This window comes from Castanea sativa, chromosome 1 (genome assembly GCF_040712315.1).
Source record: "Castanea sativa cultivar Marrone di Chiusa Pesio chromosome 1, ASM4071231v1".
Taxonomy (NCBI): domain Eukaryota; kingdom Viridiplantae; phylum Streptophyta; class Magnoliopsida; order Fagales; family Fagaceae; genus Castanea; species Castanea sativa.
In genome coordinates this window covers 8,837,693-8,909,781 of record NC_134013.1, presented here as the reverse complement: position 1 = coordinate 8,909,781, position 72,089 = coordinate 8,837,693, and the positions used below count along the sequence as shown (strand labels likewise).

At 37.0% G+C, this 72,089-nt stretch overlaps 5 protein-coding genes and 1 pseudogene across 6 annotated transcripts in view; 2 read left to right on the top strand and 4 right to left on the bottom strand.

The window, feature by feature from the left end:
- The window catches only part of LOC142643180 (uncharacterized), a 6,413-nt gene extending 3,956 nt beyond the window's left edge, over positions 1-2,457 (bottom strand). The window contains 4 exon segments of the mRNA XM_075817728.1: positions 781-864; positions 1,387-1,461; positions 1,546-1,617; positions 2,322-2,457. Of these exon segments, the coding sequence (XP_075673843.1) occupies positions 781-864; positions 1,387-1,461; positions 1,546-1,617; positions 2,322-2,354 (264 nt within the window). The 5' untranslated portion in view covers positions 2,355-2,457.
- Positions 2,458-2,879: 422 nt separating this feature from the next.
- LOC142644344 (uncharacterized) lies at positions 2,880-5,243 on the bottom strand. Its single transcript, XM_075818996.1, has 3 exons — positions 4,830-5,243; positions 3,131-3,557; positions 2,880-3,022 (listed from the first exon to the last, which is right to left on the bottom strand). Exons 1-3 carry the CDS (start codon positions 5,241-5,243, stop codon positions 2,880-2,882), a joined length of 984 nt encoding a protein of 327 aa, XP_075675111.1.
- A 6,215-nt stretch (positions 5,244-11,458) lies between these two features.
- LOC142622397 (protein RADIALIS-like 2) lies at positions 11,459-12,989 on the bottom strand. The gene is made up of 2 exons (XM_075795852.1): positions 12,635-12,989; positions 11,459-11,748 (listed from the first exon to the last, which is right to left on the bottom strand). The coding sequence occupies exons 1-2, from the start codon at positions 12,898-12,900 to the stop codon at positions 11,724-11,726; spliced, it is 291 nt and encodes a 96-aa protein (XP_075651967.1). The 5' UTR covers positions 12,901-12,989; the 3' UTR covers positions 11,459-11,723.
- Positions 12,990-41,174: 28,185 nt separating this feature from the next.
- Positions 41,175-47,440, top strand: LOC142610171 (putative LRR receptor-like serine/threonine-protein kinase At2g16250). The gene is made up of 4 exons (XM_075781918.1): positions 41,175-43,673; positions 45,030-45,155; positions 45,823-45,845; positions 46,314-47,440. The coding sequence occupies exons 1-4, from the start codon at positions 41,860-41,862 to the stop codon at positions 46,904-46,906; spliced, it is 2,556 nt and encodes an 851-aa protein (XP_075638033.1). The 5' UTR covers positions 41,175-41,859; the 3' UTR covers positions 46,907-47,440.
- Positions 47,441-48,522: 1,082 nt separating this feature from the next.
- LOC142621879 (putative rRNA-processing protein EBP2 homolog) lies at positions 48,523-50,799 on the top strand. 2 transcript variants are annotated; one of them, XM_075795250.1, is made up of 2 exons: positions 48,523-48,618; positions 49,577-50,799. In XM_075795250.1, exon 2 carries the CDS (start codon positions 49,586-49,588, stop codon positions 50,453-50,455), a length of 870 nt encoding a protein of 289 aa, XP_075651365.1. In that variant the 5' UTR covers positions 48,523-48,618; positions 49,577-49,585; the 3' UTR covers positions 50,456-50,799. The 2 variants fall into 2 exon arrangements, with proteins under 2 accessions (XP_075651365.1, XP_075651366.1); XM_075795251.1 differs by having other exon boundaries at positions 48,543-48,631.
- Positions 50,800-55,961: 5,162 nt separating this feature from the next.
- Positions 55,962-56,717, bottom strand: LOC142644267 (uncharacterized; annotated as a pseudogene).
- Positions 56,718-72,089: the final 15,372 nt, after the last annotated feature.

Genomic DNA, 72,089 nt, shown 5'->3' with positions numbered 1-72,089 from the left:
AGAGACACAGTTCCACTACAACTAGAAACCAGTAGACTGTATTGAGACAATAACCATGGCAATAATGACTATATGGAACTATGCGTTTACCAATCAAAAAATGATATGAAAATATGCATCTTACAAGCAGAGAAAGCAGAAACAAACATGAAGTGCATTAACAAGATATAATTGCAACAGTTGAATATTGCAGTACCATAATCAGTATATTGGTTTTCTTCCTAACAAACAATGCGTGCAGTCAATGTCCCAAATTATGATAAATCTAGCCTTTACAACAAAGAGTAACCAATAGCCATAATATTTATTTTAAATCAATAATCACAACAAGCATATACATTTGAAAATTGTTTGAAAGATTAACAAAATACACATGCCCTGATATCCATGCCCAGAAAAATAACATGATAATGAAATCCAAATCCAGGTTTACATTTGTGATATCCAGACATTCACCTACAATTGATACACAACTTTTTTTTTTTTTTTTTAATAAAAGCAAGAGAAAACCTAACCAGAATGGCCTCATCTCCCTCCCTTGACTAACAGCTTGAAGTCATGAACTACATGACATCTGTCACTGTGCTTAACAAAGCAATGGAAGTAAAGCACTCATGTCTGAATATCAAGATCCTGTGAAATGAATAATAATACTTTCTCTCTCAAATGGCCAAGTATCCTCAGTCCATAAATGGCTTTTGGTTATACCAGACCTTATACATCCTGTTGTAGAAACAGGCAGTTGAGTCAATAGTAAAATAAAAAGAAAGCAATACATACTGTATCAGCTGCAGTCAAAATTGTTTGTTTGTCATCCTTCTCTTGATTACTGATAGTTTGTAGGTTTGATAAGATGGCATCAGCCTGCGACGCAATTCAGACTCAATCAATGGAAGAAAATTAAAACAAACCCACTCTTCATTTGTGTTACGAACAAAAAATAAGACAATAAACACATACAGACAGAGCGCATGAGAGTGAATGGCTACTAAAAGTAAATGTAAAACAAGATAGATCTATATCCTTCTACATAATCACAAGAATGGTCTATAAATTAAACATTTAGATCATTACAGTGCTTCAACAGTTTGAAAGTATTAATTAAGCATTGTAGGTAAGTTTTAATGCCTATATTGCTTCTGTAAGATAAATAGCAAAAGAACGAGCATTTTTTATAGCCATAGTGTACACATCAACCCAAGGTTGCCAATGAGCTATAACTCAATTGGCAATTCCTTCTACCATAATAATGGGATGGAGGGTGAGGACGGTCATGCGTTCAAGACCCCCTGGATGCATAAGTAACTTACCAATAAAAAACCATAAACCCAAGTTAGAATTTATAACATTTACTTTGTACTTTGAAATGCAGGATAGAAACCCCACCTTAGCCTCAGCAAGAGCCATAACCAAGTCCTCTGGCTTTTCCTTTCGGATGCATTTTTCATCATTATCTGCAGACTAAAGTGATTAAAGTAGTTAACTTTCCAGTAATCAATAGGAAATGAAATTTGGTTGATAGCTGAGAGAAAAGAAAAAAAAAACCATAATTGTGAATTCATATCCCATCTCAGCTAATATTTTTCGACACGGAATTGATGATGATCCCAAAATTATCTGCACAAAATGCACACACTAACACTCAACAATGGCGGGTGAATTATTCTTCTCAAAGGTAGTAACTTCATGTTCACATCAAATTTTACATGTTCATCATATTTTCACAACACTTTTACAACAAATCTAAGTTGCTAAAGAGTAATTCGTAGGTACTCCCGGAGCACGAAAAATGGTGCTATCTCCTCTCACATTTATGGTGAGATTTGCTCATTAAATTCATAGTAAGATCCACCATAAATGTGAAAAGAAGAAATACCATTTCACTATCCTCTGGACTACCTAAAAATTTTTCATTGCTAAATTATTGTGGGATCTAATTTAAAGCTACAACTGAAATTACATTTTTGCCATAGCAATAACAATGTCACTTGGAATTTGTGGTGAAAATGTTGTTTACATCACATTTCTGAATTTTTCATGACTTCAGGCACAAACGTTATTATATAGTCCTAAAATCTAAGATCAAACATCTCTTACTACGAACAATTTTTTTTTTTTTTTTTTAAAGTAGAATCAAATGTACAATAGTCCCAAAAGTCTAAATTTCATGGGGTTTCAGTTGATAAAAAAATTCTATGAATACCCAGATTTTCATTCTCAAAGTATTAAAAGTTTACTGCTGTCGGTAAACTTATACTAAGATACAACTACTCAGCGAAGAAATAGGCTCCAAGGTTGGAACTTTGGAAGATTTTTCTTACTTTGAACTGAGAAGTACAAGTACTCGCTTCCATATTTTTCTGTGTCTTTTGAGCTCGCACTGAGTACAAGGGTGCCGCAAACAAGTTACAACAGAAGAGGATCAGGACCACGCGTGTTTGCTACGCTGTCTATGAACTATAAACAAGGAATGAAAATTAGTTTTTAGTTTGTTGTCATTGGTTAACTTTTTATTTTAGAAAAATTTTGATATTTATAAGAAATGAAAAAAAAAAAAAAAGTCAAAACATTAATTTATTTTTTTATTTTTCTAAAAATTTTTTTTAAAAAATAAATGATTAATTAATGTCTTAAGAACATTCGTTAATATCTGTGAATGAGTAGGATAAAGCTATGAAAGCTATTTTTTTGGTTTTTTCAAATATTTTGACACCTTTAAAAAGTTTTTTTTTTTTAGTGTATATATGTGTATATATGTATATATATGTGCGCCCTTTGTATACATTTGTTATACAAAAGGGCACAAGCTTCACCTTTTTTTTTTTTTTTTTGGGCCAAACCTCAAGCCTGGGAATCTATTGATTCAACAAAATCAAAACTTAGTGGACATCAAAGTCAACTAAAGCAGCAATGTCCAAAGGCAATGCATCCATCCAAACATGACAGCCAACAATGGATAAAGCCTTTTTTGCAAGAGTATCCACTACTAAATTACTAGTGCGGTTAATATAACTAAATTTAACTAATGAAAAATTAGACAATAAACACTGAATATCGTCTAAGATATTTCAAAAGGAGGATAGTAAGGAAAGCCCCTGGGAGACCACAATAATGATTGTGGTTGAATCACCTTCAACAATCACTCGCTGAAGCTCAAGTTCAGCAGCAAATTGGACCGATCTGAGGCAGGCGAGAGTTTCCATGTCAGCAACTGATGAGGTTAGCGGAGTATGCGTTGACAAAGCACCAAGGGAGATGCCTCGCCAGTCACGCACAATAACACCAAGTCTAGCAGAGTTCGAGTGATTAAAGAGGGCAGCATCAAAGTTTGCTTTCACAAAACCTGGTTTTGGGGGGTGCCATTGATGCCGAGCAGAGGGTTGAGGGCAAGGGTTCTCTGAAATCTGACTAGCAATGAACTCCTGGAGCAGAGCACCTACAACAACACTAATATTTGAGAGGGGCTGAGCTGGGCGACCAAAATGGAGTGCATTTTGTCTATTCCATAAGCACCATGTAATAGTTGCGAACATCTCCGTTCTTAGCTCATCAGGGACCTACATAAATTTGTTAAGTAAATCACAAAAATTCGGGGGAGGGGGAGATATCATGGTCTGAAACAATTGGAAAGGCTGCCACACAGGAGCTACGTGACAACAAAAATAGAGCGCATGAAGGGAGTCTTCTAGAGCATCCTTGCACAAATCACAAAGGTCCAACTCTGTTATATGCCTTCGCTTCAGATTGCACTTGATGGGCAGAGTATTATTACAAACTCTCCAGATAAAGTTGTAAAGAGGGAAAATTCTCGACCTATCACAAGCTGACACATCATACTACCAAGTCCACAAAATACAGCCAATTACAAGGCGCCATGTATTGCTGCTAGGTTTTGCCATCACTATTCGGATTCCAATAGAAATTTGCTAAGTGTCATTGAAATAAAGGCATGAAACTGCATCAGCATGTGTAAGCGATGACACCAGCAACCCTGCACGTGTAAGCGATGACACAAGCAGCCTTGCACGTGTAAGCGATGACATAAGCGGACCAATCAAGCTGTGACAAGTGTCACCTCCGCCACGTGTCGCTCACCTACCCCTAAACTCCTATAAATAGAAGCCTTCCTAAGACATTTAGGAGAACACACAGACACGGACAGAGAAAAAAGGAAGAAGATATCTTGAGTTCAGAAATCCAGAAGCCCTGCCGGAATCAAACTCCAAAGCCTTCAAGAATTTCAAGAACTTCAATCTCGAATACAGACAACATTCGAAGCAAAATCATCCAAACTACTCGTCCAGATCTCAAAGTTCACTGGAATCAAGCTCAAAAGCCTCCAGAAACCTCAACAAACCATAAATCAACGAAGCTCTACGGAATCAAGCCTCTAAAGCACCGAAGAACTTCCACCACAAACCTTCAAACACGAAGAACACACGAAGAACACGAAGAACACACGAAGAACACGAAGAACACGAAGAACAAAGAATTTCTAACAAGCTCATAGCCAGAGATTCATTGTAATTCCGTTTCAAAGATCTTCGATCCATTTCTTAACCAAATTGAAGAATATCTTATGTTCAAATCAAAATCACATTACCACAATTCCAATCAATAAATCTTTCAAGGAGATCGAATCAGAGGATCACTCTTTTGTAATTACAGAGAATTGTACCACACATTTATCAATACAAATTCGTATTTGTGAAATTATTTTACTTGTTTGATTTATTTCGAATTAAGAAATTTAGTCGTCCACAAAAGTGTTTTATCTTGTTGGGTACTTGTATCTTCCAAATCCCTTTCTAGAAGCTTCGCTAATTGACCTGATTGGAAGACCTTACACGATCAATTGAGGCCGAGGCAGCCAACAACTTGTAAGCACTACTAGCGTTGAACTCCCTAGATGGAGTACAAGACCAAGACACACGGTCAGGAGGTTTCTTGTGGCTAAGTGGAATAGCCAGTACTAAAGAAGCTTTATAAGGTAGAAACAACTGATTTACCTCCTCAGATTTCCACATACTTAAATCTGGATTGATAAGGAAGCTTACCTTAGCTTCTACCACAAATGAAGGGAGGGGGGAAAGGGTTAATCTACTTGGTTTCACTGGCAACCACTTGTCTTCCTTGATCCGGACTGATTGGCCATCCCCAATCCGCCAAACCATACCCTTCCTAATAACATCCCTGGCACTAAGGATGCTCTTCCATGCATAGGAGCCGGAGTAAGATTCCATGGCCTCAAGAATAGAGCAGTTAGGGAAGAATCAAGCCTTAAAGACTCTGTAGCAAAGGGACTTCGGATTCTGCATCATATGGTAGACTTGTTTAGCAAGGAGGGCTTCATTAAACTTCTCAATTTCTTTAAAGCCCATTCCACCCACTTCTTTAGCTTCATAAAACCTCTCCCAACTAACCCAATGCACCTTCTTTGAGGCATCATTGAAACCCCACCAAAATTTCCGAATGAGGACTTCTAACTCTTTGATCAATCTTTTAAGGAGCTTGAAACAACTCATAGTGTAAGTACGGATGGCTTGAATGACAGTTTTAATGAGGACTTCCCTTCCTGCTATGGATACTAACTTTTCCTTTCACCCATGTAATTTCTTCCACACCCTCTCCTTAAGGTAAATAAAGCTCCTTTTTTTCTCCCGACCCACTAATGCTGGCAATCCTAAATATTTTTTGTATTGCCTGATCGCCGGAACTCCTAATAGTTGTTGGAGACAAGTTTGGGTTTGATGATGAGTATTAGAACTGAAAAAAAAATATTAGTCTTTTCTATATTGATTTTTTGACCTGTTCCCCTTTCATAAATAGCCAAAATATCCAAAACTTTCTGACATTCAACCTCAGTAGCACGGCAAAAGAGGACACTATTATTTGCAAAAATTAAGTGTGAGACCCGAGGACCATATTTGCTGATAGCCACTCCCTTAATGCTCCCCTCTACCTCTGCTTTTTGTAATAAACCTTGTAAACCCATGGCACACAAGAGAAACAAGTATGGTGATAGAGGATTACCTTGGCGAAGGCCCCTCGAAGGTTTGATGCTTCCAACTAGTTACCCATTGAGCAGGATAGAATAAGACACAGATTTCAAGCATGACATAATAATTCTTCTCATCCTTTCTTCAAGCCCCAAATATTGCATAATTGCCTCCAAGAATCCCCACTCCACCCGGTCATAAGGTTTACTCAAATCCAATTTAAGAGCCATAAATCCCATCTTTCCTTATGTCTTCCTCTTCAAATAATGGAGGGTCTCAAAAGCCATAATAATATTATCAGATATCAACCGACCCAATAGGAAAGCACTCTGAGAATCTGGCACAGAATTAGCTAAAAACTTTTTCAAACGGTTAGCCACCACTTTCGCAATAAGTTTGTAAATAACATTACATAAGCTAATGAGCCTGAAATTAGAAACTTTCTTAGGATTTTTAATTTTAGGAATGAGAGTGATGAGAGTAGTATTTATGGACTCTAGGACAATACCTGAGTTTAAAGCTCAAAGAACCATTGTAGTCACATCTTCACCCATAATGTGCAAAAAAGACTTATAGAAATAGAAGACATACTATCAAGGCCAAGAGCCGTGAGAGGGGTCATTTGATTGAGAGCTTCTTTGACCTCACACACTTGGAAATCACCATCTAAATGATCAATCGCATCCTCCCCTACCACCCTTTGAATGCTTCTAAGAATATAATTAAAGCCACTCGGGTTTGAACTGGTGAAAATTTGTTCAAAGTGCCCCTCCACCACTTTGCCCATACCAGCCTCATCTTCAACCCAAGCACCATTCTCATCTTCTAACCCTGCAATCAAATTCCGCTGGTTCCTTTTGTTAGTTCTGCAGTGAAAGTATTTTGTGTTCATGTCCCTTTCCTTAAGCCAACTATTTCTTGATCTTTGCTTCCATATACACTCCTCTTTTGCTTGTAATTGATAAATGTCATCTCGTAGGACTTGGATCCAGGCAGGATTGTTTCTGTAGCCCCCATTTTCCTATTCTGACTTCAGGTTTACTAGTTTTTGCTTCAAAGAATTTCTAACATGGCCAAAAGTCTTCTTATTCCACACTCTAAAATTAGACTGACAAGCCAATATTTTACTATTAAAGCCCCATGCTGTGGCTTGGGCCATCCCTTTTCACAGGACCTGTCCCTCAACCATATGGCTTCAAATTGGAAAAGGCGCCCTTTTTTATAAAACCGGTTTATTTCTAAGTTTCGACTAAGAAGAATGGGCTTGTGATTAAAGTGGAAGGCATCCAAATGGTGGATTCTGGAGGAAGAAAATCTCAAAATCTAGTTAATTGTAGCTACCCCTCTATCCAACTGGATCCACACATTCTGATTTCCTAGTCGCCTATTACACCAAGTGAATGGGAAGTTGTTATACCCTATAGGTCCTTCAACCTACACAAATCAAGAGCATCTCGAAAACCCTACATTTGTCTCTTCGGCTTATCAAGCCATCCCTGTTTCTCATCAGCATATAAAATTTCATTAAAATCACCAATACAAACCCAAGGAAGAGTGAACCGATTACTCAACGTTCTGAGCATGGACCAGGAGTTTTCCCGGCTAGCGGTCTCAGGGTCTGCATAGAAACCTGTGAACCGCCAGGCGTTATCAACTCCATGGTCTATAATGGCATTAATATGGTTCTTAAAAAAGAGATTGGACATCCACATTAGAATCAGCAACCCAATACAAAGCTAAATCACCCCCTGTATTATGACATGGAACCACAAACAGATTAGCATGCTGAATCTTTCTACCAATTCTATCTAAAATTGATTTCTCAACCTTAGTTTCCATTAAGAAAATTAGCTGGGGATTTTTGTCACGTACCAACGCAACTAGTTCATCTTCTGTCTGTGGGTTCCCAAGTCCATGACAGTTCCAGCTTAGGCAACTCATTGGGCATAGTGGTGCTGGGAACCAACCACCACCTTCAATGTTTCTTTGTCTAAAGAGCTACAATCTGTCAAACATAATTTTTTTCCCTCCCTCACATCTAGTATTTCAATGCTAGGTCTTCTGTTAACAACCATAGGGGTATAGTTTGGAGTTGGGTTACTTGGTTCGCGAGCCAACTTCTTCCATGTTAGGATGGATACATGAGGATTAGAGTTGGTATAGTTGTTGGTGCAATCTTGTGAAGGTTTTGGGCTGAGTTTGGACTGACAAGGATTGGGGATTCATGTGGGGGGCTCTCGGACCTACGTCTGCATGAGGGGGTGCATTTTTCTTGTATTGAGAAGCCCACTACCTCTTCATCCAATCTAACGGCATGGCCTGGTTTGGTGTGTTTCAGAACCTGTCCACCAGCAAGTGCATTGCTCTACCCTTCAACTTGTTCACAGACCACTTGAGTACATCCTTGCTTGAGCACATCAAAATTGTCCATATAATTTTTAGCCTCCATCGCAAAATGGGCATCATTATTTTCACCACCCCGTCTTGGAACTAATGGCCTGTTTGGGAGTTTAGAGAGGGAGGAGAGTAGAGGGGAGTAGAAGGGAAGGGAGTAGTGGGGAGGAGAGTAGAGGAGAATGATTACCCTCCACCTTGTTTGGATGTTTTTATAATTAGTAAGGGGGAAGAGAGTAATTAGCCCTTCCCCTTGTTTTTAACATTGTAATTTTATAAATATAATAAGGGTAAATTAGGTAATTTACTTTATAAATAATTTTATGTACTCTACCCTCCCTCCAAATCTCTCCAATTTGGGGGAATTAAAAATGAGGGGGTTGGAGGTAGTTGAAACCCCTCCAAACCCCTCCAAATCCCTCCCCCTCTTTCCTTAAAAAACTCTCAAACAAGGTAATTGAATTACTCCCCTTCCTTCTACTCTACTCCCCCTCCTTTTTTAAACATCCAAACATGCCATAAGTCTTCCTTACTACGAGTTGGTTGGCTTTTCTTCCACCATGGCGGTTGATTGCGTGTGCTGCCAGAGATAACAACCACTATTTTTCTGCCTTGACAAACCGGTTCCGCCCTCAACCACTTAGCGTATCATTGATCCTCCTTTCACAACTTCCCTTTCCCCCTTAACCATACTTCACAGTCTCGCTCCCCATGGGTAACCCAGCCACACCAATAACAAAAATTGGGGAGGCGTTTGTATTTGAGGCCCACCATCCCTATCTGTTTCACATTTGATCTCAGCTTCGAACACCGCGGAAGGGGCTTAGAAATATCCATGGTTACCCGTGCTCTCAAAAACCCGCCACCCACGCCGTCATCCTCCAGATTAGCCACCTGAACAACCTTCCCAATAGAATTACCTATAGCTTCACCAGTTTCATAGGTCAGGTTCTTCAATGAAATGTTGTGAATCTGGACCCAAAAGGTTACGTGATTGTACTCCAATTATGGTATCAATTTGACATCGTGAACTCATTGGAAAGCTATTAAACTCTTGTCATAAGACCAAGGCTCATATTCAAGTACGCATTCAAGGTCTATGATGTAATCAAACTCAAACACCAACACGTTATTTCCCGAGTCATGAATCTTCAGTTCACAGCAAATTTCCATAATGACTTGAAGGTGCGAGCCACTGCATCGACATTTCGAAAAATTTGCCTGCTAGACGATGGACCTCGACTTCCTCTTGATGTGGGACATTGGCACCCCCTTCTTCATCCTCTGTAAGGGTAAAACGTGCCCACAAATAGTCCAGACTAGCCATGAGGATAGATAGCAGCGAAGTAAGGTTATAGTAGAGTCCCACACAGTCAAAACACACCGTCCTATTAGTTCGGAGACGTGAAGGGAAATAAAACCCTAAACTAGGTTAGGGACAATATTCTACACGCAGCTTAGTGCCAACCCTAGTCAGCGTGAGAAACAATTCGAACATCCGTTTAGTTTAAAAAAATATTGGACACAAGCTTCACCTTTATTTAATAGTTAGGTTAAGCTCTTATCTCACATCCTAAAATCATTGATATGCTATGGGAAATTTAAAGATTATTATCTCAAGTCGTTTGATAGTCATTACCTTTAAATTTAAGGGTTATATTTAATTAAACTTATCAGTGATATGCTATAGGGATTTTAAAGACTACTATCTCAAGTTGTTTGATAATCATTATGTTTAAATGTAAGCGCTATTGTTAAACTTAAGATTTTTGTAACTTAAATAATATATTGGTATTTGAACTATTCCTCAACACCATCTTTAATTCCCAATCAAAAACAAACCACAAAAAAAATATATATATATTTTTTAACAATATTCTAACATTTGCTTTTACACTTTAAAATATTTGTTGAAGGCTTCTATTTGAGGAAGATTGCAGCCTATGTGTGGTAGATTCACTCTATTCTTGAAGTATTTATATTCTAGTCATTAGCTCGTAGGATGCATAAAATAAAGTTTATTAAAAGCTATTTATAAATCATTCATATTAAATATTTATCAAGACAAAAATCTAAATAGTTTTTTTTTTAGAAACATGTAATGTAATTAAATTAAATTTTGTTAAAAATAATAAATGCAGTTTAATCAACGTGTTTTAGTGTTGGATTACTGTATTCTAATAAAATAGTGAGTTACAATATATCTTTAAAAAAATATAGAAAAAAAAAAAGTAAAATAATAATTAGAAGAAGAAGAGAAGAAGGGTGTCAAAAGGTGTGAGGTTTCAAAAGCATAGGTATAACCGTATAAGAAATAAACTTGTTATATCGTATGTCATTATAATAAGTGTCTTATGGGTGTATCATAAACTTTGCCCCTCTTAAGTCAAATATTGATTCTGTCAATGTATATATATGATGTGAAATCCAAATTAATTCCATATAAGTGAAAAGTTGATATAATATTATTGGTTCCAAATCCATAACCCTAAAACCACCTAATATATCTATAAAATTCACCTAAGCTATTAATTAATCTACATACATAACACTGGCAATCCCCTTTTAAATTTTGACTTGTATTTGTGATTATTTGAGATGGGTTTTAGTCTTCTTTCTGAGTGTATGCATGCAAGGATGCAATATGGGTTATTACCTATTAGGTGTCGTATTGCGTACTTCAATGTTGCATGCATGGAACTTTATTCATGAGTTGCTAGCTATTCCTTCAATATTGAGCAAAGAATAGTGTACTATTGTATGCGGCTAAACTTGTTTCTTCGCTTTAGGAAGATTGTATATAAAGGTAAATAGATGCCTCTTATTGAACACGTTCTCAAATTAAAACTCTCTTTATAATTAATATTGTACACAAAGTAGTTGATAGATTCTTATTGTTGGTTCGTTTTATTGGATTACTAGGAACTTGTTGCATGTGTTTGAATGCTCTTTTAACTAGTGAAACCAAACATTTTTAGCGGATTGCATTATAGATATCCAACTGATATATATAATAATGAATCATCAATAGCAATCCTTTGATTTAATGTTTATTTAAATGTTCATTACTCAAGGAAATCTACGCTTTTATTATTCATTTAAACCAACTAGTAACTTGCATTCAAAGATTGATATTTGAATTATTTGAACGAAGTAGAAACAAGTCACTTGATGCTTGACTTTTCCTTGATACATGTAAACGAAGGAAATATACGACCTTGTACAGAAAGTAAGTAAATTAAAAGTAGATATCTATTGCATCACATCTTATTCTTTGGCATTGTAGTACTGCATTTGGATAATGGACTCAGCTAGACTTCTATCCATGCTTCATTTTAGCCTCAGATTCCTCAGCCTGCATTGACAAATATGATTAGCTATGGATAAAACTTTCCATGCAATAAGAGTAATGTTAGAAACACATAAAATTGCACAACTTGCTTACGTGGTGAGTTGTGAGTGGTAGAGATGTGTTCCCATATGGACCTACCATCATAGCTCTACCACTCACAACTCACCAAGTAAGTAAGTTGTGGCACAAATTGTATTATTTTATATGTCTCTAGAATTACTTGAAAAAGAAAGCTGTGATATTCAATAATTTCAATTGATTTTATGCTAACCCTACAACTCATGTATCAAGATAATATGGCATTAAATATATTAGAGATTAAGAGATTATAAAAAGAGATAAGATAGTCCATGCCTAAGAGTTATATATATATATATATATATATATATATAGAGAGAGAGAGAGAGAGAGAGAGAGAGAGAGAGAGAGAGAGCCATTATGGTAAACTTTAAGCATAATTTGTTTAATACGTAGGTATTACAACTATAAACAAATAAAAAATGCTTTCATTTTATTTTTTAACCAACGAGAATAAATAGACATAAATATCAACATTACTTGAAGTAAAAGTAACTTGTAACAAGTAGTATCAAAGTTTGGTGGTAGGAATTGAAAGTGGATCAGCACTCACAGTTATATTTATATATATTTGGCTTCTATATGATCATGCTGTTTATTTTATTTTATTTTGATAAAAGGATGCTTAAGTTTCTCATTCCAAGCAAGCTGATTAAGACTGCATTAATTCACGTGTGAATAAGAATAACTAGATGATTGAGGCTCATAATTTATAAGTGGTATAGTAACGAAATTATTAAATTAATATTAATGGAGACAAACTAAATAGCTTAATAACATTAATTAATATAAAATTTTATATATATAATACCTTTGTTCTTCATCCATGTAATTGTAACCTTTGCTGTTCTCTTCAGTGTCTCTGTAATTGGGCAAGGGAACATGGCCAGTCTCAATCTGCCTGAGATCTTCCACAAGTTCCTCATAGTGCTTAATCACTTCCTCCACAGTTTTCCCACCCACTGCTCTGGCCAAATTGTGCCAGCGATCTGGGGTGTCCTTGGGATACATAACCAAAGCATTCTCAAACCTTTTGTTTTGTTTGGCTGTCCAGTTAGAGCTGCCACCTGAAGCCATTTCTTACTTCTATATAAGAAACTTTTACTACACAGAAAAACCAGGAAAGAACTATGGAAAGGTATGAACTATATTAAGCTTGTATGAGTAAAGAGAATGTCATTGGTACACCCTTTTATAGAGGAGGGTTGGAGGATAGGTAGGACGGTGGGTTTGTGTTTTTTTTATTGCTGAGCTGTTGCTTTCCTTGCAAAACAATGGGATTCGTAAAAACATATAGACGTGGTTTCCCTCTTACTTTTCCAGATAATTTGATGGGCTTGGTTAGGCTTAAAGCTCAAGAAATTGGTATAAGTCCATGCCTCACTTTCTTTATCCAAGAAAAGTTATTCCTCAGTCTATTCACACACAGTCATTGTTCTTGTCTTCTTTCTTGTTACAGGCTTTCTGTTAATTACCGGGTTTTATGGGCCATTCAGGACTTTCATGAAAGGAAACAAGTTTAACCCAGACTATATTGGTTTTGGAGTGAAACCGATACCTGCGCCTTTATGGTTTGATTTTCATATGGACTTTGTTGTAACATTTCTCAGCAAATCATATCACTTGAAGATTAAAGGAATTAATAAAAAAAATTAAAAAAATCAATTGCTTTTAATTATGTGATCTTTTCAGAGAGTAGATCTTTAATTAAAAGTGTACAAAGTGGCATGTCGTGTTAAACTAAACCATAAAGTAGATATATTTTAAATTGAGAGATTACTTAGAAAAATATGTTCAGTCCATAAGACTAGGTTGGCAAACTGTATATGTAACCAAATCCTAGGAACCTTAACATGTTTAGAGTATGTTTGAAGTCTATTTCAAAATCAAGCCAAGTAAGAGGTTCAAGCAGCAAGAAGATCCAAGTTTCTAGAATCTCAACTCCAATTCAATTCCTACTCGACCAACTGAGCTTTATTTAACTCAACCTAGTCCATTTATAGCAGAGCTATTGGAGAAAATTTTCCAGTGGTTGTTCAAGTCGTGAGTGGGAGTAGGGTTCATGTTTAACAAAGTCCAGAATAAAAGAGTCAATAGATTTGGACCTGTATGTAGTTACGCTAATAAATACTACATGAGAAAGTAGTAAATTTAAGGTTAAGTCTATTGTATAAATTTCGATTCTATTGATAGTTTAAGCTCTTCCAATAGTTTTTACTTTATGACAGTTGTTCTATTAATTTTCCTGAGTTAGCATATTGTATCGTTTGTACGTTCTTGTGTTCTGTACCTTGTCTGGTATGGTGTATGTTCATACCATTTAACACTCAAGCATAATTGGACTAATAATGAATAATCTAATTGGCTATAAAATTAGTAATTTGGCACTACCGGGGTCAATCTCTAACAAAATAAAACTACCTTAAAAAGTTGTACATATATCAAAAAAGTTAAGGCATACAAGTTCTAAAACCACCTTAAACTTATGAAACGTTACTAGTACTGTAGTATAATTGAAGATTTTAGTTACTGACAAAAAAAAAACAAGTAAATAAATAAAAAGTTCAGGTCTCTCTCAATAGCTATAGTCACCAACCTTTGTTTTTGACTTTTTTCCCATTAAATCTGCTTGACCAAAAATAAAAAAGATAACTCAGACAAAAAAAAAAACCTTGGGATTGCGTTGTTTGGGGGGGGGGGTGGGGGCCTTATATTAGTCCTAACCAAACTTTTATAATATGACTTATAAGGAAAGAGAATGAAAACCAGAGAACTTTTTAAAAAAGAGTATAAATATATATATATATATATATATATATATATATATATATATATATTTTTTTTTTTTTTTTGTAAAGGAGGAAATATCTTCTATTACACCTATTATTTTGCATATATAGATATATATGGGTTCAAGTTACACCTAGTGTAACTCTAAAAAAGTTACACATTTTTTAAACCGTTAATTTTTATAAAATTTAATAGTTAGAAAATCACTATTGTGAGGTTCTGAGGACCCAAGAACCCGAAGACCCGAAGAAGGGAAGGTCGACATGCAGTAGGTAAGATGGAGCAAAGGAGTAAGGGAAGTTACCTGAAAGTACCCGAAGATGATGTGGCATGGGCATTGCTGACATAAGGGTTACAAATATCCGAAGGTGGTAGGCTAATTTAGAGGGATGCATTAAATGCCCGGCAACAACCATTCTGGCCGCATTAATTGGAAGATACCAGTTCAATCCGTTGCATTAATGTGGATATGACCTGAACAGTGTTGAACGCAAAGTTAGAACTCTGCTCCATTACCGACAGACAGGTGTCAGAGGGAAAAACATAGTAGATTGTGAGGTGTAGGGCCATGATGAAAGGAGCAAATAGTATAAATAAGAGTCGAGACACTATAGAGAGAGGATTTTTTGTTGTTGAACCCTCTCTACCAAATGTATTGTATGAGGACCTTAAGTGAATAAAGAAGCAGCAACGTTTTTAAGCTAGTTTTATGAGTTTTTGGTCCTTACAATTGGTGCCGTCTGTGGGAACAACAACAACGTAACACATTCCATTTAGAAGTGTATGGCGGAGGTGTATCTAGAAGGGGAGGAATCAGTAAGTTCACGAAGCAGGGACGTAGCTGTGAGTCTCCAGCGTGACAAGGGGAAGGGACATACTTCGGGGGTGGTGAAAGCATATGATGGCGGTCAGGGGGCTGAGCAACGATCGTTAACTGAAGGGCATATGTCTCGCGACGATGTATTGCGACAGATGCAATCTGAGATAGCGTACTTACGCAAGTGCGTGAATAGTAAGAAGCGAAGACGTAAGGGTAATGCTAGCTCTTCTAGTGATAGTTCGGAAGCAAACCCAGGAGGAATTCATCCCCCAATGTTTGAGCCTACTCGAAGTGTGACCCATGCCAGTGTGTCTTCGGGCGTTAGGGCAAAACAGCAGAAGGAGAGGAGGATGCCCGATACTGATGGGATATATCGCGATGACGGGAGTGATGCAATGGGTAAAGCCCTGAGACAAATTGCCAAATCCCCTTTTGTGGCAAAGATAAACAGGGCAAAGCTACCTCGTAGGTTTTCTCAACCCATCTTTACTATGTATAACGAGAGGACTGACCCTGTAGAGCACGTTAGTCATTTTAGTCAGAAGATGGCCGTTTATTCGAATAATGAGGCATTGATGTGTAGAGTTTTTCCCTCCAGTTTGGGGCCCGTGGCTATGAGGTGGTTTGATGCCTTGGCAGAAGGTTCCCTGAGGTCTTTTGAGGAATTGACTAGGGCATTTGGAGCAAGGTTCATAACTTGTACTAGGATTCCAAAACCTTTGGATGCTCTATTGTCTATGTCTATGAGGGAAGGTGAAACACTCAAAACCTATTCTGACCGATACTGGGAAACGTATAATGAGATTGATGGGGATGTGGAAAGTGTAGCCGTGAGAACTTTCAAGGTGGGTCTTCCCACGGAGCATGGGTTAAGGAAGTCTTTGACAATGAAGGCCGCGATAGACATGCGTCAGCTTATGGACCGGATAGATAAATATAAACGGGTAGAAGAGGATCAGATGCAAAGCAAAGGCAAGATGAAAGGGTATCTGGAGAGGAAGGATCTTCGGGTAGGGGGGTTTCAAGGTATTCGGTCCAGACGAGACTTTACAAGCCATCCGAGGACCGCCGAGTCTCCTCTAGTTAACTCATTATTTAAGGAACCCGTGCATCACATACTGGAGAAAATTCGGCATGAGCCATATTTTAGGCCATCAAACAAAATGAGTGGAGATGCATCCACGAGAAACCAAAACCTTCACTGCCATTACCATCAGGATAAGGGACACACCACGGAGAAGTGCAGGACACTGCGCGACCATTTGAATCAATTGATTAGGGCCGGGAAGATCAATCACTTACTGGCAAAGCCGAATGGGAATCAGGAACAACTCGATACTCGGAAATATTGGGGTCAGGCCCCTCAACCATCTCTAGGCACTATTAACGTCATCTTGACCCAGCCGAGAGGAGACTATGGGAAACCTTCTCGGGTCATGACCATTCAAAACAAGTGTGGGAATGAGGACGTGGAAGAAAATCATCAAACAAACAAAAGAATGAGATCCTCGGCGACGCCTATTTTGGGCTTTTCTGATAAGAATAAAGAGGGAACGTTTCAACCCCACGATGATGCCTTGGTCGTCACCGTTCGTATCGGGGGATATGATGTGAAACGAGTCTTGGTGGATGATGGAAGTGGTGCCGAGATTATGTATCCGGACCTATTCAATGGATTAAAGTTGAAAGAGGAGGACTTGGAAAAATACGACCATCCGTTGGTCAGTTTTGATGGAAACCAGGTGATCCCGCGAGGAATGATTAGGCTGCCCGTGCAGGTGGAGGGTTCCGAAGTACAGGTAAACTTCATAGTTGTTATGGCATATTCTCCGTACACGGCCATGTTGGCTAGACCATGGCTGCATGCAATGGAGGCAGTTTCATCTACTTTACATGTGATGGTGAAGTACCCTATACAAGGAAGCGTGGGAGTATTACATGGTAGTCAAATGGTAGCCAGGCAGTGTCCAACGTCTGCCACTATTCATATAGGCCGAGGTTCGTTGGAAGGTGAAGTTCTTGGGACATCATAGCAATTACAGGAGGTTGCTCGGGAAGTCGGCCTAGGTGAGGGTGAAGGCTCTGCCGAGCAGCTAACCAAGGTAATTATTGGGGAAGATGAAGAGAAATATTTTCAAGTCAGGTCCAAGCTGCCGGTACAGGAAAGAGAAGAGTTGATTCAATTCTTGCAGGACAATATGGATGTTTTTGCATGGACGACTTATGACGTACCAAGAATTGATCCAGAAGTTATCTGCCACCATTTGAATATTAACCCCCATGCGACGCCTAGACAGCAGCCTCCTCGGCGAGCATCTCAAGAACACGCCGAGGCAGTTAAAGAGGAGGTTGGTAAGCTAAAGCAAGCTGGTGCGATCAAGGAGATCTTCTATCCTGAGTGGCTGGCCAATACTGTCGTGGTAAAAAAGAAGAATGGGAAATGGAGAGTCTGTGTTGACTTTACAGATCTGAATAAGGCATGTCCCAAGGATCCTTTCCCTATACCCCGAATTGATCAATTGGTGGATGCAACTGTGGGGCACCCCCGAATGAGCTTCTTGGATGCATTCCAAGGGTATCACCAAATCCCTTTGTCATTGAATGATCAGGAGAGGACGGCTTTTCGTGCCCCTAATGGTAACTACCATTACCGAGTGATGCCCTTTGGTCTAAAGAATGCAGGGTCTACTTATCAACGAATGGTGACCAGAATGTTTGATGCGCAGTTGGGGCGTAATATGGAAGCTTATATCGATGACATGGTCATTAAGAGTAAGAGGACAGAAGACCATTTGATAGATTTGCAGGAAACCTTCTCGGTGTTAAGAAAGTATAAGTTACGCTTGAATGCATCAAAGTGTTCCTTCGGCATGGGCTCGGGAAAGTTTTTAGGGTACATGATTACTCATCGGGGAATTGAAGTTAATCCTGATCAAATTAAAGCTGTCTTAGACTTGCATCCCCCTCAGAATCCGAAAGAAGTGCAGAAGTTAGCTGGTATGATTGCAGCCTTGAACAGGTTTATATCTCGGTCCGCAGATAGGTGCCGCCCATTTTATCGCCTTTTGCACAAGTGGAAAGATTTCCGGTGGACTAATGAATGCAACTTGGCCTTTGAGGACTTAAAACAATACCTATCTAGACCACCGATATTATCAACGCCCGAGAAGGAAGAAGTGTTATATGCTTACCTAGCCGTCACAAATCACTCTGTAAGTCTCGTCTTAATACGAAATGATGATGGGGTTCAGAAACCGATATATTATGTCAGCAAGTCCTTACAGGAAGTAGAACAGCGATACCTTCTTTTGGAAAAAGCACTTCTAGCTGTGGTGCATGCGACAAGGAAATTGCCCCATTACTTCCAAGCTCACACCGTTGTAATACTCACACAATTTCCTTTGCAAGCTATCATGAGGAAGTCGGATTACACGGGTCGTGTAGCAAAGTGGGGAACCAAACTGGGAGCTTATGACATCAAGTATATGCCTCGGACAGCTATCAAAGGGCAAATCCTTGCCGACTTCGTGGCCGAGTTCACGGAAGGTCAGATTAACCACGAAGGTACCATGATGACAGTAATGTCCATTGGGCTGGAAAATGTCACTCCATGGGAAGTCTACACGGATGGGGCGTCAAATCGAAAGGGAGCCGGGGTTGGAGTTGTGTTAATATCTCCTGAGAAACTAGTTATTGAAAAGTCATTGAGGTTGGGATTCCCAGCCACTAATAATGAGGCCGAGTACGAGGCTCTCCTGGTGGGCTCCCAAATGGTTAAACACTTGGGAGGAAAAGTAGTAAGGTTGTATTGTGATTCCCGATTAGTAGTAGGGCAAGTTAATGGGGAATTTGAAGCAAAAGATGAGCGAATGAAAAGCTATCTCAAGCGAGTTCAAGGGGTGTTGGGTTTGTTTGAAAGTTTCAAGGTACAACAAGTCCCAAGGGGACATAACTCTCATGCTGACTCATTAGCAATGTTGGCCACTTCACTGGGTTCGGAGTTACCACGTATGGTCATGGTGGAGGATTTACTGACTTCTAGCTTGATCAACGTTTCGGCAGTACGGGTTCACAGCGTTCATGTTGGTCCAAGTTGGATGGACCCAATTGTAACTTTCTTGCAGCACGGAATACTACCTGAAGATAGAACAGTTGCCGAGAAGGTACGAAGAAGCGCTCCCCGTTATTGGCTATCAAAGGAGAAAAAACTCTATAGACGTTCCTACACAGGGCCGTACCTGCTCTGCGTACATCCTGAAGCCGTGGAACCTCTGCTGGAGGAGTTGCATGAAGGTGTGTGTGGGAGTCATACTGGAGGAAGATCACTAGCTCATAGAGCCATGACCCAAGGGTATTGGTGGCCAAGCATGCAGAGAACCTCTCAAGATTATGCCAAGAAATGTGATCAATGTCAAATGTTTGCGCCGAGCATACATCAACCAGGAGGTAACTTAAACCCGTTATCCAGCCCATGGCCCTTTGCTAAGTGGGGTTTAGATATCGTCGGACCTTTTCCTCGGGCACCAGGTAATAGGAGATGGCTCATTGTTGGCACAGATTATTTTACGAAGTGGGTGGAGGCCGAGCCATTAGCCAATATTAGGGATGTGGATGCGAGGAAATTCATCTGGAAAAATATCATAACTCACTTCGGAGTCCCTCATACTTTGATTTCTGATAATGGGCTCCAATTTGATAGCAAGGCTTTCCGACGGTACTGCGCAGAAATGGGAATAAGAAATGGATATTCAACACCGTCCTATCCTCAAGGAAATGGTCAGGCCGAAGCAACAAATAAAGTCATCTTGGCAGGTTTGAAGAAACGATTGGACGATGCCAAAGGAGGCTGGGTAGAAGAATTGCCTCATGTGCTATGGGCTTATCGCACTACACCCCGAAGATCGACAGGCGAGACTCCCTTTTCAATGGCGTATGGAATGGAAGCTGTAATACCATTAGAGTCGGGCTTTCCCACTCTGAAGTCCGACCAGTATAATGAAGTGAGCAATCATGAGAAGATATATGATTGTTTGAATACTATTGAGGAAAGGAGAGAAGTGGCTAGTGTGAAAATGGGCAGTTATCAGCAAAAGCTCAAGCGGGCGTACGACAAGGGAGTTAGATCCAGACCCTTGGTACCAGGTGATTTGGTGCTAAGAAAAGTAGTGGGGGTAGCAAGAAATCCGGCTTGGGGAAAGTTGGGTCCTAATTGGGAGGGGCCATATAGAATTACCTCAGTAGCAGGTATAGGGGCTTACCGTTTGGAAGATCTGGATGGAGGGGTGGTTCCTCGCCCTTGGAATGTAAATAACTTACGACGTTATTATTATTAAGAAAAGAGTTACCTTTTGTGCTAAAGATGTGTGTGCATGGTTCCCATTTGTAGCAATTCTGCATCAACAAAAATACAAGTGTTAAACTGACCTTAGTGCTTGTTCGGCTCCTCGGGCCACAAGTCTAAGAGAAATTAATCACTTGCAAAAAGCATAAGTGTTAAACTGACCTTAGTGCTTGTTCGGATCCTCGGGCCACAAGTCTAAGAGAAATTAATCACTTGCAAAAAGCATAAGTGTTAAACTGACCTTAGTGCTTGTTCGGCTCCTCGGGCCACAAGTCTAAGAGAAATTAATCACTTGCAAAAAGCATAAGTGTTAAACTGACCTTAGTGCTTGTTCGACTCCTCGGGCCACAAGTCTAAGAGAAATTAATCACTTGCAAAAAGCATAAGTGTTAAACTGACCTTAGTGCTTGTTCGGCTCCTCGGGCCACAAGTCTAAGAGAAATTAATCACTTGCAAAAAACATAAGTGTTAAACTGACCTTAGTGCTTGTTCGGCTCCTCGGGCCACAAGTCTAAGAGAAATTAATCACTTGCAAAAACCTAAGTGTTAAACTGACCTTAGTGCTTGTTCGGCTCCTCGGGACACAAGTCTAAGAGAAATTAATCACTTGCAAAAAACCTAAGTGTTAAACTGACCTTAGTGCTTGTTCGGCTCCTCGGGCCATAAGTCTAAGAGAAATTAATCACTTGTAAAAACACAAGTGTTAAGCTGTCCTTAGCTCTTGTTCGGCTTCTCGGACCACCAGTCTAAAAAATTAAGCGCTTGCGAAAACAAAAGTGCTAAACTGACTCTCGTTCTTTTTTGGTTCCTCGGACCATAACACAGGAATTATAAATCCAACAAGATCACGGCTAAAGAATCTCAAACATCTAAAGCAGTAGCATAAATAAATCATTAAGTCTCGTTGCTCGTTATCATATTGGATTTCATGCCTTCTCGCTCAAACGTCAAAAGGTTGAGTAATGAAGTTATGGAACTTGGGTTAAGCTTTTCGCGTTTCTTAAAATCACAAGTATAACGAACAAATTAAAGTAATATTATGATTTTTTTTAGTAAGCTTCTGAATGCGTATAAAGTGACAGGTGGATGGTAGCGCATTGAAATAAGACTTGTGTATGAAACAAAAGAGAAGGACTAAATATTAATTTCTTAACAAATACCCGTTACAAAATTGGGGCAATCATGTAGCCCCTTACATCCGTTAAAAAAAAAAAGTAAGGAAACAACAAAAAGAAGATGATAGAATGACTAGGCAACAGGCTGCTTGTCCTTCCTTTTCTCTGGTTCTTTATCTTTTTTCTTCTTTTTTGGCTCTTCAACCACATCACCCTCAACTACCCCTTCCACGGACTGAGCTGGGGGAGAAGGGCCTTTTGAGGCTGCTGCATCAGAAGGATCAGGAACAGGAATAGGCTCAGCTGGTTCACTTGGTGGCATGGGGGGATCAGGGGCAAGCCGTAATGCTGTAGGATAGTAAACACTATCTGGAGCTCGAAGTTCAGCATCGGCAGCTACCCCAGCAGTGTCCAAGGCATGACCCCATACCTCCAAGCAAAACACCCTAGCAACACCTTTGAGTTGGGCGGCCAAGCTATTCGAAGCCTTTTTCATTCCTGCATCGTATGCTGCTTGTTCCGCTACGGCCTGTTCTTGCTCCTTGGCGGCCAGTTTCTCTTGCGTTTGCTTAAGCTCAACGACAGTAAGAGCGAGTCTACTTTGAGCTTGTTTTTGAGCCTCAAGAGCAAGGTTTGCTTGTGACTCGTAGCTTTTCAGGGCCGACTCAGCATTCTTGTGAGCCTTTTCTACCTCGGACAGGTGAGTGAGGGTCTCTTTCAAGTTCAACTCAGCTTCTTTTTGTGCCCTCACTGCCGCCTCAGCATTCTGATCAGCTTTTCGGGCAAGATCCAGTGAGTGATCTACCCATTCCTCAGCCATAAATGAAGCTTGGACCGCCTATGATGTATTCGAGTAAAAAAAAAAAGAGTTAGTCATAATAAAGAGTTAAACTCATGTATAAACTGTGCAAAGGCTTAAAAAATACCTTGGCTAAATCCTGCTTCAAAGACAAGAAAACCTCCCTCTTACGGAAGGATCGTAATTCTGCCATATCCTCTGGAAGGCATAGAGCCTTCTCTAGACACTCGGCCACCAGGCTCGAGCTTCCCTTCTTCGGATCCCTCAAGTTCGCGTCATCCATAACAGGGCTGCCCGAACTGAGAGTGAAGTTGGGTCGCCAGGCTGACGCCTTCTTTGTAGGCTCACTACTGGGGTCCTTAGACGAACCAGTAGGAGCAACTTTCTTGGAAAGGGCTTTCGCAGCCCTGGTATCTTTAACGGAAGGGTCGAGATTCTCCCCTTCTTCGATTTCTATCACATGCTTGCTACTTTGGCCCCTTTTCCGTTTCTTATCCGTCGCCTCCGAGGAAAGTGCACGGGTAGTGGCTGGAGTGATCGGACGAGGTGGGACTGGAACTGCCGGTAAAGAGTCGCCTGCGTGCGCCTGCAGCAAGGCCAACAAGTCGGGCTCCTTCTCTTGAAAACCCATTTCGCTGGTTGACGGATTGGAGCTGGAAGGAGCGTCTGGACGGTAGAACACCTCAAAATCCTTCTCGGTCACCTCGGGAGGATTTGGCTCGGGCGTATCAACTCTTTCCTCGGCTACAAGGTTAGTAGCCTGGTCCAAGGGGGGATAAAGTAACTGGGCCGCAAGAGGGGCTGGAAGCTGTGCGTCTTGAGTTCCTGCAGGAGGAGGTGCGAGCAGTAGGAATCCAGGGGCCGCAACGTCAATCCGAGCTAAGCGTAGATCTCTTGCTCTGATTACGTTCTTCGGGCTTTGGAAACGTTTAGTGGATGGTGTGTACCCGAGGATAATGTGGGCTGCTCGGAGTTGTCCGTCCCGGTGTACAAATATCTCTGACCGAAGAATCCGGTTTAGATCAGCTCGATTTACAGCAGATAAATTCGGAGCAGTATGGAAATCGTCTGCAATAAGGAATGAAATGGTTAGAATGAATAAGTTAAGCAAAGTAGAACATATGAAAATTTTGGTCATTCCTAAGTGCCAGGTCAGTCTTCGGGAGTACTACCTGGCGTCCCTTCTCGGGTTGGGCAGTGTAAGCCATCATGCCAGTTGCCCGAGACGACAAGGTAATCTTCGTCCATCCCTTTACTCGAATCGGGTAAGCAGGAGATCAACCTAACCGAAGGAAATCTACATTTCATGTAGTATTTAGTCCTATCCCCTTTTTGGCAGTTGTACACCCAGTTTACATCTTGCCATGTCAAATTGGTCCCCATCTTTCGGTTAAGCGCGTCTACGCATCCTAAGATTCTAAGGACGTTTGGGGAACATTGTGAGGGGGTAAGCCTGTAGTTTATTAAAAAATCTCTGGTTACCCTACCCATAGGAATTTCCATGCCCCCCTCGATGAACGCAATCATGGGAATTAAAACGGACTCAGGGGGGCGAGGTGCGAGTGGAATTTCTTCTTCCTCACAATACGTGATGTTTACGTCATCAGGGATCCTATACCGGTTTTTAAAGGCAGCCTTTGCCTCATCCGTGTTTACTAGCTTAGCGTACCTATCCATTAATCCCCGCGGTAAGAGAAAAGAAGCAAGCAAATAGAGAGAAATGAAAGGAAGAGGAACACACCTCTGAAGATCGCTTAAAGATGGTCCTCGGGAGCTCACTCTTCTTTCAATCCTTCAAAATGCCAAAATGAGCCACATCCAGCCAAAGGGTGTGCTTTTATAGGGGAGGGGTAAAAGAAATAAGAGCGGTAACTTTCCCGCTCATAATTGAAAGCGGGATCTGAACCGTACATTACCCATCCAGCCGTAGAACGTGCGCGGGAAAAAGAAACGCCAGGTTCCATAAATGCTCCATCGTGGGATACGAGGCGCCATACGCGGGTCATGGGGCAGCGAAAAGACGGCTATACGTGTGAAAACAAAGGGAAGGTAAGAAGCGTGTGTAAGGTGTTAAAACTTGGTTATTAACTAATCATTAATAACTCAAGTGTTAAAGGGGCTATTGTGAGGTTCCGAGGACCCAAGAACCCGAAGACCCGAAGAAGGGAAGGTCGACATGCAGTAGGTAAGATGGAGCAAAGGAGTAAGGGAAGTTACCTGAAAGTACCCGAAGATGATGTGGCATGGGCATTGCTGACATAAGGGTTACAAATATCCGAAGGTGGTAGGCTAATTTAGAGGGATGCATTAAATGCCCGGCAACAACCATTCTGGCCGCATTAATTGGAAGATACCAGTTCAATCCGTTGCATTAATGTGGATATGACCTGAACAGTGTTGAACGCAAAGTTAGAACTCTGCTCCATTACCGACAGACAGGTGTCAGAGGGAAAAACATAGTAGATTGTGAGGTGTAGGGCCATGATGAAAGGAACAAATAGTATAAATAAGAGTCGGGACACTATAGAGAGGGGATTTTTTGTTGTTGAACCCTCTCTACCAAATGTATTGTATGAGGACCTTAAGTGAATAAATAAGCAGCAACGTTTTTAAGCTAGTTTTATGAGTTTTTGGTCCTTACAACTATAATCAATGTCATCTTTAAAATTAATTACTTTCCATATTAACTAACCTAATTAATTTGAGATAATATTATATTATTTTTTTTTTAACTTTCTTTCTCTGTCTTAATCAATTCATCTCTAACCTTACATAAAAGCATATTCTCAACTTTCTTGGGCATGGAAATATGCACTGGATTGAAATGGTTGTCTAAACTCAGCCAATTAATGAATTAAAAAAAAAAAAAAAAAAAACTCAACCAATTAATTCTTCGTCCAGGCTTGCCTACTATACAACTGAGATCAAGCTAGGTTCAAAATCTAGTAGCCAAAAGATTCATGCTTGAGCAGTTTTTTACTTGATTAGCCTTAGGGGTCTAAACATGCAAGGTTAAGCCAAAGGGCTTCTACATACTCGTGTTCTTGTAAATACTTTCTAAAAATTATCCTTTGATTGTGAAGCATGCCCAATCATTGGTGTGAAGAAGTTGTTTAGAAAAAGTATACTTAATTTGGGGTGAGTTGGCTTTTATTTTTTATGAACACAATCCTTGTTTCCCGAGAATATGAGATTTATCTAAATTTTATATTATCAATCTGCCTGGTTGTCGTTAGAAATTTGTGGAGAATGTTAATCAACAATGACATAGACGTCACACTAGTGTTGCTTAGCTATAGTTTTGACCATTGCATCGTTGCAGGATTTTCTGTAATTTAAGCCTAGCATAGGAGCTATTAGTGATGTAGCCCTAGGTTATTATGAATGATAAAAGTTTGATTTTTTTGCAGTTGATGATGTCGTTCAATATAAATAAAATATAAATTTGGTGAAAAATCCTCAGTGTCCTTGCTCTCAAGTGGATTTAGCGATGTGACATTCAAAAGTTATAATGGGTATGTTGAGAAAGATTCCCAGCAAAAGTATTTTAAATTTTGATAAATCAAGAAAGCAATAATACAAGGGTTTTGTTTGAATATGCAGATTTGGTCATTACACAATCCCTCATCAATGGCTTCTTTAACAATTGAAACTTGAAAGTCCAGCACAACTGCCTCCATGCCCAAGAAAGATGAGAATATGCTTTTGTGTAAGGTTAGGGATGAATTGATTAGGAGAGAGAAAGAAAATTAAAAAAATAATAATATAATATTCTCTCAAATTAATTAGATTAACTAATATGGGAAACAATTAATTTTAAAGAAGACATTGATTATAGTGATTTTCTAACCATTAGATTTCTTAAAAATCTATGGTTTAAAAAATATGTAACTTTGGTAGAATTACACTAGGTGTAACTTGAACCTCTCTCTCTCTCTCTCTTTCTCTCTCTCTCTCTCTATATATATATATATATATATATATATATATATATATATATTCACAATTAATATGAAAATGTTTACACTTTAAAAAGCTGGAAAAATTTGTCAACATTTAAAACATGAAAATGAATGTAAAATATGAGTATAAGAGTATCGATTAATGTGATGAGGATGACACTTTCTTTCTGCATGTCACTTAGCCATTTGGTCCAATCTGGAGCTGCTGCTCTATTTGGAAAAACGTTGATAGATAGGCTAATATGTTGCGTATAAATTATAATTTAAAGGTTTTGGGGCAAAAGGCTGATTGATAAGATAAAAAGAAAAGCCTTGGTCTAATTATCACATTCGTTTAGAACTTATTCGACAGAATTTTCAAAGGAACAAGAGGTTCACAGCAAGCAAGTTATATGAAAAACCAAGCATGATATTAATGATATCCGAATGAAATTATTAGACCTTGATATTAGCATGTTTGTATTCACACACACGCAGGCAAATGCTTCATGAAAGAAAGAGGATCTTGGCACAAGCATGGAACCTATTGAAGTGTGAAAGTTCTTGTTTCCACGTGGTAGTCCATGGACTACAGCATTGTGATTTTTTTTAGACTGAAAAGTGATCAAAAGGGTTAGTCATTTTTGCACAACACAATCGTGATAACTCATGCTGTGCAACTTGTATAAAATTTTACATAAAGTGATCTCTTACTGATATTATAAGAATCCTTATCATCCACGTAGGGGTACTGGTACATATCGAATTTTTATCTCCCTCTAGATACCTGTCCTTTCAATTTCAAAAGCTTTGTGGCCATTTTAATTTCCTCCTCCCACTTTGCCCCTATAGTTTTACAAATTGGAGCTGAGTGACCTTTGGCTCACATTGGTGGTCATTTTTTAGATTCCTCAGCCAAAGACCAGATACTGATCGATCATAAGGTTCAACTACAGATACTGTCGAGTGGGAAACCCATGATTCTTATGCTCTTATCAAGAGAAAAAGTTACTAATTTTAGACGAGTCAGCATTCATGCATATACCATAGCTAGCTAGAGAAAATCATATCAAACACATGAAGCAACTGCAAAAATGAGAAACAGATCTGTTAAAAGAAGGGAATTTATGTTCTTGTGTGACTACTTGTTTCCATTGAATAATTATTATAACAAGCACTTCCACCTCTCTCTTTTTCGGTCAAGTAATTAAGAAGAAAGAAATGATAGATGAAGACTTATAAATGTATGCCCAACTCTTGATTAGTCTATTAATTTACCACCGCACATCCTTGGTGTGATGGTCATTCTACAAGTATAAGTGCTTATGGGGTGTGGGAGCCAAGGGCCGGGGTTCAAGTCTCCAAGAGTAAGCTTTACACATATATACACTTAGATTATGCTATAATAGAATTCTATCTTGTATCAAAAAAATAAATGTAAGCCCCAAGCCTAACTCCCTCTAGCCCTTTTTTTTTAAACTAAGAAGCATAGACACAGCAAAATGCTCAACATGCCTACAAAGTGTAGAGATTTTTCTTTTCTTTTCTTATTTTCAGATTTGGTTGGGACAGAGTTGAGACACGTGAAAAACAAATTGAAAAATGCAAGATTTTTAACAACCTAGCACAATTTGAACAATTGATCAAGTTTTTCGGTTTGTAAAATTTTCAATCTCTCTCTTTGGAACATAGGAGCTTTGTTCTTTGGTCACTTCTCAAACATTTATTAATTACCATACTTAATTGTTGTTGTACGCCTGTCATATATATCATGTCCTACCTTTATCGGCATGTCTTGTATTGTATGTCCTATGTACTATGTGTTGCTTTTTAGGCCACAACAATAACTTAGATCAATGGAGACTGGGACTTATCTTCTCGTGTGGCCATTATTTCAACCGAACAAATGTTAGTAAGAATTTTTATTTCTTTCTTTCTTTTAGACCAAGACATCAATTGATTATTAATATATATAAAATTCAAACCCAAGTTCTTATTCGACAATAAGTATTTTACCGGTAAAGCTAACTAAAATTTATTTTTTTATTTGAATCTATGGTGTCATTTTGGTATAAACGAAATTTAAACTCAGATTCCTTATTTTTACAATTATAAACCTTACTATAACTCAAACCCATGTAACACTCAAAAGAGTCTTGAAATTGGTTTTAGACCTCTTTTGTAAGATGATCGGGACATGATGCACAAAATCAATTTTGCATTGCCAAAATGTTGAAAAAAAAGAAGAAAAAGAGGGGTAGGGGACTGGGGGGACGGGGTGGTAATGGACATGCAATAATCATTTATTAGAAATGAATTGTAATTTTGCTAGGAACCTATTGTAAAAGTTGGTAATATCTAGAATCCTTATCATCCTGCAGGTTTATTCTTGCTATAAAGTAACTGTAGATACCCATTCTTTCTTTCATTGTCAAGAGCTTTGGAGTCTTTCGTATCTCTCTGGCTGCGGTCCCTCCTTCCAAGTTGGAGGTGGCCATCATCTTAATTCGCTAGCTCTTGGGCACCAATTGTTCTTGAGGCAGATGTTTTTAGATTCTTCAAGGCTCAGTTGTATATTTGTTAAGGCCATGGGACCGTGAATCCCGTATATACGTAGTATTTCTTTTTCCTTGGGAAAACAAAAGTCTACACCATTGGGATCTTGTAGCTGTCCCATTCGTTTAGGCCTTATTTGAGCATTTCTTAAATTTTCTTTAGGCTGTGGAATCATGAATCCACAAACTTCTTATTCTTATTAGGAGGAAAAAGTCTACCACGGGGACTGGAAGGACCTGAACTATATATTCAGCAACCAGCCAATCACCATGCAAGAATATTGAAAAGGAACGGAAGCGCGCAGTTCCATATATATACATAGTTTCCTTGAGGTGTCCTATTTTTATCTTTACACACATACAAATATATATATATATATATAGGCTATGGTTAACTCAGTGGGTTTGCATTTTGGAAAGTGCTTATAGTTGTAGCTTATTATTAATTTAGCTTATTTTTGCTACTATTCATGAGTTTTATTATACTTTTTAATACTATTCATCAGTCCCATTGAACTATTCAGCTTATATTTTAACTTTTTTTTACACTTTCAACAAATTTTTTTCAATTTTAACTAAATAAATTGTTTCCAAACGATATTATACTGGCTTTCAATTTTGACACCTCAACTGCTCAACAACGACAACATAGTTCATTAATTCCAATAATATTATAATAACCACGGGAACAATGGGAAGTTTAGGGCCCGTTTGGTATAGTAGTTTAACAATATGTTATCAGTTTTTAAACAACATTACACGCATTTTCATCTGTTTTTTCACTCACACGTATTTTCAAAAAAATACAAACAACATTACTAGAGCAACGTTACTAAACGGCCTTTTAATTTATTCAATACATATCTCGGTATCTTGGGTATAGAATGAGAAGATTATTACTGATTCATTAAATTCAACATCTAGCCTAATGAAATGAATCTTCATCAAGAACGGGTAAAATGGAGAGTAATTCTGAAAAAAAAAAAAAAAAAAACCCTGAGTAACTGAACTGAAAGTCGAGAAGCCAAAGAAATATTACATCGTAACACCCAGCATTTCAAAGTCTCAATGATGATATTGATATCCAAAGATCGGTTTCCCTTTGAGCCCGGCCCAGTTCCTGAGCCCTTGGGCCTAGTTTGTATTCACATTTGCTACTGGGCCTTAGTTTCTTCTTGTCCCTTTTCCTTTGCTTTTTGAGACGAAATCTAGAGACTGCTTAAGATATCCCCGTCAATGCAATCCTTGAATGGTGATGCATGTACGTACAAAAATAAATAAATAAAATGTTCCCATATATTACTGCTCAATGGCCCGGAATTGTAACTTATGGGCGAGAGATGATTCGTGGCCCAATATCTTGACTAAACTTTAATCGAAATAAACAAGTATGGGTAAATTCAAGAATGTTTCAAGAGTCTTATAATTCAATTAGTTACATCTCTATTTTGACTGAACTTTAATCGAATAAACAAGTAAGGGTAAATTCAAGAATGTTTCAAAACTCTTGTAATTCAATTGGTTACATCTCCTGATGTTGTCGACATTTAGAGTTCAAATCTTCTTTCTCATAATTATTGATTTCAAGAGTGTACCCTGACATCACATATGAGTTGTCATAAAAGTTTTATTGTTAAGAGTAAATAATTAATATTAATTATTATTTGTCATGTGACTATACAATTCTTGGTCCCATATGGAACAGTGGCTAGAATTGGTCTTGTCTTACTTTTCCATTTGAGTTTCCAGTTAATTAGGCGAGCTCCGTATGTGGACTAATGACTAGGATTCAGTTTACACTGTTGAAATGAGAAAACTCTTGACCGTTAAGATTACAAATGTAAAATTTTATAATGAATATTATGTTTGTTATTAATTTGTAGAGGTACTAAAATATTGTTAATTATAGTATTCTTTATAATGTTTTCATTTTTTCTCTTTCCCTTAGTAAAACTCTTCTCTTTTTCTTCTTCTTTTTTCTTCTATAATTTGATAATTGGGGTGGAGGGACTTGATCATTATATACCTCGGTTGGAAACACCAAAATATGACATTGCAAACTATGATTTATCATATATACAACACTAAGGCTTTTGATTTTTGGGGGTGGGGGGGGGGTATTCCCTACAAATTTTAGCTAGTCACTCCTCTATTTTATAGCTAGTTTAGTTTTCAAAAACACTCTCCAATAAATTATCTTTTATTTCTATATTTCATTTATATACTCATTTTTTGGGCGGCTTGGGGGTGATTGTGACAAAGCAAAGACTAAGGATGACTCAGTTGAATATTGGGAGGAATAACTTATTTTGCCAAATGATGATTTATGACACTATTGTTCCCCTAAATCAAATGTTTATATTTGGAGTTGACACTTGTTTTATTAAGGAAAAAACAAGAAAATCAAAATTAATGGAATACATTTTTTTCCATTGAAGTGTTTGAATTTACATAATAATAGAATATAAATTACATAATTTGCTTCTTTTTTATTAGGATCTAGGAAGAAAAAAAAACACTATTTTGATTCCTAGTTTTCTAAATTTTTTAAAAGAAAAAAAAGAATGAAATAAGAAGTTATCATTCCTAGTTACTATCTAAAAATTATGTAAAATAATATTAGAAAATGTCTAGTCTAGAACTAATAATTTAATATAGGTTTGGTTATTATGTTATGGAAATAGGATGAGATTAGGTACCCATTCTACCCAACCAAAGTCAATCTTATAAGAATTAATGGTCATCATTCAAGTCATGCAATGTACAAGCAATCAAACAGTACTTAACAGCATTTCAAACATGTCATAAACAAAAAATTATTCTTATCATCAAGGAAAAATCATATTATACTCACGAACATGATAGGGCTCATAAATAATAATATGTTATCAATAGAATCATTGAAAGACCATATTCATCATTTTTTGTCATTATTCATGCAGATGATCTCATTATTTCATGTGCATTACTCATTCAAGTTTCAAATTCTAACCTGCGAGTATTTGATCAAGCATGTCAACATTTGAATATAAAAAATCATATTTTTATCATCCACCATTCATATCACCATTTAACTAAATCAGGCGTTTCTCAAAACAAACAAAAAAAAAAAAAACCCTAAATCAGGCTTTATCATATCATGCATCACTCCAATCAGATTTTAATATAATAAAATGAATGGTTACATTTTATAAATATTTAATGGAGTAAAATTGAACTGAATCAAAATTATCAGGTATTTTAGGAATAAAAATATAAATTACTTATATATATATATATATATATATAAAAGAAAAATCTTTTATACGCTAAGCACCTGCCTTTCACAGGCAAGTGAGCCCTACACGTGTGAAGTTTACTTGCCTGTGAGAGGCAAGTCTCACGCGTTAGGGTACACATTAAACTATCTATTTTTAAAAATATTTTTTAGAAAATTAAAAAATTTGTCAATATTTTTTCAATTCTCAAAAAATATTTTCAAAAAAAATTAATTATTATGTATCCTTAAGACACATATTAGAAAAATTATATATATATATATATATATATATATATATATATATATGTGTGTGTGTTTTTGTTGGCATTATTCAAGATGCTTTTAGACGTAATAGTTTTGTTTTTTTGAATGGAAGATAGAGGCTTTTAGACGTAATAATTGGATGTGCACGAAACCGTTTATATTGCATGTATAAGACTCAGTCAAATGTATTTTTTTGCGTGGCTGCGCCATATAGCTACTGTTATCATTCACAGTCAAGATTGTCTCATCAATCATCACCGATTGCTGCCAAAAGCAGCCGACATGTACAGACATCAAGTTGGACACGTATTTATTTCGACTTTTAATTTTTTTTTTAATCTAAAAAATAATAAGGTTAATCATTGTTAAGGCTCTTAGCTTTGTTCCACGTTCTTTCCTTCAAGTCCTATCATTATCATGATCCAATAAAATATCGGATTGTGGTTCTGCTTTTAGTTTGTGATCTCCTTTGTAATCCATGATGGAATTCGTTGCAAAAGTTGTGCATAGTAGTATAGTACGAAGCTTTGCCTTCCTCGTTGTAGTGTACATGCCATGAAAAAACAATTCCGTTGAATGAGTCAAGGACCAAATTAAACTATATGTCAATCTCAATATATTGTGGAATTTTATTTTCGGATGATTATTGGTATTTGCAACATGCAGTCTCGCACGAGACATTGAAGTCCACTTTTTGTTCCAAACGTTACCTCATAAAACGACTATTCGTAAATTTTCTTCTTTCAGATCATTTAATAGTTATAATAATGATTAATTTTCTTCATTCTTTTAATAATTTTATAGTTATAATGGAGTGGGGGGTTTAAAATCTAAATGTGTTTGTCAGAAATATAAAAAAATGTCAGTTAATCTAGCAACAAATTTTTTTTTTTTTTGGGTAAGTATGAGTGAGATTTTATTAATGGAGGGCTAATGGCAATCCGCCTATTAGTATCCTCAATTAGCCACGTGAGGGGAATGACTTAGGACTCGTTTGTTACGTGTGTTTAAATAATAGTTTTCAATTTTTAAAATATTTGTGAGTGAAAAAATATGTAAAAATATATATAATGTTGTTTAAAAAATTAAAAACATATATTTAAACATATGTACCAAACATACCCTGAACATTTAATATATTTTTAGATGGACTGGGCCCAAGCCATACAAAAAGAGTTTGTATTTGGGGTTTGCTTTTGTAATGCATGACAGTGGTTATAGAAGTTGTACGGAGTACAAAGCTTTAGCTTTAGCCTGCCTCGCTGTAGTGCAATGCCATGAACAACAATTCCGTTGAATGAGTCAAGGACCAAACTTTTTGCCATGAACCGCAATTCCGTCGGATGACTATTGGAATTTGCCACATGCAATCTTGCAATAGACATTTAAGTCCACTTGTTCTTCCAAGTGGTAGCTCATAAAATGACTATTCTCGTTTTTGGACTTTGTTACCAAAATTTCACAAGCGTCAAAATCACTTGATACAAATACTAATTTTTTTTAATACTTGCAATAAATAAGAAAATGAAGATCCAAATCCAAATTCTATTTCATGGAAGAATAACCCTGCTTGATACAAATACACTTTTTTTTAATACTTGTAATAAATAAGAAAATGAAGATCCAAATCCAAATTCTATTTCATGGAAGAATAACCCTGCTTGATACAAATACACTTTTTTTTAATACTTGTAATAAATAAAAAAAGGACCAGATGATCCAAATTCTATTTTATGGAAAAATTGACCCAGAGTTAATAGGTAAATGAGGTGGCTGCTTAAGACCCCAAATAAAAAAGGGACTATTGAAATTTGCAACATGCAGTCTTGCAATAGACATTTAAGTCCACTTGTTCTTCCAAGTGGTAGCTCATAAAATGACTATTCTCGTTTTTGGACTTTGTTACAAGTGTCAAAATCACCTGATACAACTACTAATTTTTTCTTATGCTTGCAATAAATAAGAAAATAAAGATCCAAATCCAAATTCTATTTCATGGAAGAATTGACCCTGCTTGATACAAATAAACTTTTTTTAATACTTGTAATAAATAAGAAAAGGACCAGATGATCTAAATTCTATTTCAGGGAAAAATTGACCTAGGGTTGGTAGGTAAATGAGGCGGTCGCCTAAGGCCCCAAATAAAAAATGGCTCCCAAATATTAATCAATAGGGTTATTTATTTCATTGTATAGTATTAATTAAACCTAAATATTACCCAATAAATAAAATAATTTTTTTTATCAAACGAAAAAAAATATTAAAAAAATATTACGTCCATAACATTTTTCACAATATTTTCACGACAAATTCTAAGTGGAAAGTTCTTACTGACTATTATGGGTAGACAAAAAAGTAATTTCAATTGTGGGTTTAAATCAGAACTATTAACAACTTAATACATATGATTTGTTATGAAAATGTTGTATGAATGTAGTACTTTTCAAAAAAAGAAATACACAAAAATTTCACAACATTATTTACAATAGTTGAGTTGACAAATTTTTACTAATTTTCATATAGTTCTACTATTAATATCATTTTTTTTTACTTACGACTATCAGTCTGTCGCATCAATAAATGTGAACAATTTTGTTAATTTTTTTGTGAATATAAACTTTCTTAAAACATAATTCTAAAGTTTAAGTAATATTTAGTTTTTTTCAAAAGTTATATTTAAATATATAAAAGAGTTCGATTCAACTTTCACCTTAGGCCCAGTTGAATCAAGCTGCCCTTGAATTGAGCAATATTATTGTGCCATAACACTATTCGTATTAAACCAATTAACCTATGATAATAATAAAAACAAAAACAATAAGTTTATATAGAAGGTAATAGAAGGAGGTTTGACGTAGATCTAGTACTCTATGCGCATCGGATCCTCTAAACTAATGCAATGTTGATGTTTACTCAAAATTAATCATATGTTCTTATCAAAATGATAATAATAACAATAATAATAATAATAACAATCATATGTCTATATCGTATCGTGTCTCATCCACGAAGTTTTGTCGGAAGGAGAGTTGCCAACTTTTGGAGGCAAAAGTTTCGAGGTACACGTGGGATCGACGCATTGGAAGATGCCGCGTCTGTCACAAATCACAACTCGCTTACTGCACACTGTTTGGCCTGCCCGCACTTACGTCCCTACTTCCTTGGATACTTAAGGGTAATTTGACCAGAAAAAATTGTTTGGATAGTAACTATCGAACAGGACATGTCCGTTACAATACGACGCCCTTGCTTTCCCGTTCAATCACGTTCATGTTTTTGGAATTCACATGATGCACGCCTCACGGCCTCACACTAGAAGATTAGGCTCCAATTTCCATAAATACGACAAAAGGCCCAGAAAGAAAGTTGAAAAAGAAAACACATACACAAACACATTCTTTTCACATTAATGTTAACCATAAAATATTAGTATTCATCCCGGGCATTATTTTATTGTCACTGTGTCGTTACGAACCGTTAATGCGATGATTATTTTACAAATATAAATATAGTTGCGAGATGTGGGAGAACACAGATTTAGGGGGTGTTTGGCAAGTGTGTTTAAACACATTTTCATATATTTTAAATAATATTACACATTTTTTCACATACTTTTTCACCCACATGTATATCAAAAACACTCAAACAACATAACTTAAACTACTCTTTCAAACACCTCCTCAAGTTTTTAGAATAAAACTTTGTACACATACTTAAATTAAGGCAGAGTAAAACTCTATCTCTATCTAAAATTTTGAAGGTATTCAAAGTTAAAAAGTTTTTTTTTTTGTTCCCAAAAACTTGATATTATAGTTTGAGAATTTATTCTTTTACGTAACATGTTCATGCAACATTGTCTCAAATGAATGTGGACATCCATTAGATGTAAAAGTTACACATAAATTACCTCTAATAAGAAAAAGAGTTTTTAACCTCTTGTAAAGACCGTAGATAAAGTCAAAAGCAAATATAAAATATTATTTCACCTGTGGTCGTGCAATGAAACATTCATAAGTATCAATGATAAGGTGGTATTATCTAGGTAAAAAGGTGCATGATCTTCTTGACTTTCACATTAAACATTATGATTGAGTTATTTTGTATCAAAATTAAGAAAATTAAATCAAACACATGTCATAAAATTATACAACAATTAAAAATTAATATAGATTCAACTTGAATTTTTTTATTTATTTATAGCGATTCAACTTGAATTCTGATTGTATTTAAACTTTAATATAATAAATACATATATAAATATATGGTTTTTTATTATATAAAATTTGGACAAAAAGTTTTTAGTGGATGCTATAATAAATGCCATGAGACATGTATTCAAGCTTCTTTTTATGTTTTTTTAGAATCACATAATTTGCCACAACCTTTTTTTTTTGTTTTTTTTTTTTTTAGTCCAATTTGCCACAGCTTGATAATACATGTGATTAGCAAATTATTTCTTTCACATACACCGTAATTTTTTATTTACTATTTACGGTCCCACATATTAAGATTGTGCCAAAAGTTGTGTGGGCAGAGTTTGTCTCTATTTTTTAAGGACTGAACTGAACTTTTATGTTAGAAGGGTTGAAGCTGAGGAACCAGAAAGTATTTTTCTCTGGATCATATACGCATCTTTGGATGCCCCACAGTCTTTGCTGGGTAAAACTTTTCCATGACCCTTTTCTGTCCAATGAAATTTGAAAACGATGTTTTACTTTTTATGTGGGAGTCATTCGTATTATAATATCCAATGAATTTCCTAATGATTAGTATCTTACCGCCTTTAAATACCATAAGGCGTATTTGGATTTTGGAGTGCCTTTTGATTAACTTTTATTATTTACTTATTTGTTTATTTTATTAGAAATGAAAAAAAATATTTTTATTAAAAATTAAGATTTTATAAAGTTCTAAATAAAATTTAAACTAAATAATCTTAAAAAAACTAAGCCAAATACATAGTTGGTATTGTATCATAATTATATATTTTCAAGTGGATTTCATTTTCAAAATTTTCTTCATTAATATAAATAGAAAAACTCACATCAAATACTTGAAATTAATGATTCAAATAATAGTTTTTGAGTATTTGTTAATGGATATACGCGATGTTAAAGAATGTTAAATGTTCTCTTCTAAAAAAAAGAAAAGAAAAAAAGAATGTTAAATGTTCAAAATTTTTTTTATGGCATTAAATGTTCAATTATTATATATAATAGTTGATTTTATTAGGGAAAAATACACACATTAGTTTTTCACTAATTGTTCTTTTTTCTTAAATAGAAAGTTTCACTAATCATTCAAGTATGTTGAATTTAATTTAAAAATATATATATTTATATACTATTTGGCTGTGTTTGAAAAAACAAATCACAATGGTATGTTTAATATTAATTATATAACTAGTCGAGAATGTATGCAATGCACTGAAAAATTTAATAAAATGTGATATTTATTTCACTTTATTCTTTTCCAAATATAAAATTTCATAATTATAATTGCAATTAATAGACATTTATTAGGATTTAGTTTGTATATGAAACCATATATTATAGTATTAGACTTTTTTTTTAGGAGTATTGGACATTATTATTAGAGAAATACTATGTACACAATATTTTCACAACAAATTCTAAGTGGTAGGTTGTGTGGGGAATAAAGGACCCAAGCAGGCATCTGGGCCTTTGGGCTTTAGCAAGGAGAGCCGATCTGCTCTTGAGCTAAGGATTTGTTAGTACTGCGAATCGGCCCATACGCCGAGGGTCCGAGGATACAGCCGAGGGTGAGTTTCTCCTCGGACAGATCCAAGAGAACTCGGAGATTCACTACGAAGGTCAAGGCAGAATTCTGGAAGGACTGTTGGTTAAATGGGAGAAACCCTGAACCTTCTAGATATACCGGTGTTAGAAAAATACCAAGAGCAAAGGCTGTCACCTCCACATTAAAGACTCTGCACCTACCTCCCTGGCCGCATTAATGGGGAAGTGACCCCTGAACAGTAGAACTGAAACTTCTGGTTACTATTCAAAGGCACTAAGGGAAGAAATATCTAGGGGAAAGGGGGTTTGAGCAACACGTGGATAAAGTATCAGGAAAAGAAGTATTTAAGGGGGGTGAAGGCCAAAGAAAATGGGGGGTTGGAACAAAGAAAGAAATTAAGAATTGTAATCTTTAAGAAAGAAAGAGAAATAATACAGAGGTAGTCCTCGGCTTACATCCGAGGAGGTCTATTTGCAATTATCATTTGTTATTTACAAGTGTTTGTACTTCTTAGCCTGTTGTCAAGTTCTCAGTACCTCTAACCTAGATTTCAAGCCCACACTCTACAAATTTCATTGTTTATGGCTCATTGGGCCTGAGCCCGTAATTGTATTTGGGTCTAGGTGCAATCGTGCACTTACAAGTTGTTATTGGTTGTTATGGGTGGATAAAAAAGTAATTTAAGTTATAGATTTAAATTAGAACCAATAATAACTTAGCACCTATAATTTGTTGTGAAAATGTTGTGAACGGTAGCACTTCTCTTAGAATTATTATTATTATTTTATTGTGTGTGTGTGTGTCTATATATATATATATATTGATAGGTTTTTATTGTGTTTGTATATGGAATTATGTATTTTAATATTTAAATAAAATATAATATACAATAATTCTAATGGATGATTTAAATATAAAATATATTTTTAATTCAATTAAAAAATATATAAATTAAAATAATTATGTATAAAATTGTAAGGCCAAGCAAGTTTAAAGCAAGCAAAGGAATGTTTGTTTTTTATACGAGCATGGAAAGTGGAAATATAGATGTTAATACTGGATATGGTCCCAACAAAAAATTAGCATTTTTTAAGAGGAATATTAGCCACTTAGGAGTATTAGGAATTTCAAATTTCTACTTTTTTTTTTTTGTTCGTTTGGTGGTATGTCAAATTCAAACTACAATTTTTCTTTAAATTCTATATATATGAATTTTTATTTTAAAATTCTTTTAAAATAAAAAATCTTAAATAATGAAACCTCAAAATAGTGTTGTAGGGGTATAATAGGTGTTAGTGACAATTTTCCTTTCACCAAATAGGTTATTTTGATAATGTTTTTTTTAATAAATATGGATGAAGTATTTAGATTTTTTTTTTGGAGAAGGATGAAGTATTTAGATTGTCATGATTGTGTTTGACTTACCTCTATAATTTTTTTAATTGGAGGTCTCATTTTATTTTAAATATACAATGACAAATGATAGTTGGTTTTAATCTCTATATTTTATTTAGTTAGTGGGTAATGTAGCAATTTTTTATTAAAACAAAAAGAGTTTTCAGTAAAAAAAAGTAGAGGTGAGTCAAACCCGTCATGATTTATAAATTTAAGAATTTAATATAATAAAAAAACACTTTTTATTTATTTATAGATTTCCCCTTCTTTATTTTTAAGACACAAAAGATCATAGAAGGTGATGTTATCCAAACTTTAAGCTTGAACATTATCACATATTTTGTGGCAATCAATTCTACAATACTTTTATAAAAGATTTTTTTTGTTTTGAGAATCAACTTTTATAAAAAGATTAATAGGAGCAGCTAGGGACGGAGTTTGGAAGGACTAAACTGCCATTTGATTATTTGAGATAAAAAGATACCATTAGAAAAGTATTAAATCTTTTTTTTTTCTCTCTAGAAAAGTATCAAAAATAGTTTTCAGTTAAAAAAGTAAAAGTGAGTCAAAAACATTATGATTTATAAATTTAAAAATTTAATATAATAAAAAAAACATAATTTAATTGTCACATAAAAAACTATGTCTTTTTATTTATTTATAGATTTCCCCTTATTTATTTTTAAGACAAAAGATTATAGAAGGTGATGTTACTCAAACTTTAAGCTTGTACATTATCACATCTTTTGTGGCAATCAATTCTACAATACTTTTATTAAAGATTTTTTTGCTTTGAGAATCAACTTTTATAAAAGATTGATAGGAGCAGATAGGGATGGAGTTTGGAAGGACTAAACTGCCATTTGATTATTTGAGATAAAAAGGTACCATTAGAAAAGTATTAAATCTTTTTTTTTTTGTCTCTCTAGAAAAGTATTAAATCTGATTCCACTCCACAAGTGAAAGCTATAGTATCATTAGCCTAATAGATTGGACCAATTATACTATAAAAAAAAAGAAAAAAAAGAAAAAAGATTGGACCAACGATATAGCATGTGCATGATGAAAAGTAAACCCAATAATTCATCTCATCTCATCTCATCTCATCTCATATCACTCTCTCTCTCTCTCTCTCTCTCTCTGTGGCTAAGTACTAATCTCATAAATCATTCAATAAGGTTGCCACTATTACGGCAAGTCGGCGACAAAATCAATTTCAAAGTTTCCAATCAATGCAAAAAGAAAGAAAAATTTATATAAGCTTTGAATTGTCACATATGAAAGACACTTCTGTCACATTCAAAATGCTCTCTACACTCTATTATAATCAAACAAACAACTCACACCCACACACTAGAGACCACCTTCAATCTCTGAAACCATGCCTGAGCTAACAAGCCATTTTTCCACAACCGGCATTTTTACCATTACTATTCTTCTAGCCTAAATAGTCAACTAAAAACCCAAAGCTCCATAACCCTATAGCCATTTTTTAAACCAGAAGAGCTATACACAACTCAAAGTCATGGTTCATTAATTAGCTCCGGTGCGTCTGAAAGTGACACAGTTATTGAATTTTGCAGTGGCAGAGAGCCCTGGCAGCTGGGGTACCACCTTTTGCCATTAATGTCTTGCACGCTCTCTCTCCTTAACTCCAAAGCCTAATCCTTATACACGTTTTAGTCTTTAAATGTATTGTAAAGTAAGATTATATAGCTTAATAAGTTTTGAAAAGTTTGTAACTTTATAGAGATATTTTAGTTAAGAATTCAGTTGGGTTGTTTAGAGCAACATAGAAAGCAGAATCAAAGCTCGTGATTTGGAGGTTGGAATTTCGCAGAGTACATTAAATAGACGCATTATCTAGTACTATTTTTGTGTACATCTGAAATTATTACACACAAAAACGAACCTTCAACTTCATACACCACCACCTCGATGAACATGAACTAGTTCAGTTCTTCTTCTTCTTCTTCTCCGCATTATCAAACAAAGCCATGGAAGAAGAATCTCAGCGAGCTCTGGTTATTAAGCTAGCAGTATTCACGTTCGTGTTGTTCCAATGCGTTGTAGCTCAACAACAAGAGCACCTCAACTCAAGCTTTGAACGCTCGGCTTTGCTTGAGCTTCGGTCGTCTTTGGGGCTCAGAGCCAAGGACTGGCCCATCAAGCTCGACCCGTGTAGAAACTGGACCGGAGTTCAGTGCAATAACAGTCGGGTCACTGAAATCAACGTGTCCGGGTTGAGACGAAGCCGTTATGGGATTCTAAATCAAAAGTTCGCTGTGGACTCTTTGGCCAATTTGACAAGCTTGGTGTCTTTCAACGCTTCTGGGTTTTTGCTTCCGGGGCCTATTCCGGACTGGTTCGGCCAAAGACTTAATGCACTCCAAGTGCTCGATCTAAGTTCTAGCTCAGTTACTGGGTCGATCCCTCCGTCGCTCGGTGGATTGAGTTCACTGAGGCGTTTGTATTTGTCAGGTAATAGCCTTACTGGTAGTATATCTTCTTCATTGGGAAATTTATCTGAGCTGTTAATTCTTGATCTTTCACGGAATTCACTTACTGGGTCATTGCCTTCTGGTTTTGAGTCTCTTGCTAAACTCACAAGGCTTGACCTTTCTTCAAATTACTTATCTGGGTCAATTCCAGATGGGCTTGGTAATCTTTTAAGCCTTGAATACTTGAGCCTTTCTGATAATAGTTTCACTTCGATACCGGGTGAATTGGGTAATTTGTCTGGATTAGTAGAGCTTGATCTTAGCAAGAATGCTTTGTCCGGGTCATTGCCTGCGGAGTTGAAAAGATTGAGGAGTTTGAGGAGGATGGATATTGGGGTCAATGTTTTGGAGGGTCCATTTCCGGATAGTATATTTATGAGTCTTGGTTCAAATAAAAACGCTACTTTTGCGGTGTTCAATCTCTCAAACAATCGATTTTATGGTGTTTTGAATTTATCATATGTTGGGAAGTTTAGTTCAGTTGATTTTTCCGGTAACTATTTTCAAGGCAAGGTAGTTGATGCTGGTCAAAGCAATGCTACTCTTGATAGAAATTGTTTACAGTTGGTGCAAAATCAGAGGAGTGCGGATGATTGTAGACAATTCTATACCGACAGAGGCTTACTTTTTAATAATTTTGGAGACCCAGAACAGAATCAGGTAGTAGAACATAGTTCAAAGACCAAGAAACGGTGGATATATATAGTAGGGGGCCTAGTTGGTGGGATTGGCTTCATTGCACTTTTAGTGATGGTCATGGTACTACTCCTGAGAATGTGTGATAAGGGCACTGCAACTCAAAGGACTGCAAATGTAGGGTCTGTTCCAGAAGGAGACAACACTTCTCTACCCAAGGATCTTGCCAATTTGACAGGTATTGGAGAAATATTTACCTATGAGCAGATGCTCCACTTCACTGGCGATTTTAGTGAAGCAAATCTTATCAAACATGGCCACTCTGGAGACCTTTTCTGGGGGCTTATGGAAGGTGGGATCCCTGTAGTCATCAAAAGGGTAGATTTGCGTTCCTTCAAGAAAGAATCATACATGATGGAGTTGGAGTTTTTCAGCAAGGTTTCACATACCCGGTTGGTTCCACTATTGGGGCACTGCTTGGAGCATGAGAGTGAGAAGCTTTTGGTGTACAAAAGTATGCCAAATGGAGACCTGGCTAATTCCTTACACAGCTTTATCTCTGAGGATGGCAGTTCACAGTCTCTGGACTGGATCACAAGATTGAAAATTGCGATAGGAGCTGCTGAGGGCCTATCCTACCTACATCATGAGTGCAACCCTCCCCTTGTTCACAGGTATCATTGATCTCTCGTCATTCATTAAGTGAAACCTTTCTAGTTTCTTGTCTTTCTTACTTTTGATATCATCCATCTTATGTGGTAACTTAGATTACAATTATGAATCTGCCTGTTGGCAACTTAGATTACAATTATTTGTTCTGTCAAGAAAATTAGCTTGTCCCATATTAGCTTTTCTCTGATTTAATTTCTCAATTAACCTGCTTGTCTGCTAGTGAAGTAGGTGCTTAACTGCCTATTCAATTATGTCCTAGGGAAAGACCCTTATGGGTGGTGCTTTTGGGCCATTTAGGATTGGTTGATTTACTAAGATATCATTTTCTCCAAAAAATAATAAACATTAAATCACAATTCTAGGTTGAAGTATGTACTTAGGATTCTTGACATCAGTGTACTGGTCCCAACCTTTCTGGAGCTTTTGCATTGAATTTAACTCAGTTTTGGCTGCAAAGTTGAACCCAATTTATTCAAATGAAGAAAGAAAAATAAGAATGCATAATTCTTTATTTTAAATTTTTTCTCCTTAAACTCTGACCATATACTTTTGGGGACATAAAAGCTTTGTGATTTTCTGTAATGTGGATCATACTCTAGGTATTGGACGTGATTTCTCGATTGTTCAAGATTCATTTTATGTGGGATTTTCACCCTATGCATCTGGGACATACATACCCTGTTAGGAGGTGCTACTGCAAACTCACCTTTGGTATAAGATCCTGGGGAGTAAATAAACTCAAAGATAACTGTTTCTTTTTTTCTTTTGCCTTTTGTCTTTTTAATTTTTAACTCAAAACCTGACTGAATATCATCTTCCTTTTTGGGGAGATTATCATATCAAATCATCATACAGAGAAAGTTTGAATCTTTTGAGCTCTTTTCTGCAAGTTTAATAGGCATTATCATCTGAATGATGTACAAAATTTGATAATTTGTATCATAGGTTGATGTTTTCTTTTCTTTATGTAAGAGCTGCTTATATAGTCACAAAGGATGGCTTTAAATTGGACCTTTAGTTCCTTTTAATGGAAAGAATTAGCAGTGTACACTGGTGAAAAGAGATGTGCTCCAGTAGCATGCAAACAAGATTATATAGAAATGCTTCTTAAATGCTTTCATTTTGGTCATTTTCAATTATTATTATTATAATTTGCTCAAATCTGTCAATCTCAATTAGCAAAATTATATACTGTACTTTCACATGTTTTCATTTGAGTCAATTCCAACCACAATTTGATTTTTAGTCAGAAATTAATTGCTTTGGAAACATTATCTCTTATCTTTTCTAGCTTTATTTAGAACTATTATGCCCAGTGGTGCAAATATTAAATGAAATAATATTTTTGGTGGTTGAAGAGATATTCAAGCAAGCAGTATCCTCCTTGATGATAAATTTGAAGTGCGGCTTGGAAGTTTGAGCGAAGTTCATTCTCAAGGGGATTCACACCAGAATGTGCTCACAAGGTTCTTGCGGAAGCCACAGTAAGTAATTTATCAATTATATATTTTCTTTGCATTTTCAAGTTGTGCATGCCACATGGAGCAGAACACCCCCACCCTCCCCCTCCCCCCCCAAAAAAGGGATTCTTCTTTTGCTTCAACATTTGTTGAGCTTAACCTAGAATAGATGCTCTGGAAGAGCATCATTAGCAGCAACAACCTGGCATGGCTTAATCTTGATTGATCTCCAGAAATTATTGTCTTAAAAAACTCAAGAAGAAAATAAATCAGAATATATTAGAAATATTTATTACATATTGCTGCCATTAAATGGGTCAACTTAGCAGTTTACTACTAGTAGTATAATAGATAACTCATGAGATGTGGGACTGAATCTGTTCATCTCTCACTTTGTTGCAGGTAGTTTATTAGATGCATGAATAGTAACTTTAAATGGATGTAAATACTATATATATATATGTGTGTGTGTGTGTGTGTATGTATGTATGGTTTTGATTATTTGCCTCCATGAAATCAATTACTTAAAAGGAATGTTTAGTCCAATATAATCATGATTTAGTTTGGACTAAAATTAAATCTGTCTTTTGTGCACATTGCCATTTTTATTACTTTAATTTGTTTCCATGGTTAGATATATTTATTGTGTTCTGTCCAAAGGTGTAACACTTTTTTCTCGTGTCATGTGCAGAATCTCTGAACAAGGCCCTTCTGGTGTGTATATTCTCCTACATTTTTTGGATATTCTTTATTTATTTTATCTATTTGTCAACATACTAAAACATAATTTAAATATGCTTCCTCTTTGGTCAATCATCCTTTATAAACCCTACCTAGCCATTCCTCTAGGAATGGACTGTAAACTTGTGTCTATTAATTCATGGCCCAATAGTCTAGACCTCTGGAAGAATAATCTGAAGCTTAAGCAATGAGCTTACTACTATCCTCACAGAGAATATATATTACTTCCCCTTCATCTTGAAAATTTAGGGTTGTTCACACTTTACTGAAGCAAGTCTATTATTTAAAGAAAGTATTTCAGCTTAGAAGAGTGGTGAGGAGAGTGGGCCATGTAGACTTTTAATGTATCTGGCATTTCAGTGTTTCTTTCTCTTTCAACTGCATAATGATTGGAGAAGAAAACTAAACAGTTTTTTGTTTAATTTCTTTGGTGATGGACAGGCTCATCATCAGCATCTTGTGCTTACGATGCATACTGTTTTGGGAAAGTCTTGCTTGAGCTTGTAACGGGTAAGGTTGGCATCAGCAAATTTGATGATGCTACTACAAGAGAGTGGTTGGAACTGACGCTGCCCTACATCAGCATATATGACAAGGAACTGGTAACTAAAATTGTTGACCCATCTCTGATAATAGATGAAGATCTATTGGAAGAAGTATGGGCTGTAGCAATTGTGGCCAGGTCATGCCTTAACAGCAAGCCTTCCAGACGCCCTGCAATGAAACATATCCTTAAAGCATTGGAAAACCCTTTAAAAGTGGTTAGGGAGGAGAGTTCCAGTTCTGCAAAGTTGCGAACAACGTCGTCTAATAGATCTTGGAGTGCTGCGATCTTTGGTAGTTGGCGGCACAGCTCATCAGAGAGTGCCACCATTCCAAGCCAGACTGGCATCAGTGGTCTAAAACAGCCAGGGAGGGAAAACTCCCATGGCAGTGGCGGACAGGAATACTCATCTTCAAATAAAAGGTTATCCAGTGAAATTTTCCCTGAACCAATTGAAATGCAAGACTTGGAGAGGCAAGATGAGCATTAAGCCGAAAAGGTGTTTGTTGCTCTTTGTTGATGATATTGCAGGCTGCCCAATTTCCTGCCTGCTCAACAGCATTCTTGGACTACAACCTCTTCCAATAGCCTTTCATCTGGGTCCAAAAGCCATTTGATGAAGATAATGTGGTATGTTTACCTTGACCTATCTGATGAAGATTATCTGATGGGGCAAGTATTGTTGAGGCCAATGAAAATGGTTAATGAAGTGTGTCCTGTATATTGAACCAGACTCTTATAGGTTTTGAAAGCTTGTTTATTGTCTACACAAGCTGCAATTTTCTCTGTGTAATGGTGCTTTCTCATTGATGCCATACGTAGAGTATTTGATTGTAATGGGTTAGAATTTCTTGCGGTATTGTTATATTTTACATACCTAAAAGAAAATCACCTAACCGTAAAAAACGTATTGTTGTATTTCCGAGCTGCTCAGGTATCAAGAGCAATTTGATATGTACCATTGTAACTTATGAACATTCTTCTGTTGTTAAAAATTGGAATATGGTGGCCACAACTTCCAGCATGGATAGCTATTTGAATGTTGGGACAAGTGTACAACACATTCCAGCAGAAAGAATCAGAAGATAATTTCGAGTTCAGGCGAATCTGAGCATGGTGGATTGACAGTGTGTGGTGGTGTTGTTGGTCTGTGGATTGGGGCTGTGGCTTGAAAGCTTCCGGTGGGAAAACTTTAGGAATTGAAAAAGTGCTTGAATCATTTGTAATTGTTTTGATCCAGATAAATTAAAATTAATATGCTACCGTATATGAGATAGAGATAATGGAAAAAAAAAAAAAAAAAAAACTACGTGATGAAGAAGGGACAATGCACCCTTAGAGATTTTCTTTAACCACCTAACGTTTTGTAATTCAGTGACATTTTATTTTTATGCTTTCATTTATAAGAACTATTGGTTCAAATCTCCCATGTCTTATAATTGTAACTATAAGATTATCAGAAAAGAAATTTTCTTCAATCAAATTAGTCGAGTGAAAAATCATTTTCTTCAATGTCCCATTTCTCACCAATAATCTATTTTTGGTTTTCTTTTTTTAGGCCCATGAGCCCCAAACCAAGACACACACACGCAACGGGTGGGGGTTTGAAATGATTTTTTTTTTTAATTTAAAAACAAATTCAAATTCAAATCCAAAACTTTTTCCTATTTTATGTACTAGTAAAATTTAAGAAATTTTATTCTAAATTCATCCCATTTTTTTAAAAAGTCAAACTTATACCAAATTGAACCATTATCTTATTATGAATTGGATGGATCATATCAAATTGAGTTAACCTAAAATCAATAATTTTGACAAATTTAAGGCATTTTACACTAATTTTTTTTAGAATAAAATTAAATCATATTTAAAAAGAGAAAAAAATTGCACACTTACTTATATTATAGAAAATATATTTTTTAATGTGTAAATAAATTAACAAAATAAAGATATTTTAGTTATTTAAATCAATAAAGGGGAAAAAGTAAGAGAAAAAAAAGAGGGTAAAAAAAAAAAAGTCTCAAACCTATATTATATTATTTAATTCGGGTGGGCCAGAAAACTCACTGAACCCGACCCATTTCCATCGCCCTAAACGGCTTTAACCTAAAACCCTCTGTCTCTCTCGTTCTCAATAGTCTATACTCTCTGTTTCCACAAAACGCAAAACCCTAAAGCAGCTCTCTCTCTCTCTCTCTTCAGGTTCGATCTCCGAGTAATTTCTATGGCCCATTCTCTCTTTCTCACCTTAACTATGCCTTTTCCATTAAGATTGCTCTTGTTTCATTTATATATATATATTTTTTGGTTTCTTGCTTTAGCTCTTGTCTGCAACTTTAGCTTGGTACTGGTGTTGTATGAAGATTGTGTGTAATATTGTCTCATTTTGTGAAATTTGGTAGTTTTATTTTTGTGTGTGTGTGTACTTGATGAAAATATTTTAATTTAATTTTGATAGGAGTGTTTGGGTCTATGCTTATGCTGTTGTTTTTTCGGGTTAGGTTCTCAATGTAACCTTATGTTGTTGGAAACTATTCAGGATTTGCTTAGTTCTTTGTTATTTAGTCTGATTAGTTGGTAAACTATTGGAACATGAAAAGAAGGTGTTTATTAGAAAATGGCTTGCTGTTTTAATGGTTGAATGGATGCTGCATTCTAAACACGCGCGCCTTGGATCGTTAGTAAAATTAGTTATCTATCAACTATCTGATCGGTTTATTGTTTTTTGGGTTCTGTTTGCTGGGTTGAGAGTTGAAAGTTATGGGGTTTGTACGGTGCTGTGTTGTTTTCATTCTGTTTCGTTAGGTGTATGTAGCATGGCTGCTTGTTTTGTTTTGGTTGTGTTGTATCTGCTGTGGCCTATGTTGAATAAAATTTTCGCATTCATCCAAAAAAAAAAGTTAACAAAAACAAAAACAATAGAAATTGAAAACGCTATGATTACTAGAATTTTAGCCTCAAATTTTTTGGCTTGCCCTACAATTGCTATAAAAAAGGGAGTACACATTTATATAGAAACATTCAATACTACTCTTATGAATTTATTTAGCTCATGTGATGGTTCTGATATTTTTCCCCCCTTCTTTTTTCTCCCCCAAATAAGTAATGATGCAATGTATTTTCTCCTGCTAACAGTATGTGCCTCTGTAATATATGTTAGGTTTATTGAATGGGGATATTCGATAAAGAACCGGTTATGTTTGAGGAGGATGGAGAGGAAGATCTTGATGAGGAAGCATCAGAATCAGGGTCGGAAGAAGATGAAGATGTGAAATTGACTGAACCTTCAAAGAACTCGATATACAACAGAGATGGTCTCCTTGATAAACTTGGAGATATTTGCTGGCCTGAAAATGCAGGTTGGATACACAGGCTCTCCATCGATGTTAATCAAGAGCAAGAGGTGGATGTGAATGATGACCTGACCCGAGAGGCTGCATTTGTTATGCAAGCATTGGAGGGAACTAAGGAAGCCTTTGAAAAGCTTAAGTCAATGAAGATCAATTGTTTCAGGCCCCCTGACTATTATGCTGAGATGGTGAAGACAGATTCCCACATGGAGAAAGTGAAAGGTAAGCTTTTGTCAGAGAAGAGGAAGATTGAGGAGGCTGAGGAGAGAAGGAAGGCTAGGGAGTCCAAGAAACTATCTAAAGAGATTCAGGCCCAGAAGCAGAAAGAGAGAGCTAAGCAGAAAAAGGAAGAGATAGAGTCTGTCAAGAAGTGGAGGAAGCAGAGGCAGCAGAGTGGGTTTGCTGTTGGTGAAAAAGATGCTGATATGAATTTGCCCTTTGAAGATGGGAAAACTTTTGAGAGGTCAAATAAGAAAAGACCAGGTGTGGCTCCAGGAGATCGTTCTGGAGGGAAGGCAAAACGAGGAGTAGGAAACCCAAATAAACAGAAGAAAAGGGAATTCAGAAATTCGAAGTTTGGGTCTGGTGGGAGGAAAGGTCTGAAGAAGCAGAATACAGCAGAGACCACAGATGATATAAGAAGCTTCAATGGAGGCAAGGTTACTGGAAATAAGAAAAGGAAGAGGTAATATACAACTTTGATTATTATTGTAGGTTTGCTCTAAGATTTCAGATTTTCCGGGAGGGGCTTGTTGTAGCCTACAGAGCTCTATTGCTGATTCTAATATATATGTAAACTTCAATTTTGGGACCCTTTGGCCTTTGTTTTAATGGTATTTCTCTTCAAGTAGCAGTTTGCTTTCTGGTGTTCAAGCTCAGTGTTAACATCGTGGGCATATGTATACCTTATTTTCGAGTCTCACACAAGCCCTGGCTAGTGATATAACACAATCTAGTTCCCTTTTTTTTTGCGAAGCCTGATAATCTTATCATTTGTTTAGCTTTCTTTATGGAGCAATCAAGATTGTGGATGCATGGTGATTGTCTTGTAGTACTATATTTAACCGTCAACACTTGGTTGATAATTTGTCCCATTTCAAGTCAATAGACCAATTAGATGCTGGCTTTGTATGCAGGAACATGGATGTTAATCTAACCTTACGAATCAGGCTTGACACCTCCTTTTTTCTTTAATCTATTATCTTCTAATTTGTTTAGCTGGATGTGCTTTTCGGCTTCATCAATTCTGTTGTATTTGAAAATACTATGCTCCATCACTCATCAAAAAGAGACTTCATTTTTTTTGAACTAAGAGTCAACTTATTGGTTGGGTAATCATTGCTGAATGTGCATCAATCGTCATATGGTTGTTGTGCAGAGCAAGGTTAAAGATATCACTCCAAGCATTGCTCGACCAGCAACTAATTTGTGTACAATTTTATGCTAAACCATTGTCAATGGCAGCATTCTTACCATGTTAATGACATTATAACATGGGGAACAAGACTTGTGTTGGTTGAGTTTTCAATAGGGTGCAGTTATATAATTTATCAGGCGAAAAAAAAAAAATTCTCCATATTAGCAAGATTATCAGTACTGAAAGTCAACTAGAGTTGCGTTAGGAATATATAACCTGGTTTCAATTAGCTTTGCTACTATAGTGGATGAAACCAGCCCGAATTTGAGGCATTTATTTATATATTTATTGATACAAATTGAGGCTTTTATATTCTTTTATATTATAGTAAGAAAGTCCAATATCATATAGTTCACTGAATTTCCTACCCTATTTCTTCCAACTGTCGACCGGATTGATAAGATTTTAAAACGACAAAACTTCATTTTCCGTAGCTCTATGATTTACATGTGTTGATTGATTTCTGGAATCTAGAATTTTATATTAGTAATTACAAACGACCCTGTTTGGAATGAATGAAAAAAAGTCTTTCTAAACTTTCTAAGTATTTTTACATATTAAACGTTTAATAAATCTTATTCACTTTTATGAATTCCATCCTAAACATATGTTGTTTATATTTAAAAAATACACACCTATTCCAAATCCATCCCATTTCATATTATCATGACTAAGGTCATGATAAGATAAACATTTATAAACATTGAGTTAACGTAAAACTAAACATTCATACGGTAAGTGCACGATTGCACCTGGACCCAAATAAAATTATGGGCTCAAACCCAATGAGCCTTAAACAATGAAATTTGTAGAGTGTGGGCTTGAAATCTAGACTAAAGGTACTGAGAACTTGATAACAGGCTTTGGCGTGCACACACTTGTAAATAACAAATGATAATTGCAACAAATCCTCCTCGGACGTAAGCCGAGGACTACCTCCGTATTATTTCTCTTTCTTTCTTAAAGATTACAATTCTTAATTTCTCTCTTTCTTCCAGCCCCCTCTTCTTTGGCTTTCACCCCTTTAAATACTTCTTTTTCTGATACTTTATCCACGTGTTGCTCAAACCTCTCTAGATATTTCTTTTCTTAGTGCCTTTGAATAGTGACCAGAAGTTTCAGTTCTACTGTTCAAGGGTCACTTCCCCATTAATGCGGCCAGGGAGGCAGGTGCAGAGTCTTTAATGTGGAGGTGGCAGCCTTTGCTCTTGGTATTTTTCTAACACCGGTGTATCTAGAAGGTTCAGGGTTTCCTCCTTTTAACCAACAGTCTTTCCAGAATTCTGCCTTGACCTTTGTAGTGAATCTCCGAGTTCTCTTGGATCTGTTCGAGGAGAAACACACCCTCGGCTGTATCCTCGGACCCTCGGCGTATTGGCCGATTCGCAGTACTAACAAATCCTTAGCTCAAGAGCAGTTCAGCTCTCCTTGCTAGAGCCCAAAGGCCCAAATGCCTGCTTGGGTCCTTTACTCCCCACACATACTATTGAATTAAATATAAACATTTGTATGCTCTTCCAAATTAAATATTTTTGGACAAACTACGTATTTGATTCCTATCTTATACATCATATGTCAATTTGGTCATAACTTTTCAATTGTGTCTATTTAGTTCCAATCTTTCAGTACCGTGTTAATTTAGTCCGTACCGTGTTAATTTAGTCCCTACCGTTATTTTTTAAATGAAAATCGATGACAAGTCTAATGGCCAAAATAAAAAATTAGCTTTCGTTAATGTGATAGTACACTAAAATTTTATTTTGACTATTTGCTATGTCATCAATTTTTTTATCCAAAATAGAATGACAATGACTAATTGATATGACACTAAAAGGTTAGATACCAAATTGACACAATTAAAAGGTTAAATATCAAATTGAAATATGGTGTAAATGATAGGTACCAAATATGTAGTTTACTCAATATTTTTTAATGAAAAGATAGAACACTTTTAAACTAAATTAAACAACATAATAGTATTATTATCTAAAGTAACTAATTAACTATAAATACTTAATTGTCATGTTAATTCATAATATTCAAGCTTGATTACTTAAGTAGTAAACCCAAAGAACATTAGCTTTAGGTTTAATGATCTAGGTCATCTTAGTTATCTTATCAATTTTTTCAATTTGTAAAGTATCTTGTTGTTGAATAAGATTTCTAGGATTAGGATCCCACCTATGCCAAAATTCAATTAGTGTTTTGGCCTAATAATAAAGAACAATCATGATAAAGTAAATGCTATAGGTTAAAATTCTATCGTATCTATCAAAAAAATTCTTTTAATTCGTAAGTTGTACATATATTTAATTGGATTGAAACAACCGCATCATTCACCCTTCAATTATTGACTTAGGACTATTATTATATGATTCTCACCAAAAAAAAAAAAAACTATTATTATATGAGTTTTTCTACCACCATAACAAAATGTCACAAACATTTTCATAATGTTTGTATTAACTCATTATAAGTTAAAATAAAAGACAGTAATGTTTCACTGGAACTCATTACAATTGAAAAACAAGGCAATTATAAAAATGTCGACATTTTTATTTATTTATTTTATGTTGCTAGACTTTCACTCATTATATGATTATTATGACAAGAATGAAAACAATTTACCAGACATAATTGAAGGAGACCTTTCTATAGGCCTATAGGTATAGGGTGGAACATAAAATAATCCAGGATCTTCGTTATTGCTTTTCCTTTTCTTTTTTTAAGAAAAAAGGAAAACCAAAATATGCGATTGGGATGGTGATGTCAAACTGATTATTTAGTGGGTGTGAGTGACCAAGAAAGTCCCATGTGAGGTTCTTTGGCAGTACAATGCCTCCTAATTAGTTAATGAAATAAAAGCCCCACGATACATTGGATAAAAAGGTTCCAAATACATTAATGATTAAACAGAAGCTTCTAATATTTCATCTCTCATTATAATATATTAGCTTTCAGACCACACCTCTCCATCTACTCAGTTTATTGATTTTTGAGTCATCTAAGTCATGTACTCAAAGCTCTGATACAAAAGCTTCCTCCCCACACTTTTTCAATAACACACTTTAAATAGGCTTTTAACATCTTCCAGTCTGCTAAATATAGTGACTCTCTCTTACATACACTTGCAGCTTTTGTATGACTAGTAAAATCTCTCTACTCTCAATTTGTACAACCATGTTTGATTCCATGTTGGAGTTGATCACTCAGGCTGCTTCCAACTCTCTCTTCATCTTCTGTTTCTGCAATTTGATCATTGCCATTCTTCTCGTGGTCTCGAAATCCAGCCCCGAGCTTGGTCAACAAGGAGAAATTCCTCTCACGGTGGTCATAAACACGTGCACAAATCATAAACAAGGAACGTACGGTAAGCAGGTCTTTGATGAGAACAAAATGTTGAGAAATGTTGATCAAGTGTCATATTCCCATGAAGCACCTGTTGTTGACAAGGAGGAAAGTGGCAACATCCATCATAACAAGGATGAAGAAGAGGATGATGATGATGAGCTGAGGAGAAGAGTAGAAGAATTTATAGAAAAGGTTAACAAAGAATGGAAGGCAGAATCGCTGAGGTCCTCGCGGTTAGTCTAGTGTGGCATGGGTCTGCAATGTAAATTTATATGTTAAATTGGGGAATTAAAATATGTTTGTAACTCTAACGAGCCTGTACTAAGAAAATTTTGATGGTATTCATAAAAGAAACGATCAAAGGATTGGTGGTCTATAGCATGAAATTTGTCTTTTGTTTTGTCTGTACTTTGTTTATACACTTGGGGGGATAGGTGTGCTTTACTAACATAAAACTTTTAGGCTTCAGTCAATTCTAACAAAGCAGAAAATGTGACTAATGTCCTCCAGTTGGATGGTTATAATTTTCTGATTAGAGTTTGATTCTCCCTTGCATGGAAGAGGTTGTAAAGCAAGATAAACGGTATAAAGAGCAAATTTGGAAGAAGCATTCATAGGATAGGATTCTCCTTTTTAGTTTTTACTGCTCCCACCTAGGGTGCCTCAACAATTAGGGAGAGTGCTTGGACTAACTATAAACCCAGAAGCCAGAAGTCCCCGATTCAACTCCCAACTGAGGAATTTCGCAATTAACTCGATACCTGCATAGTGGGAGTGTGTAGACATCCGAGGTTTGCTGCTCAAGGGTGTTCCCATTGGCCCATTTCTTGACAGGGTTCCTCGTCAGAGAAAAAAAGAAAAAGGATTCTCCCTTTGTACTATGGATATAATTCTTTCTTTTCTGTCATATCTTTTTGCATTTTCTGTACCATTTTCCCACCTTTACAAGTGAGGGAGAGTGGGATGCTACTTGCTACCCAAGTTTTATGGGAAGAACTGGATAGTGCTGCTGAGTCATAAAGATTAAAGCTTTTCGCTTACCAATTTTTATTATGCTAAATGGATGATGCTAATTAACATTGAAATTCCTATCTTTTGTTGGACCATGCGCTGCTTAAGTGCAGGCAAAAATTGCACTCCTGCTTTCTCATCCGAACAAAGAGATCCCAAAAAGCATGTGCTTAAATATCACAAAGTCTGCCTCATGTTACTCTCACAGGGACAGGCACAAGGAAAATAAAAATTGAACCACAAAGGCTTCTTCAAACAATGGAGGGAAAGAGTAATGCAAAAATTCAGACCTAAACCTTTCTGCAATACTTGTGATTAAAAACCCTCGAGTACTATTATTTATAACCCTCACATTTCTATGAATCAAAGCATGTATCATTCATGGATATCAGTCATTAGTGGCAAACAAGAAAAACTCAGCCTGGGGAAGCAGTAGTTGCATAGACAGGGTGAAGAACATGTCCATCCTCTGGTACAACACGCACCCACTTGCGACCGCTCAGCTTGTGTCTTTCAAACTAAACACACCCTTCTTTCAGGGCATAGAGGGTATGATCCTTCCCAATTCCAACATAGTCTCCAGTATGAAAACGGGTGCCTCGCTGAAGAACTATAATGTTCCCAGGAATCACCCTCAGAACCAAAACATGAACAAATCACTTCATTTTCAATTGGTGATACAGACAATAGTGTTTGGTTTTCATAGTTTACAACTTTTTAAAATTGTACTTTTTCTAGAAACAATTGTACTTTTACCGAATTTATTTTTTAAGACCAATAGGTAAATGAAACTAAGCTCTCTCAATCGAGCATGTTTAAGCACAGCAAATTCAATACAATGTCAAGAACTCACCTCCCCACCAAATATCTTCACCCCAAGATTCTTTGGTTTCGAGTCTGGTCCATTCTTTGTAGACCCGGCTGTCTATTTGGTAGCCCAACGCTTAAGCATCAAACTTAGTCCTCCGGCAGATCCATCTAAACCACAATAATATAAACTCCATATAAGATTCACCTACAGCAATATCTAACTACAATAACACCAAATCACTGTTTTTGAAAAGAGGGAATCACACATTACCACTGACTGTGCCATACACGGGAACATTCGTAACTAGTTCCTTCACATTCATACGTTTGCAAAACGTTGTTCCAAAATTAAACACGTTCATATTCTTAGATTACAAATAACCTGAAAAAAAAAAAAAAAAAAAAACCCATATGGGTAGATTTTGATCATGAACAAATTTTAATAAAACATGTTGGAGCATTTTAATATTAAATAATTAGAATAAATAAATTTTATAACATAAATGTAAAGATGTGGGAGTGAATGTGGAAGATGAGGAGTTAGTGAAAATATTTAATCCCACATTGAAAAGGAGAAAGACTATTTCATTCTTTTTAATTGTGGTGATTAATGTGCTAATATGAATTGTCTCAAATATTGGGCCAGATACGTGCGTAAGGAGGAGGTGAAGGGTAGAGGTATAGGGTAGAGGTATCAAATAATTTCGTGAGGCCCAATGAGCCTATAAATAGACCATTCAGACACGATCCAAGTAACTGAGTTTTGAGTTTGAACACTTTGTGCAGAGGTTGTACAACACTTGTTGGGCTATTGTATCCTGGGGGAGACAAGTCAGAGACGGTCTGCACCGGTTACAAAGTTTAGCTAACCAAGGGCTTGAATCTCCTTAAAGAGAGCGAGTGTTGCACCTTAGTCCAAATAGTGTTGTGTAAGTCTACACAAGCCTGTTGGAGATCTTAACAAGCCATTTTGCTTTAAGGGAGCCCACTTCAAGAGGTGGAAAGGAAAAGTCCTCTTCTACTTGAACCTTCTCAAAGTTGCCTACATCCTCACTGAGAAGAATCCATCAAAGATTCCTACCGATGAGATGAGTGACGAAGAATATATTCTCCATCAAGAAAAAATAGATAAGGATACAAAAGATGATCTTAACAAGCCATTTCGCTTTAAGGGAGCCCACTTCAAGAGGTGGAAAGGAAAAGTCCTCTTCTACTTGAACCTTCTCAAAGTTGCCTACATCCTCACTGAGAAGAATCCATCAAAGATTCCTACCGATGAGATGAGTGACGAAGAATATAGTCTCCATCAAGAAAAAATAGATAAGGATACAAAAGATGAATATAATTGTCGCTTTTATCTATTGAATTGTCTTGCCGATCATTTCTATGATTATTATGATACTACTTACAAGTCTGCTAAAAAAATTTGGAAAGCTTTACAAAGCAAGTATGATACCGAGGAGGCAGGTGCAAAGAAGTATGCTGCTAGTATATTTTTCCGTTACCAAATGGTGGATGGAAAATCGGTGGTGGATCAAACACAAGACTTCCAAATGATTGTAGCAGAGTTGAGATCCGAAGGCATAAAGATCGAAGACAATTTGGTGGTAGCTGGCATAATTGACAAACTACCACAATCTTGGAGGGAGTTCTAAAAGACTTTGCGGCACAAACAAAAGGAGACATCCTTGGAAACCTTGATCACATGCATCCGTGTGGAGGAGGAGGCTAGAGGACAAGATGCACTCATGACACAAGAAAGCAATGGTAATTCCACCACAAAGGTAAACCTTATTTCATCTAATAATAATACGCCCAAAAATCATTTTCCTAGAAATGATCAATTGAAGCCAAAAAAGAAAGCCTTTAAAAACAATAATAGATCACCTTAAGGAAGGGGAAACCCGAATAAAAATTACAATAAGAACCAAGGACCCCCTTCACAAGATCAATTTAATAGATCCTGTTTTGTCTGTAGCAAGAGTGGGCATATTGCTCGATTTTGCAAATTTAGAAACGTGAATCTGTCCCACAGGCTAACGTAACCGAAGAGCCTTTAGTGACTATGATTACAGACATCAATATGGTGCAATATGTTGAAGGGTGGTGGGCAAATTCTGGTGCTAATAGGCACGTCTGCTATGATAAAAATTGGTTCAAATTGTACACTCCTTTTGAAGAAGAAAAAACTGTTATGCTTGGTGACTCCAGCAAAACCAAGGTTCTTGGAAGTGGCAAGGTTGAATTGAAATTCACTTCTGAACGTGTGCTAACATTGAAAGATGTACTTTATACTCCGTTCATGAGAAAGAATTTGATGTCAAGTTTTTTACTTAGCAAGGCTGGTTTCAAGCAAACTATAGAATCTGATAATTATGTAATCACTAAAAAATGATTATTTGTGAGCAAGGGTTATGCTTGTGATGGAATGTTTAAATTGAATATTGAGAATAATAAAGCATTTATCAGTTTAGTTTATATGCTTTCTTCTATTAATTTTTGGCATGCTCGTTTGTGTCATATAAATAGTAGATATGTGGGAATCATGAGTAGTTTAGGATTAATTCCAAGACTGTCAAAAGATTTTGAAAAATATGAAACTTGTAGTCAAGCTAAGATTACAAAAAGGCCTCATAAAAGTGTTGTAAGAAATACCGAATTGCTTGAGTTAATTCACTCCAATTTATGTGAATTTGAGGGAATTTTAACTCGTGAAGGAAATAGATATATTATCACTTTTATTGATGATTTCTCAAAATATACAACTATTTATTTATTGAAAAATAAATATGATGCTTTTGAAAAATTTCAAGATTTTTTAAAAGAAGTCGAAAATCAATTCGGTAGAAAAAAAAGAAAGAAAAGAAGTGATAGAGGCCGTGAGTATGAATCAAGTGCATTCAACTCATTTGTTTAGTCTTTGAGAATTATCCATGAAACTACTGCACCATATTCACCTGCTTCTAATGGGGTGGCTGAAAGAAAAAATAGAATTTTTAATTGAGTTAACAAATGCCATATTAATTGAATCTGGTGCACCTTTGCATTTTTGGGGTGAAGCTATTTTAACTGCATGTCATGTTTTAAATAGGGTGCCACATAAAAAGTTACACATCACACCTTTTGAGATGTGAAAAGGACATAAGCCAAATTTGGGATATTTGATAGTATGAGGTTGTCTTGCTTATGTAAGGCTTACTGACCCTAAAATACCTAAATTAGGTATAAGAGCTACTACCTGTGCTTTTCTTGGTTATGCATTTAATAGTACAGCCTATAGATTTTTTGATCTTGAAAACAAAATAATTTTTGAATCTAGTGATGCAATTTTTCATGAAGAAAAATTTCCTTTTAAATTGAAAAATAGTGGGGTTGAAGAAAATATTTTGTCACAACCTAGTTCTTCTACTTCACATTTACAAAATCAAGAAAATCTTGAAATGGAACCTAGAAGAAGTAAAAGAGCTAGAGTTGAAAAGGATTTTGGTCCTAATTATTATGTTTTTAACATTGAGGAAAATCCCCAAAATTTAAAAGAGGTTTTAACATCACCTGATACTATTTTTTGGAAAGAGGTTGTAAATGATGAGATGAAATCTTTAATTTCTAATAAAACTTGGAAATTAGTAGATCTTCCACCGGGTTGTAAGACCATAGGTTGTAAATGGGTCCTTAGAAAAAAGTTGAAACTGGATGGATCAATAGATAAGTTTAAAGCTAGACTTGTTGCAAAAGGCTTTAAACAAAAAGCTGATCTTGATTTCTTTGATACATTTTCTCCGGTAACAAGAATTACATCTATTAGATTGTTAATTGTTATTGCTGCAATTTTTGATTTAAAAATTTATCAAATGGATGTAAAAACTGCTTTTCTAAATTGGGACCTAAAAGAAGAGATTTATATGGATCAACCCGAAGGCTTTGTAGAGCCTAGACAAGAAAATAAGGTATGTAAGCTAACTAAATCCCTGTATGGCTTAAAACAAGCACCTAAGTAGTGGCATGAAAAGTTTGATTCTTGCATGATTGAGAATGGTTATAAATCAAATGAATATGATAAATGTATTTATTCTAAATCATGGAATAATTTACATGTTATTATTAGCCTCTATGTGGATGATATGTTGATTTTTGGCTCAAATATGCATGTTATAAATGAGACAAAAAATATGCTTAAAAGCCATTTTAACATGAAAGATCTTGGTGAGGCTAATTTTATTTTGGGCATGAAAATTACAAAAACATGTGATGGAATATATCTTGATCAATCACATTATGTTGATAAAATATTGAGAAAATATAATTTTCATGATCATAAAAGTGTAGCTACTCCTTTTGATTCTAGTGTTCATTTATTTCCTGTGAAAAATGATGGTGAGATTTTTAATCAAAAGGATTATGCTAGCATCATTGGTAGTTTGCGTTATGCTACTGATTGTACTAGACCTGACATTGCATATACAGTAGGAGTGCTAAGCAGATTTAGTAGCAAGCCTAGTAAAGATCATTGGCTAGCTATTGAGCGAGTCATGAGATATTTAATTGGTACCAAAATTTATGACTTGTTTTATAAAAAATACCCTGCTGTGATTGAAGGTTTTAGTGATGCCGATTTGAATACTTTGTCAGGTGATTCTCTCTCTACCACTGGTTATATTTTTACCTTAGGTAGTGGTGACATTTGTTGGAAATCTAAAAAGCAAACAATAATTGCTAATTCAATAATGGAAGCTGAATTAATAGTATTAGCTTCAGCTAGTGAAGAGGCAAATTGGCTTAGAGATTTGTTATATGAAATTCCACTTTGGGAAAAACCAGTTCCACTTATATTAATTCATTGTGATAGCACTGCTGCAATTGGTAGAGTTAAAAACCGTTATTACAATGGTAAATCCAGACCTATAAGAAGAAAGCACAGTACCGTGCGATCTTATTTGAGTAGTGGCATCATAACTGTGGATTATATTAAATCTAATGATAATCTTGCAGATCTATTTACCAAGGCCTTGGCAAAAGATAGAGTCTGGAATATATCGAGGGGGATGGGACTAAAGTCCATAGAATCATGAGCCATGTATGAGGATACCCAACCCAAAGACTAGAGATCCTGAGAATTGGGTTCAATGGGAAAAACGAATCATACGATGGTCGTAAGAAATGCATAATTTATTTTGTTAATTATTTATTTTGTAAATAATTTTTTAATTGTTCATCGTTATAATGTAAGTGCATTTATCCTGTAATGTGGAGAGGTTGAGTAAAAAAACTCTTAATGAAATTTGTAACTCGTATGAGTGGGGTGTCAGAGTTGCAGGAGCACCCTTGACAAAATTTCACCTATGTGAGTGTGGGGGTGGGGTCGCTCCCTATGAGATTTGGACTTAATCTCAAATACACTCATGAAACAGGGATCAACACATGGCCATAAAGTGCTAGATATAAAAGCTCATGTCAACACCTGGGTTGTTATGTGTAAGCAGTGACGCTTAATTTCCCTAAAGCAGTCCTACGACTCTAGAGTTGAGATCGCTGTTTTACTAAGTGAAGGTTCAATGCAGAGCACACCTTTATGATGCATAGTGACCCATCTTTGCCTGGTAATCTCTCTTTAACTAAAATTTAATATTAAAATGAGTGGGGGATTGTTGGAGCATTTTAATATTAAATAATTAGAATAAATAAATTTTATAACATAAATGTAAAGATGTGGGAGTGAATGTAGAAGATGAGGAGTTAGTGAAAATGCTTAATCCCATATTGAAAAGGAGAGAGACTATTTCATTTTTTTTAATTGTGGTGATTAATGGGCTAATATGAATTGTCTTAAATATTGGGCCAGATACGTGCGCAAGGGGGAGGTGAAGGGTGGAGGTGTCAAATTTGGAAATAAATCAGTACCTTGGATCCTCCTACTTGACAGCCCATTCAGAGTAATTACCATATCCATTAGTGAGTAAATGGCCAGAATTAATATTCCATTTTTATTGTGGAAAATAATGAGCCATTAACCCACTTAATGGACTAACCGTTTGAGCCTTTTCATTATTCAGAAAAACTCATTATCTCACCATTAATTGTGTAACTCTAGCCCATCAAAATAATATCCAACAATTAATCTTGTAACACCTACTATATCAGAATAATGGACCTAATTAATCAGATTAATTTATGTAGTAATTTCGTGAGGCCCATTGAGCCTATAAATAGACCATTCAGACACAATCCAAGTGACTGCAATATATACAAAAAAAAAAATAGAGAGATTCTTGGCAAAGAAGGGTGTTATTTCTGGTGGAGTTTTGGGCTTGAACACTTTGTGCAGAGGTTATTCTAACCATACAACACTTGTTAGGCTGTTGTATCCTGGGAGAAACAAGTTAGAGACGGTCTGCACCGGTTACAAAGTTTAGCAAACCAAGGCTTGAATCTCCTTAAAGAGAGCGAGTGTCGCGCCTCAGTCCAAATAGTGTTGTGTAATCTTTTTTTTTAAACTAATAAAAATTCAGAAGTATTATTCAGTTTCTCTTCGTGTTATTTCCATTATCATTGTGTTTGCACCAACAAAACCCATTCCCTAGTACATGATCCTTACATACAATACAAAAAACTCATATCATCCTAGTAAAATTTAGATACAGGTTCTTAGGTGTTGTAACTTCGATTTTCTAATTGAATTCAACCACATAGTTTTATGGACCAATGCAGCAAAACCAATGTTATATTTTCAACAAAATTTAAGTTTCAACAATATAGTTCATTATTCAATGCAATTACATTATTAAGATATAACACCAAAAGAATTACACATAGATACCAATGAATAATTGTTTTGAATGTGAAAGCAGCTAAAGCAAAGAGACTACAATCAAAACACTGATGAAAAATTCGAAACCCCACTTTGAATCAAATAGTGGTGGAAATGGATATCATTGAAGAATTTTAAGGGTTTTAGGTTTTTAAAAAATCTGAATAAAGAAATATGGTAAAACTTAGTTATGGATTTAAATTGAAATTACTTGGACCGTCTGATGGGATAAGCTAGTGGTGATTGATTGATTGATTGCGTGCTATTTCTCTTCCTCCAATTCTCACATTATGATCAAATTCGCTTTGGTAAGGATTTAAATTGAAATTACTTGGACCGTATGATGGGATAAGCTAGTGGTAATTAATTGATTGATTGCGTGCTATTTCTCTTCCTCCAATTCTCACATTGTTGACTTCACGCTATGATCAAATTCGATTTGGTAAGTTAAGCAACAACACATCATCACATTCTTTATTGTGCTCAATGACTTGTCGTCTATCCAATATTTCCTTATAAAATTACTTCCCTCCACTCCCTTTTTCTTTTAGCTTCACTCTCTTTGTAATAAACTTGTAAAGGAGCTAAACCGAGTATTAAAATGTTTAAGATTGTTTAAATTTTGTTCATTTTGTTGTTAAACAAGTTTGAGCTTATTCACAAGTTACTTGATTAATTTATTATTATCTCATATATATATATATATATATATATATATATATATATTTTACTAAAATTTGAAACGTAGCATTTAATGTTGCAACACTCTCGTTGAACCACATCAATAGCCATCTCATTACCCTTTTTTTTCCTAAATTTTTTCCATAATTTTAAAATACTTTTTAAAAAAATTTCTCATAATTTTAAAATACTATTAAAGAGAAATGATTTCCAACTCTATCTACACCATAAAGTCCAATCTTTCGTCAATGCTGATAATGTTGTCCATCATAAAGCCCAAACTTAAGCCAAATAGTCTTTAATGCTAACCCCTCTGTGTCTCCCCTCCTCCTTTTGCTTCTCCTGTCTTTCACGATTTCAAAACTTCAAACTTTCACCTTTCACCTTTCTAATGCCAAACTCTCTCTCTTCCCTTCTTGGTTTTCTCCTCTCCTCATTTAATTGAGTCACTTCTTCATACCTATTCAATTGCCACTATGCTAAAAAAACCTAAATCCATATTAGGTACGCATTATCTCTTCTTTCTATTCTTTCAACTAATTAAGCATTAATTCAGCCATTCTTCAGATCTGTGTCTCTTGATTAGTGGTGATTCTTCCTATTCCCAATCAAGAGGTTTATCATAACGTTCCATTGTTGCCTATTGGAAATAGAACACCCACTGCCTTATTTTTTCTATATATATATATATATATATATATATATATATATATATATATATATATATATATATATATCTGCAATTTCTCTTCCTTTATAGATAAAGAGCCTATCAGCCTAACCTAAGCCAATGTAGAATCCAATCCTTCCCACCAAGAAGCCCTCACGAAATTACCAGATTTGAAGCCATGGATATTTGTTATGGGGTTCTCAGCAAACAAACATACCAAAACAAAAACAAAACAAAGAAAAACAAAAACAAAACAAAGAAAAACAAAAACAAAAACAAAAACAAAAGCTTTTAGAATCAAAGACCTTCAACCTCCAAACCAAATCAAAAACCTCCCGAGTTTGAAAACTATGGATGGTTCTCACAGGTTCAGATCATAGATCTTTTTTTTGGAGTACTTTCAGCCATGGTTGAAGCTTCAACCACCATGAGATGCTGTCAAACCATGAGATTGCATTGTTATTTCTTCTTATTTTTCATCTCTCTCGCTCTTGCTCTCACTGCGTTTTCGCCAATTCTGCAGATCTTCTTTGCTTGACTGTCATATTGAAGCTGTACCAAATGTTTGCAAGTTGTCAGCCACTTATTTCTTTCTTAAATTTCCTTGGGCTTGTGTTTGTACTTAATCAATTTTTTAATAAGCAGGCAAACCAATGTCCACCCTTCTTCCAAATTTTGTAATTTTTTTTTAAATTTCATAAATGATAAGTGGGGTTGGGCATAATAAAAAGAATATTGGGGAATCAAATGGGCTAGACATGATTTTTTTTTAAAAGATAATTTAGATAAAGACTTGAATAAAAATAGTTGAATATTAAACTTGTGGGGAGTAAAAGGACCCAAGTGGGCCTATGGGCCTTTGGGCTGTAACATGGAGGGCCGACCTGTTCTAGGATTAAACTCTATGAGTTGGCCCATACGCCGAGGGTCGGAGGATACAGCCGAGGACGATTTAATCCTCGGACAAGCCCTAGAGAATTCAAAGTTTCATTATGAGGGTCAAAGCACAACTCTAGAAAGACCAGTGGTTAAAAGGGGACATCCTGAATCTTCTAGATGCACCAGTATTAAAGAAAATATCAAGAGTAAAGGCTGCCACCTCCGCATTAAAGGCTCTGCACCTACCTCCCTGGCCGCATTAATGGGGAGGTGACCCCTGTGATGAGGTGGACACTTCTAGTCACTATTCAAAATGTATCAGGGAAGGAAGTATAAAAGGGGGGTAAAGGCCAAAGAAAGGGGGGATGAGAAAAACTAAGAAAGAAATTAAGAAATTGTAATCTTAAAGGAAGAAAGAGAAATACTAAAGAAGTAGTCCTCGGCTCGAGTCCGAGGAGATCCATTGCAATTATTGTTCGTTATTTACCTGTATTTGTTTATAAAAGCCTGTTATCGAGCTCCCAGTACTTCTAACCTAGGTTTCAAGCCCACACTCTACAAATTTTATTGTTTAAGGCTCATTGGGCCTGAGCCCGTGATTGTCTTTGGGTCCAGGTGCAATTGTGCACTTACAATTGGCGCCGTCTGTGGAAAATCTAGTCTAGAAGAGGTAGGGATACTATGGCAGGCTTAGGTGCTCACCATGCAGAGTCACAGGGATCACAACCGAAGGATCATTTCGAGCGTCTTGAGCGTCGAAGGGATCGTGAGGGAAGCGTCCACACAGAATATCCAGGGGCTAGCCATACTCATGGTGGGGGTAGCACTACCCACGAGAAGGGTTCTAAGTCCATGCAGAGGGAAATCAATCGTTTGAAGAGGAAGTTACGCCGTGCTAAACGTAGGTTTTCACCGTCCTCGTCTAATCCTTCCTCAGAGGAGGATAGGGGAGGCGGCTACAGCTTAAGGTCGCGCTCCCCCACCAGTGCAACATCCTCCGGTGAAGAGGACGACCAGCCAACCCGCAGACGTAAGAAACTTCGTTCTAGGGGCTTAGGCAACGATGCTATGAGTAGGGCGTTGCACCAACTCTCCAAATCTCCGTTTACACGGAGGATTGAGAAAGGAAGGCTTCCCAGAAGATTTACCCAGCCCACTTTTACCATCTACAATGGTTGGACTGATCCGGTGGAGCACGTGAGTCACTTTAACCAGAGGATGGCGGTGCACTCTCACAACGAGACCCTGATGTGTAAAGTTTTCCCCTCTAGCCTGGGACCTGTTGCTATGAGGTGGTTCAATGGCCTTAAATCGGGGTCCATAGGTTCGTTTGGGGAGCTTACTAGGGTATTCGCTTCGCGGTTCATTACGTGTAGCAGAGTACCTCGGCCATTGGACTCGCTGTTATCCATGACCATAAGGAAAGGGGAGACGTTGAAAGCATACTCCGACCGTTACTGGGAGATGTTTAATGAAATAGATGGCGACTTTGATGAGGTGGCGCTTAATACCTTTAAGGTAGGCCTCCCTACTGATCACGACCTGAGGAAGTCTTTGACTAAAAAGCCCGTCCGCAGTGTACGTCGCCTCATGGACCGTATAGATGAGTACAAGAGAGTGGAAGAAGACCAACAGCAAGGAAAGGGAAAGGAGAAGGTTATCCCGCAGGAGAGAAGGGATTTCAGGTCGGACAGGTACCACAATAATAGGCCGAGGAGAGATTACGTTGGGCAGTCCGGCTCGGCAGTACCTCAGGCCGTGAGCACTGTGTTCTGAGAACCAGTGCATCAGTTGTTGGAGAAAGTTCGTAAGGATCCCTTCTTCAAATGGCCTGGTAAGATGTCAGGGGACCCTGCGAAGAGGAATCAAAACCTCTTTTGTCGGCACCATCAGGATGTGGGCCACACTACCGAGAACTGTCGGACCCTTTGGAACCATTTGGAGCAGCTTGTCAGTGAAGGAAAACTGAAGCAGCACTTGTGTCAACCTACTGGGCAGGGCAGCCAGTCCGGCTCAAACAATCAGAGGAACAATTCGTCTCGGCCGGCATTGGGAACAATTAATGTTATCTTCGCTGCACCTGGTAGGACCGGCTCAAGTCCCACTATGGTGATGGCGGTTTCCCATTCTCAGGCTGAGGATGCGGGCAGCAGGCCGAAGAGGTTGAAGGGCACTTTGCCCGTATTAGGATTCTCTGACGAGGATAAGGTAGGGACTATCCAGCCCCATGACGATGCCCTTATAGTTACGCTTAGGATAGGGAATTATGATGTGAGGAGGGTGATGATAGATCAGGGCAGCGGTGCGGATATCATGTACCCTGATCTATTTAAGGGGTTAAGGTTGAAGTTGGAAGATCTTACTCCTTATGATTCGCCGCTTATAAGCTTTGAAGGGAGAGCCGTTGTGCCGAAAGGACAGATCCGTTTGCCCGTTCAATCCGGCTCAGAAACGGTTGAGGTGGATTTCATTGTGGTTGACGCGTACTCTCCATATACAGCCATCCTCGCTAGCCCTTGGCTGCACGCGCTTGGAGCTGTCTCCTCTACCTTACATGTTAAAGTTAAATTCCCCTCGGGGGAATGTGTCGAGGAAATCCTCGACAGCCAATCGGTAGCCAGGCGGTGCATATCGGCTGTAGTACTGCATCAGACAGAAGCCGAGCCTTCGGCTTTAATCACCAAAGACTTATAGCAGTTAACAGCTCCTGATTCATCTAGAATGGTGACAGGAGAGGAGACACATTGTGAGGAGTTAGAGAAATTTCCGGTAGCCAATGGCTCAGAGAGGTTCTTCCAGGTCGGCATACTTTTGCCACACCAAGAGAAGATCGAATTGTTGGAATTTCTAAAGGACAATATTGATGTTTTTGCGTGGGATCCTTACGAAGCTCCGGGCATCGATTCGAACTTCATTTGTCATCATTTAAATGTCAACCCAGCTATTGTTCCGAGAAGACAGCCACCTCGGCGTTCTTCCAGAGAACATTCCGAGGCTGTGAAGGAAGAGGTGCTTAAACTCAAAAGGGCTGGGGCTATCAAAGAAGTTTTCTACCCCGAATGGTTGGCCCATACAGTCGTTGTTAAAAAGAAGAATGGAACGTGGAGGGTATGTGTGGACTTTACTGATCTGAACAAGGCCTGCCCCAAGGATTCATTCCCAATGCCTCGTATTGATCAACTGGTGGATGCTACCGTCGGACATCCTAGGATGATTTTTTTGGACGCCTTCCAGGGTTACCATCAGATTCCCTTAGCGTTGGAGGATCAAGAGAAGACTGCTTTCATTACTCCAACCGGGAACTACCATTATAAAGTTATGCCATTTGGGTTGAAAAATGCTGGGGCTACCTACCAAAGAATGATGACTAGAATGTTCGAACAGCAACTGGGGAAGACCGTTGAAGTGTATGTGGATGATATGGTCTTTAAGAGCAAAACGATACCCTCACACGTGAGAGATCTAGCCGACACCTTCCAGGTGCTAAGAAAGTACAGACTGCGCCTTAACGCCTCAAAGTGCTCTTTTGGCGTGGGATCCGGAAAGTTTTTGGGATACATGATTACCCACAGAGGCATCGAGGTGAACCCAGCACAGGTCAAGGCTATTCAGAATTTGCAGCCGCCTCGGAACCCAAAAGAGATCCAGAAATTGACCGGAATGATTGCGGCATTGAATAGATTTATCTCTCGATCAGCTGACCGGTGCCGTCCTTTCTTCCAATTGTTGAATAAGTGGAAAGGGTTTCAATGGACCGAGGACTGCGTGTTAGCTTTCCAGCAGCTTAAACAATATCTTTCTCGGCCACCCATTTTGTCTCGCCCCGAGGCAGACGAAGTCTTGTTTGCTTATCTGGCAGTGGCCGTACACGCGGTCAGCCTGGTCCTTATTAGGAATGAAAGTGGGGTGCAAAGACCGGTCTACTATGTTAGTAAGTCTTTGAATGAGGCCGAGGTGCGTTATCTGCTCTTGGAAAAAGCGCTTCTGGCCGTAGTCCACGCCACGCGCAAACTTCCTCATTATTTCCAGTCTCACACTGTGGTGGTTCTGACCTAATTGCCTCTCAAAGAAGTGCTACGTAGTGCCGACTACTCAGACAGGATAGCAAAGTGGGGGACCATCCTGGGGGCTTTTGACGTTAAATACAAGCCTCGCACCTCGGTGAAGGGCCAGGTCCTCGCTGACTTGGTGGCAGAATTTGCTGAACCATTGCCGGAAGAAAGTCTAAAAGAGGCCCGCATGGGTGAAAAATCAGTTGGTGTGATCACAGCTGCGGTATCTCCGACTTGGAAAGTGTATGTTGATGGGGCAGCCAATCAGAAAGGATCAGGTGTTGGGCTTGTCCTGATTTCCCCCGAGGGAATTGTTTTCGAAAAATCTCTGAGGTTGGCGTTCTCGGCCACTAATAATGAGGCCGAATACGAAGCAGTCTTGATAGGCATGAAAATGGTACGTAGAATGGGAGGAAAGGAAATTCATGTGTTCTCGGACTCTCAACTGGTGGTTGGCCAGGTCACGGGGACCATGGAGGCTAGAGATCCAAGGATGCAGGAATATTTGGCCCAGGTCAAGCGTCAGCAGATTGAATTTGACTCCTTCGTCTTAACTCATATCTCTCGGAGCGAAAACACCCATGCAGACTCCTTAGCCACGCTGGCAACGTCTTCGGCTCAAGGTTTACCTAGGGTTATCCTCGTTGAGGATTTGCTAGAACCCTCTCTTATCATTGTCAACGCGCCTCGCATTCAGTTGATAAGGCCTGGTCCCAGCTGGATGGACTCGGTCGTGTCTTTTCTTAAGAATGACATTCTTCCTGAGGACAAATCTGAAGCGGATAAGATACGTCGAAAGGCACCACGCTTCCGGTTGTCCGAGGATCAGAAACTGTATAAACGATCCTTTTCAGGACCGTACTTGCTGTGTGTGCACCCTGACTCTACGGAAGGGCTCCTGGAAGAACTGCATGAAGGGATTTGTGGCAGCCACACTGGGGGAAGATCCTTAGCCCATAGAGCTTTGACTCAAGGTTATTGGTGGCCTAATATGCAGAGAGAGGCTCAGGACTATGCCAGAAAATGTGATCAATGCCAGAGGTTCGCCCCTAATATCCATCAACCTGGTGGGGTTCTTAACCCTCTCTCCAGTCCTTGGCCCTTTGCCCAATGGGGATTGGATATAGTGGGGCCGTTTCCGAGAGCTGCAGGAAACAAAAGGTGGTTTCTTGTGGAAACAGATTATTTCACTAAATGGGTTGAGGCCGAGCCCTTAGCAAATATTAGAGATGTTGATTCCAAAAAATTTGTCTGGAAAAATATTGTCACCAGGTTCGGTATACCACACACACTTATCTCAGACAATGGCGTTCAATTTGACAGCAAGGCCTTTAGGCAATATTGTGAAGACATGGGTATCATAAATAGATACTCCACCCCAGCTTATCCTCAGGAAAATGGGCAAGTCGAGGCCGTTAACAAGGTCATAGTCAGTGGGCTCAAGAAGAGGTTGGACGATGCGAAAGGCAGGTGGGTAGAAGAGCTCCCTCATGTTCTGTGGACGTACCGGACCACACCGCGTAGGTCCACGGGAGAAACGCCATTCTCTATGACCTATGGAGCCGAGACGGTGATACCTCTGGAATCTGGTTTTCCCACCCTAAAGACGAGCTCTTTTAGCCCGGAAAATAACAATGGACTCTTGGAAAAAGGTCTTGATTTACTCGAGGAACGACGCAAAGCAGCTATGGTCCAAATGGCTTATTATCAACAGAAGCTAAAACGGAGATATGATGCCCACGTGAAGCTAAGACCACTTGCACCTGGTGATCTTGTACTAAGGAAAGTTGTAGGCACTTCTAAGAACCCAGCTTGGGGTAAGCTGGGACCCAACTAGGAAGGCCCCTATCGCATTGTTTCAGTAGCAGGCATAGGGTCATATCGGCTAGCTGACCTAGACGAAAAAATTGTACCACGCCCATGGAATGTAAATAATCTTAGAAGGTATTATTATTAATAAAATGTGCTTTTGTCAGTTAATACTTCAAAGTTATGAGTACCTCTGACGCTTGCAGCTACTATTCTTAAGAATCAAACAGAAACTTGGTTAAGTGTCGTCCCCGGACCACAAACCTTGTGGAAATTGATATCTTGTCATTTGTTAAACAGAACCTTAGTTATGCCGGGTCCTCGGACCTCCTACTTTGGGAAAATTAACATTTGAAGTTACTGATCTTGAGAATTAAACAGAAACTTGGTTAAGTGTCGTCCCCGGACCACAAACCTTGTGAAAATTGATATCTTGTCATTTGTTAAACAGAACCTTAGTTATGCCGGGTCCTCGGACCTCCTACTTTGGGAAAATTAACATTTGAAGTTACTGATCTTGAGAATCAAACAGAAACTTGGTTAAGTGTCGTTCCCGGACCACAAACCTTGTGGAAATTGATATCTTGTCATTTGTTAAACAGAACCTTAGTTATGCCGGGTCCTCGGACCTTCTACTTTGGGAAAATTAACATTTGAAGTTACTGATCTTGAGAATCAAACAGAAACTTGGTTAAGTGTCGTCCCCGGACCACAAACCTTGTGGAAATTGATATCTTGTCATTTGTTAAACAGAACCTTAGTTATGCCGGGTCCTCGGACCTCCTACTTTGAGAAAATTAACATTTGAAGTTACTGATCTTGAGAATCAAACAGAAAC

Coding starts and splice junctions, on each gene's coding strand:
- LOC142644344 (XM_075818996.1), bottom strand. CDS start 5,243: ATGGAATCTTACTCCGGCTCCTATGCATGGAAGAGCATCCTTAGTGCC. Junction 3,558..4,829: donor GTGTAAGGTCTTCCAATCAG/GTCAATTAGCGA, acceptor AAATTTATGTAG/GTCCCTGATGAGCTAAGAAC. Junction 3,023..3,130: donor TCAGCGAGTGATTGTTGAAG/GTGATTCAACCA, acceptor ATTTTTCATTAG/TTAAATTTAGTTATATTAAC.
- LOC142621879 (XM_075795250.1), top strand. CDS start 49,586: ATGGGGATATTCGATAAAGAACCGGTTATGTTTGAGGAGGATGGAGAG.
- LOC142610171 (XM_075781918.1), top strand. CDS start 41,860: ATGGAAGAAGAATCTCAGCGAGCTCTGGTTATTAAGCTAGCAGTATTC. Junction 45,156..45,822: donor AGGTTCTTGCGGAAGCCACA/GTAAGTAATTTA, acceptor TGTCATGTGCAG/AATCTCTGAACAAGGCCCTT. Junction 45,846..46,313: donor CTCTGAACAAGGCCCTTCTG/GTGTGTATATTC, acceptor GGTGATGGACAG/GCTCATCATCAGCATCTTGT.
- LOC142622397 (XM_075795852.1), bottom strand. CDS start 12,900: ATGGCTTCAGGTGGCAGCTCTAACTGGACAGCCAAACAAAACAAAAGG. Junction 11,749..12,634: donor TACATGGATGAAGAACAAAG/GTATTATATATA, acceptor TTGTCAATGCAG/GCTGAGGAATCTGAGGCTAA.